The sequence below is a fragment of the Pantherophis guttatus genome, chromosome 5 (assembly GCF_059756535.1).
Source record: "Pantherophis guttatus breed Tessera chromosome 5, ASM5975653v1, whole genome shotgun sequence".
Taxonomy (NCBI): domain Eukaryota; kingdom Metazoa; phylum Chordata; class Lepidosauria; order Squamata; family Colubridae; genus Pantherophis; species Pantherophis guttatus.
This window is the reverse complement of record NC_142067.1, coordinates 112,849,032-112,921,120: the sequence shown is the minus strand read 5'-3', so window position 1 is coordinate 112,921,120 and position 72,089 is coordinate 112,849,032. Positions and strand designations below refer to the sequence as shown.

General features: G+C 38.5%; 1 long non-coding RNA gene across 1 annotated transcript; it reads right to left on the bottom strand.

Moving 5' to 3' along the window:
* Positions 1-22,884: 22,884 nt before the first annotated feature.
* Positions 22,885-34,085, bottom strand: LOC117667081 (uncharacterized). Its single transcript, XR_004591954.3, has 2 exons — positions 33,942-34,085; positions 22,885-23,771 (listed from the first exon to the last, which is right to left on the bottom strand). It is a non-coding gene; the product is annotated as an uncharacterized LOC117667081 (long non-coding RNA).
* Between the last annotated feature and the right edge of the window lie 38,004 nt (positions 34,086-72,089).

The window sequence follows — 72,089 nt, the reverse complement described above, 5'->3', positions numbered from 1 at the left end:
AATTATGTAGCAGTCATAAGAGTCATATACACCGGGGGGGGGGGATTGCCAATGAATATTTCTAATTATCAGGGTTGGATCCAGATATATCTGGTTACAAGAAAGGCTGAGTAGCAGCTTCACTACAGATTCTTACACAGCAGAAAGCAGCACTGACAAGTGGGAAAGAAATTGATCAGTGGACTCTCTAACCTGACCTGCTAGCCATTAAGGGGCAACAGTTCAGCAGTCCTATGGAGGACAGTCATCTTAATCGATGACACCTTGTCACAGAAGCAGCCTGAAACCATGCTTTTATGTTCTACTTCAAAAATGCTATTTCCCATCCAGGCCAGCATGAGTCCCATTGATGTGTTTTTGATTTGCTCAAAGCAAAATCTCTTCTTTAGTTCTGTATGGAACTGCTGGCATCCTTTTGGTCACCCATCCCTCCTTGCCAGGACTATTTTCATAACACCTTTATCTGGAGAGCAGAGCATGCCAACCTCAAATCTAAACCCCACCATGAAGCGTCTTCCAGGCATTGCATTGTCTGTCTCCACAAAGGGTGTGATGAAGGACCAGTTCACCTCTTCATATGGCCAAATGAAATTTAGTGTGCCAATGCTAGGATGAATGAAAGTTGATCAGAGAGGATTGGTGAAATGCTGGCAGGGAAAGGTTAGACTTTTATTTTTAGAGAAGTGTACTGGTAAACATGTAAAAAAAAAATAGACAGTGAAGTTCTGCCAGTTTTTGCTTCTTACCAAAGATTAAAAAACTAAAAAGTAAAACATAGATCGGGGTGTGGAAGGAAGGAAGGAAGGAAGGAAGGAAGGAAGGAAGGAAGGAAGGAAGGAAGGAAGGAAGGAAGGAAGGAAGGAAGGAAAGAGATTATAGTGAGAGTGAGGGAGGGTCTCAGGGAAGTCCTGCCTTAGCATTTGGCCACCACAGGTGCCTCCCAACATGAGTCCTGTGTCATGACCACCATGACCACACCCACCCTCGGCCCTCCAAGGTTAAACAAAACCCTGATGAGTCCCTCAATGAAATCGAGATTGACACCCTTGACATACATGTTTCCCATTCATCATAGATCCTCCAGTAATCCTTCTGGACAAGAAGGTATTAAGTATGAGGAAAAGTCAATGGTAAGGACTCATACAAAAAAAAAAAATATCAACAGAAAACACATGTCCTCAAAGACTAACCAAAGAGCAAAGATTGGCACTTGCTTTTCCGTTTTGGCAGAAGTCAAGAAGCAGGGGAATACACTCCTTGAAAGCATGGTAACCATTATCCAAACCATCCATCCAGAACCATTTCCAAAGCTGAAGAATTAACAAAAATATCTTAATCTGCCTTCATTTCCAGCCAATTTCAGAGTGGTAGAAAAACAACTTGAGGCTGCCATGTGTAAGAGCCATAACTGGCTTTTCATTCATTACTACATAAGTCGCTGCTGGAAACAATGGGAAGTTGAGCACATTGCGAAGGTAGTAGAGTGCAGCAGAAGCTACAAACTTGGAGCCCATCTGTGAGGTTCTCTGCTTATCAAACTTAAAAGCAGGAGCTTTGGGGAAAAAAAATCTGAACAAAGTAAAATAAATAAAAAAGAATGCCCATTTCCCTGCAAAGTAGTGGTTACAACGGAGTACAGTGCTTAACTTCACAAGGAGACTGGCATGCTATAAACCATGAGTCAAAGCAGAGATACCCTTAACTGCATCTAATAGGAAATGGTATCAAGAACCATCTGGAGGTAATTGGGTCTGTTTCTTATGTATTTCAAGCATCTGCAGACTCATACATATACACTATACGTCAGACATGTCAAACTCAAGGCCTGTGAACCGGATTCAGCCTGTGGCATGCTTAGATCTGGACCACAGGCCCCGTAAACAATGAAGGACCAGCCTGTGGTGCCTCTGCCAGCAAAAACAGAGCTTGGGAGGGCTGTGTGTGGCCCTTCTGAGCTCTGGTTTAGCTTGCAGAGGGTTGCAGGAGACTGTTGCAGCCGAAAACGGAACTTGGGAGCTCATTCTTTCTGGCAGAGCACTTGGGCCATGACAGGCACCTCCAAAACGAGTGATGTTGAGCTGGCCATGCCCACTTTGGCCATAAAACCCTTGGCCTCCCCCAGGCCCCAAACACAATTCTGATGCAGCCCTCAATGAAATCGAGTTTGACACCCCTGCTCAACGTAGTGATACTTCTCTTTTCACACCAGAATCATTTCAACTTCAATGTTTTGAAAGAAATAGCTGAAACAAGCAAACAATAAAAGAGATAAAAGAACCTGGGAACAAACCTACCATAACACGGAACTGACATATTCATGTGGGTACATATCTTACCAACCCAGAGTTCAAGGGGGAAAGAAGATGACTCATTTGAAAGATAGCAGAGAGTAGGGCAAAGGTGGCACCTCTTGAGTGCCATCAGATGGTATTGTTGCATGCCAAATTTGCATACCCACTCATGATGCCCATTCCAGTGGTGGCTTGCTCCCAGTTCGCACCAGTTCCCAAGAACCGGTAGTAAAAATTTGTAGCAGTTGGAGAACCAGTAATAACATTGACTGGCCACGCCCCCAAACCGGTCCCCAGCCGGTCGCCGGTCGCTTACCCTGCCCACCTCATCAGAGGCTTTTTTTTTAACTTTTAAAAGCATTTTTTCTACAACCTCTTCAGCAGAAAAAATGCTTTTAAAAGTAAAAAAAAAAGCTTCTGATGATCCCACGGCTCAGCTGAGATAGTCAGAGGCTTTTCAAAGCATTTTTTCTACAACCTCTTCAGCCAAAGAGGTGGTAAAAAAAATGCTTTGAAAAGCCTCTGCTGATCAGGCAACTCAGCTGGGATCGTCAGAAGCTTTTTAAAGCATTTTTAATGCAGCCTCTTCGGCCGAAGAGGTGGTAAAAAAAATGCTTTGGAAAGCCTCTGACGATCTCAGCTGAGTTGCCTGATCAGCAGAGGCTTTTCAAAGCATTTTTTTTTCTGCAACCTCTTAAGATTGTAGAAAAAATGCTTTTAAAAGTAAAAATAAAAAAGTTGGCCACACCCACCCAGTCACATTATCCCCACCAAGCCACGCCCACAAAATAAGCCACTCCCACAGAACTGGTAGTAAAAAAATTTAGAACCCACCCCTGGCCCATTCTCACAGATCTTACAGGGGGCAGAAACAATGGCAGACAGGCATGCAGAAACAGGTAGTCTTCAACTTATAACCATTCATTTAGTGCCTGATCAAAGTTACAACACTGAAAAATAGTTACTTATGACCATTTTTCATACTTACAACAGTTCTAGCACCCCAATGATCATGTGATCAAAATTTGGACACTGAGCAACCGGCATGTATTTATGACGGTTGCAGTATCCCAGGTCATGTGATCATGTTTTGCAACCTTCTGACAAGCAAAGTCAGTGAAATGGGGAAGCCAGACTCGCTTAATGTTGTGGCCCGTCAGCGGCCGGGGCAGCTAGTAGCTGATTCCGACAGCGAGGAGGCTAGTGTGGTGCTGCGCCAGCAACCTGTGCAGCTGGCACTCGAGTCAGACAATGAGGAGGCTGGAGAAGATGTGGTGCCAGAGGTGGGGATTCAGCCAGGGCCTTCAAAACCTCCAGAAGCTTCCATGGGTGAAGAGGGATGGGCACGCAGAGCTGCCAAAAGGTAGGAGTTGCTCCTCAGGAGGAGGTCTCCCCAAAAGTAAGACTTGGGGCTAATTGGCCACTCCCTTAGCCTATTTAAGGAGGAATGCCAACTGAAGCAATTTGCAGGGAACAACTTGGTTCACTCTCCTTCGTGTCTTGATCTTAGTTCTTTTATCAGTTACCTGCAAATTGCTTCTGGGCTTTCTACCAATCCTAGTAAGATTATGATTATTTATTCTTTGGAGTCTTTTAGGCTGTTAAGAAAGTTAATTAACAGTCTTTGTTTGAAAATGACTGATTTAATTTAGTAAACTAAGGTTTGTACAGATTTTGTGTGTGCTGCATTCTTTGGGGTCTGTAGCTGGGGCAGAACACTTAACAATTGTGTTACTAACTTAATAACTGCAGTGATGCACTTTACAACTGTATCATAAAATGTGGCAATATTCACTTAACAACTGGTTTCACTTAGCAACAGATATTTTGGGCTCAACTGTGGTTGTAAGTTGAAGGCTATCTGTATATTAAATACCGAAACAATATTTCCTGCATGTTTAAAAAAGAAGAATTTAATTTTAACTAAGCATAAAGGGTTTATCACCTTGTCTGCTGGTTTTCCACCTGCAGTGAGTACCTGCAATATTTTTTTTTAACTGAAAGGAATAAAGATTGTTATCTTAATTATTCTATTTCTGCAGCATGATGTAGTGCCATTCTCTGTAAAAATTCTTGTTTGTTCTTGTATGTACAATTTCCAATGCTGGTCATACAGAGAGAATGTTATAATAATAATATTAATGATTGTAGTGGAAATTGCAATAAATATAATTATGCAGATCCTCATTTACAGGTATCAAAATAACTAGTGTTACAGATTTTAATGCCAAATTATACTGTTTTCTTTCGATAATTGGTGTGCCCGGTTGGAAAAGAGACCAAAAAAAAAAAAAATGAAATGAAAGACTAGTATAAAATAGAGATTTTGTTACAATAATAGAAGTAATAATTATATGATCATCATTCAAAAAAGGATAGCAGCTATTGGCTAAGTCTATAATGAAGGTTGAAGTTGGAAAGAAAGTGAGACAGGGAAATTAGCTAATAAAGCAGTAGGAAGATAAGACAGGCCAGAGACCAAAATCTAAATAATTTCATCTTCTGAGCTATGTATAATAACTTACATAACAAAAGGAAGAGAAGACACAAGCTGAGACCGAGAGAAATGGACTTCAGGTATTTCCTTTTTCTAAACAAACGGTCAGATTCTGCAACATTTTTTGCTGTAATATAAGAAGGACTTTGCTTTTGTCTCTTTTTTAAAATCACAGAACTCAAATTATATGGATTGTTCCTTCTAGATCATTTAAAAATAAAATCATCCTATATTTTAAAATACTGTGCATTGATTTAAAATACAGGTAGTCCTTGACTTATGATCACAGTTGAGCCCAGAATTTATGTTACTAAGTAAGAAATTTGTCAAGTGAGTCTTGCTCCAATGAACCACTTTTCTTGCCACATTTGATAAGTGAATCACACTGCAAGTTGTTAAGTTAGTAACACAGTTGTTAACTGTGATTTCCCCCCATTGACTTTGCTGGTCAAAAGGTTGAAAAAGGAGATTATGTGACCTTGGGATACTGCAACTGTCATGAATACAAGTCAGTTGCCAAGCGTAGTGACCATGGGGATGCTGCAACAGTCATAAGTGTGAAAAATGGTCATAAATCACTTTTTTTCAGAGCCCTTGTAACTTCGAACAATCACTTAACGAACCATTGTAAGTCGAGGATGACCTGTACAGTGAAGAGTAGAGAATGTAGAATTTCTGAAAAAAATGTATTTCTCCCATTTTGGAATGAACGACAGAAACTTTGGGAGAAATGAAATACATGCATGCAATATCTATACACAGTATTTATATTGCATAAGTTGTGCAATTAAATCAGTGTACTCTCCTGTCAACTCGAAGATGGAAGGAAAGATAATAACGTTGCTAAATTTCCTTTGAGGTTCTGTTGAGATCTTTAATTTTGTCTTAAAACCATTCTCAGAGATAAAAAAAATATAGTTTCTTCCTGAGTTACTAATATACGCTACAGCAGGCAAAAATAGCATCAAAGCTTTACAGCTTAGTTTAACATAGCCTAGGATTCACACAATCAAGCCATTGACACATCTCTTCATTGAGACTTGTAATTGCATGCCAGATCTTTACAAAGGACACAGTGGGGTGGCTAAGAAGGAAACTAAGTCTTCTCCCTCAGAAGAAATAATATCAGCATACTTTCTATATTTATACTGTTCTTAATCTCTTTTCCAATTTATATTTGACAGATATTTATGAATGGATAAATAAATACGATAGCAATATTGAAGACATTTTAGTCAAATATATTTATCAAAGGGTGGACTGCAGAGATAGATTTAACAGAATATTTCCATAGAATAGAACACAGAATTACAGAATTGGAAGGGACTTTAGAGGTCATTCAGTTCAACCCTCTGCTCAAGCAATATCATTTCAGGCTGTCCAGTCTCTTCTTAAAAGTCTCCAGTGATGGAACATCCACAATTCTGAAGGCAAGTCGTTCCACTGGTTAATTGTTCTCATAGGAAATTTATCTGCAGTTTTAGGTTGCTTCTCTCCTTGATTAGTTTCCATCCATTGTTTCTTGTCTTGTTTTCTGGTGCTTTGAAAAATAGGTTGAAACACCCCCACCTTCTTTGTAGCAGCCTCTCAAATATTGAAACATTGCTATCATGTCTCCCCCAGTCCTTCTTTTCAGTAGACTAGACATATCCAATTCCTGTAACCATTCGTCATATGTTCTAGCCAGTAGTGAAATTCATTTTTTTTACTACCAGTTCTGTGGGCGTGGCTTGGTGGTCATGGTATGGATTGGTGGGCGTGGCAGGGGAAGGAATACTGTAAAAACTCCGTTCCCACCCCACTCCAGGGGAAGGAATACTGCAAAATCCCCATTCCCAACCCACTGGGACCAGCCGGAGGTGGTATTTGCCGGTTCTCCGAACTACTCAAAATTTCCGCTACCAGTTCTCCAGAACCTGTCAGAACCTGCTGGATTTCACCCCTGGTTCGAGCCTCCAGCTCCCAATCATCTTTGTCACTCTTCTCTGCACTCTTTCCAAAGTCTCAACATCTTGTTCATACTGTGGTGACCAAAACTGAATGCAGTATTCCAACAATGGTCTTATTAAGGCTTAAAGGAATAATCCTTCCTTTATCTAGAATATCTATACAGTATGTTCTAGTTATAAATTATCATCCTATTTACTATATAAACTTCACCCAAGATATTTCATCCAAGAAATAAGAAACTTCTGACACATTATATTTTATGGTACTTTTTGACTCTGACTTTACTAATACAGTGATGTCATGCATCAAGCAAAGGAATGTTGGTTACTTTTGTCAAGATACTAATTAATTTAACTGCAAACTGTGCATAAAATTATGCCTAAAGATTTTTTATCATGTTTATGATCTGTTATTACATTACAGACTAGAAATATAGCTAATAGTAGGGAGGGAGGGAGGGAGGGAGGGAGGGAGGGAGGGAGGAAGGAAGGAAGGAAGGAAGGAAGGAAGGAAGGAAGGAAGGAAGGAAGGAAGGAAGGAAGGAAGGAAGGAAGGAAGGAAGGAAGGAAGGAAGGAAAGCTATATGTTATAACAATGGACCAATAATCAACTCTGATCAAATCCAGTCCCTGGAACATTTCAATACCTATTTGGACTTCCAACTAATATTTCTTTTCCCAACAGGAGCATGAATAGTTTACGGTGTTGTAGTTTGATTACTTCTTTTGTTAGATCTTGATTTATAATACCAATTGTTCTTTTACCAGATCATCATTATTTCCAGAACAGGAAACAATCTCTAATTGTAATGAACTCAAACTCTCCCTGCCAAGAAACTCTTGGGAATCTTTTGTCCTTCACTGCTCACTAGCAAATTCAAGGAGACTGCAGCTGAGTTCACTTTTGGCTTCTAACCTATTTGTTGACATGATATCATCCTGCTGAAAACTTGCTGGCCAATTAGATATGCTGGCCAGCATCCCACCTATGGGACCTTTCAGGCTTGCATTTGAAAATGGTTCAGTAAATAAACTCAGTATCGGAAAGCAACATGTAGGTGGAATAGTTACTCAAACAAGGCAATACAAAATATTTTTGTATTGGCTGGTTTATCTAAATACAATACACACACACACACACACACACACACACACACACACACACACACACAAACAAAAACACGATGTTGGGACTTTGGAAAAAGTTCAGAGAAGAGCAACAAAAATGATTAGGGACCTAGAAGCTAAAACATACAAAGAACGATTGCAGGAACTACATACATAGTCTAGTAAAAAGAAGGACTAGGAGTGACGTGATAGCAGTCTTCCAATATTTGAAGGGCTGCCACAGGAAGAAGGGGCCAACTCAGTGGTGAAATAGAAATTTTTTTACTACTGGTTCTGTGGGTGTGGCTTCATTTTTTTTTTTACTACCAGTACTTTGGGTGTGGCTTGGTGGGCATGGTATGGATTGGTGGGTGTGGCGTGGTGTGGCTTGGTGGGCGTGGTAAGGGAAGAGACTGCAAAATCCCCATTCCCTCCCAACGCCTGGGGCAAAGATATTGCAAAATCGCCATTCCCATCCCCCTCTGGGGCCAGCCAGAGGTGATATTTGCTGGTTCTCTGAACTGCTCAAAATTTCTGCTACCGGTTCTCCAGAGCCTGTCAGAACCTGCTGGATTTCACCCCTGGGCAGACTTATTTATCAAAGCACCTGTAGGCAGAAGAAAAAACAATGGATGGAAATTAACCAAGGAGGGAAGCAATCTAGAACTAAATAGTGTTTAGTTCCAAACAGTGAGAACAATTAACCAGTGGAACAAATTGCCTTCAGAAATTGTGAGTGCCCCAACACTGGAGGCTTTTAAGAAGAGACCGGACAGCCATTTATCAGAACTAGTATACAATAGGTCTTCTGCAAGAGCAGAGTGCTGTACTAGTTGACCTCCAACTCTGTTACTGTTACAGCCAGATTTTTAACCCAGGTACAGATTATAACTATGTTGTGACCCAAGCCCAAGTAGGTAGTATTAGACGCAAACAGTTCCAAAACGAACAGACTTTATTAGAACAGCTGAGAATTAACTCATTCTCAGCATAGTCCAAACTAAATTAAAACAAATTCTTCATAACACAACTTCTTCAGTCTAATCACCAACCTTGTTATAATTAGGCAAACTGCAAAAGGCTTCTCTTGGCAAAAGTTCAGAAACAGAAGACGCCAACTAGAGATAAGTGCAGCAAGACAAGAAACAAATCTATTAAAGTTGTTTTCCAACAAACAGCCCAAGAGCCGTTGGTGGTCTTTTAAGCCTTATGGGAGGGGCCAATCATCTCTTGGCCCTATTCCCAAGTCGTCCTCTTTGCTTTAGCTGCTCTTGCCTTCTGGCAGCTCTTCTCATATGTGCATTAGGAACAGGCTCCTCCTGTTCCTCTGCCTCTCTATTGTCAGCCTCTGGAGGCTCCGGAGTCTGCACATCACTCCCCGATGGCCCTGGTCCCATCTCTGCCTCTGACGCAGAGCCCTCATCCGGGCCTTCCCCAGCCTACAGGACTGGGCCATGTTCTTCCTCAGCCTCATCGCAGTCTGACTCTGCTGCCAGCTCCACAGGCTTCTGGCGGACCATAACACTCTACATCAAAGAAAGAAACATCAGGAAGGGAAAGCATCTAGAACAGCAGCTCTTTTCAAGGTTGTACACACCAGTGGTGGGTTGCTACTGTTTTTACTACCTGCACACTTTGTGTGCATGCTTTGTGCATTGTGTACACGTGGGCCAAATGTGTGCTGTGTGTGCGTACGCAATTTGCAAAAACTTTCCACTTCCACGTTTCCACTGGGGAGAGCACAGCTGATTCACGCGGCAATCCACTCTGCTGCGCCAATCAGCTGAGAAGATAAGGAGCCCAGGTGGGCCAATCTGAACGTCGGGAGGAACTGATTCTCTACCAGGTGATCATCGGTGCTACCGGTTCTCCCAAACCGCTGCGTACCGGTAGCAACTCACCACTGGTACGTGCCAACAAAGACTAAGAAAGAGTTTAGCAGTTGTTTCAAGTTTTCTGCATGGAGCCATCTTTCTCTCAATGAAGCTGTTTAGGAAGATTTCCTTTTCTGTATTTCACAAAGCGAAGAATTTAAGAAAGTGCTCTAGCTGGCTAAGACGTTGGTTAGTCTTGGTTGGTTGGTTGGTCTATTCCCTCAGGATTGATGGACACACAAGCTGCTTTTTTTCTGGGAATTTTGCCCATTCCTGCTCCTCTTGTCATTGAGAAATCCCCAAGCATTTTCCAAAAATCCCAAATTCCCTGAAAGGCAGTTGAAAACACTGCTTTTTTTAACTGTTCAAGTACATCACATTTCTAATATGTTTTTGTGTCTGGAGGTTTGGAAACCCTTTAAAGGAATAATTAATAAGTGTCTCACTAAGAAACAAGACATTTTTGTTAAGTAGAGAAACTCCTATGATATTAATATTGAGGAAAGTATTGGAGTGATTCATAGTTTAAAAATGATCAGGAAGAAGTGTTTTGGGTATTGCATTAATGCAATATATATTAAAATGTGTTACTTTTATCTTTGTAGACTTTACCTTTAACATCCTAGATAAGTGATGGCGAACCTTTTAGGCACAGAGTGCCCAAACTGAAAGGTGCGTGCGCCAGAACACCAGAAACCTGATGACCAGCTGGCTGGCATGCATGTGCGCATTGGAAGCCTGGCAATCAGCTGGCTGAGCTGAGGTCATGGCGCACATGGCCACAGAGAGGGCTCTGCATGCCACTTCTTCGCCATCATGGTCCTAGATGTATCATGGAACAAGCTTATTGGATTTCATCCCTGTCCCTTTACTTGGTAATTAATAAGGATGAAAATGGGGAGGAAAAAGTAAATAATAGAGGGATAAAATTAATTAATTAATAGAGAGATAAACTCAAGATCATGTGAAGTTCTAGTACTGCTTTACATAACCTTAGAAAGACTACACTTGGAATACTGCATCTAGTTCTGGTCACTACAATAGAAAAAAAGATGTTGAGATTCTGAAAATAGTGTAGAGAAGAGCAACAAGAATGATTAGGGGCTGGAGACTAAAACATATGAAGAATATTTGCAGGAATTGGGTATATCTAGTCTATTGAAAAGGAGGACTAGGAAAGACATGCTAGCAGTGTTCCAATATTTGAGGGGCTCCTACAAAGCTGAGGGGGTCAAACTATTTTCCAAAGCACTAAAAGGCAAGATAAGAAACAATGGATGGAAACCAACCAGGTACAGAAAAAAGCTTGACCTTACAAGAAATTTCCCAACTGTTAGAACAATTAACCAGTGGAATATCTTGCCTTCAGAAATTGTGGGTGCCCCATTGCTGGAGGCTTTCAAGAAGAGACTGGACAGTCCCTTATCTGAAATGGGGCTCCTGCTTGAGCCAGGGTTGGACTTGAAGATCTCCAAAGTACCTTCCAACTCTACTATTCTATGTTCTATATTCTACTATCTATAACGCAGTCATTTTCCCTCCAGGTTTCAATACAAGCAGGAAAAAAAGCCAAGGTTGCCTTAAAAGTAAGTGGTAATTTATTAATATACTGAATATGAATTGTGTAATATGCATTTAGGGGTATAGATATATCAGGGAATAGAAATGAAACAATTTCACAAGAACATATGCAGCTCCAATTTCAAGAAAGATTTTTCAAAACAACACATGGAGAAACTTGGATTTCTTTGTTACTATATCCAACGTTTTGCTCAAAGCAAATCCCAAACATGGAAAATACAGAACATCAGTTTAGACTGCAAATGAATTGTTTTAAGGAAGGAAAAGGATCAAGATTAAATTTGAGATCCATGTGTGATCTGACTTTTATTTCGTCTTAATTAAAATTCACTGCAAGTAATTTTCCCCCTTCTACTGTAAATTCAATGGGAAGCCACATCCACTGGCAAGAACGGTTCAAAGTTTGACTCGCGTGTTAGTTAACTAAGAGTTCTGCTGAGGACAGAATGTGCTAATTGGAACATGCTACACTCAGCCATGTATATAAATTCTGAGTTTTTGACTGAAACTGTCAGTCGATTAGAAATGTCCCAGAAAAATTCATCTGTCACCTGGGCAGTACCCCAGAGGGCTTCACATTCCTGATTTTTGGAATCTCTAAGGTTCACAACCTTCTGTGTAGGCTTTCCCCTTTTGGGGTGGTTTAAGCTGCTTTGAGTATCTTTGTTGTCTTGTGAATATTTTTGACATTTTTGAAAAAGAGAGGTGTCCCCCCCCCAATAGTGGAGAATATCTGTAGCACGGATGTAGGATGAGGATGAAGGTTTGTTCTCTGAGCTTGTGGGTTGATTTCTGAACATTTCATTATGAGGCTAGGTGTCATCTTCAGTGGAGTTTAGGGTACTCTGTTAAAGCATTCCAGATTAAATTATTTAAAATATGCATTAGTGCTACTAGCAATTAAGTGATCATGAACATCTGCCCACAGTTGCATAAGTGCAAATGTGTTTTGTCAGAAGCTTCAGCTAGTACAGACTGCAGCACTGGAGGCAGTTTTTTGGGGGGCAAGAATGGCCCATGTAACTGTAACATCACTGCTCCTCGTGCTGCATTGGTTGCCGATCTTCTTTCAGGGGCAATTCAAGGTGTCAGTGATCATCTTTAAAGCCCTTCATGACATGGATTCAGGTAACATAAGGGACTATCTCACCACACTGGGATTGGCCCCTCCCACTCGTGCCGGCAGAGTAGGCATGCTACAGGTACCGCCAGCCCAATTATTCTGGCTAGTGGGGTCCAGGAGGAGGGCCTTCTCTGATATGGCTCCTGATTCCTGGAATATCTTGTCCCCCAATGTGAAGTTGTCCCCAACCCTCCTATCTTTTCGTAAGGGCCTAAATACCAGGCTCTGCCAATTGGTCTGGGGCTCCAATGAGGGAACAACATACTGAGGAGGGTTGATTGAGTAATAACAGATCCCACCTCCCCTCACTCTGCCCCCAACCCTCCCCATGGGTCCTTGGATTTTAATGTTTGATTTTAATTTATTTATGTTTTAGACATATTTTTTATGACTGTAAGAAGATCAGAGTTTTCCTGTGGTAAAACAGGTAGCAATTAAATTAAATTAAATTAAATTAAATTAAATTAAATTAAATTAAATTAAATTAAATTAAATTAAATTAAATTAAATTAAATTAAATTAAATTAAATTAAATTAAATTAAATTAAATTAAATTAAATTAAATTAAATTAAATTAAATTAAATTAAATTAATTAAATTATTAAATTAAATTAAATTAAATTAAATTTTTCAATTGGATTGGATTGGATTGGATTGGATTGGATTGGATTGGATTAATATGCACTTGGGCCATTTAGCAGGTTCCATGTTGAAAGGCAAGAAAAGTTCTTCTGAAGAAATGCCTACTGCCATCAAGTAATACTTTTTTAAAAAGTAATCTGCTCAGGGATCCTTCAAATGACAAGTATTATCTGGCAGCTCCCTAAAATGCACTCCAGAATAGCTGAGAAACATTTGGAATTTATTAAAGAGAGATCCACTTCTAACTAGGATCCAGTTTGTGGGGGCAATAAGCTGACTTTGTATAAATATACAAAAATATGAAGGCTATTGCTTAACTCATTGTAAGCCGCCCTGAGTCTCCGGAGAAGGGCGGCATATAAATCAAATTAAAAAAAAAAAAAACCTAAGGAGAAATTTCCTAACAGTGAGAACAATTAATGATGGAATGGCTTGCCTCCCAGAATTGTGGGTGCTCCATTGCCGGAGGTTTTCAAGAAAAGATTGGATGACCATTTGTTGGAGATGGTATAAGGTAGGGCCGTCAAACTTGCAGCCCATAGGCCAAATGCGTCATGCGCTGGCCACGCCCACACCCAGTTTAGCGAAGGGGGAAGGAGGAGGAGGAGGAGGAGGAGGGAGAGGGAGAGGAAAAGGAAGAGGAAGAGGAAGAGGAAGAGGAAGAAGAAGATTGACAAATAAATAAATAAAATAAATAAATAAATTTGAAGGAAAAAGCAACACTAATGCAGCCTAAAGGAGAAAAAGATGAAGTAATTGTCTTGATCAGGAAGCCATCAGGAAGCAGTGTGAATCTGGCAACAGTAGCAGTACTGAGTAGCATCCTTTCCCTATCTTTTTTATTATAAAGCTCATTTATATACAGATATGATGATGTCTGCTTCCAGAATTAGAAAAGCAGCATGAAAGAAAATATTCTGGGATGGACTGTTTCTTTTCAAGGCTTTCTCCTGGGGCAAATATAATATTCTTATGGAATTATAGAGCTGTCGTTTGAAAGACATATTTCTAAGAAGTAATTCATTCATTAAAATAAAAGCAAAGGGGAAAAAAAACCACTTAAAAATGAGCTTGATTATGATGAATCAAAAACTTAAAATAAAACCATTGACCAGGTGTTTGGAGGATTATGAAAGAATCCTATGGATTTCAGAAGTGTAGAAAAATGTCATGTCAGAATTAAACTAGAAACTTTATAAAGCAGGCAAGGAGAGAATTTTGAAGGGGATAAAAAAAGCTCCATCAATGAGAAGACAGAACAACTTTGACGAGTAGACAAAAATTATTTGCCTTCTGTAAACATATTTCTATGATTTTATAACTGTCCCAGGATGTTATCTTGTATTATTCCTAGAGAGGACTAAATCCCAATAGCAGAGGTGAGTCAACCATGAAATTGGAAAGCACATCCTAAGGAGGAACAGGCTTAGACTTTATCTAAATAAGACACAGTAGCGATTAGTTGAGAAATTTACTGACCACAGTAAAACCAGTTCAGACACAGTTGCACTCAACATGGTTGCGTTCTTTTGGAGAAGGCAGGCATTCCCAGCTGCTTCTGAAAGATCATTTAGAAGATGAGGCCTGAAGGATTTTTGCTAAGCTTTGGATGGTGTCTCAATTATTTCCTTATTTGCCTCTATTCTCTCCTAACTTGATAAATACAAGTTATTTTGCATGGAGTTGCCATTTAAGACGTGTGTGTGTGTGTAATGTGTGTGTGTGTGTGTGTGTGTGTGTGTGTATGGTAAAGGTTTCCCTTGCACATATGTGCTAGTCATTCCCGACTCTAGGGGACAGTGCTCATCTCCGTTTCAAAGCCGAAGAGCCAGCAGTGTCCGAAGACATCTCCATGGTCATGTGGCTGGCATAACTAAATGCCAAAGGCTCACAGAATGCTGTTACCTTCCCATCAAAGGTGGTCCCTATTTTTCTACTTGCATTTTTTACGTGCTTTCGAACTGCTAGATTGGCAGAAGCTGGGACAAGTAATGGGAGCTCACCCCGTTATGTGGCACTAGGGATTCGAACCGCTGAACTGCTGACCTTTTGATCGACAAGTTCAGCATTTTAGCCACTGAGCCACCACATCATATATATGTTCATACCTGGAACTTGTATTTTTAGAATAGTTTGTAATAGACAGACAGACAGACAGACAGTTTTAGCTTTAGCTTTAGCTTAGTTTTAATAGTAAAAACTAACACAGAGAATGGAAAAAAAGAATAAAAAGTGCTGGAAAAAAAGAAAGAAAAATCAAATTGCAACACATAAGACTGATTGATCAGACCATGAGTTGATTGGGGTGGGGAGGTGAGAGTGAGAAACTGTACTTTTTATGAAGAGCAGGTTTCCCCCCCCCAAGCAACTTAGGAGTGGGGTGATCAAAGATCCCAAATCGTAGGTGACCATTGTCCCATTTCCCTAGTTCCCACAACTAGGAAGTGTAAATCAGCCCTGTAATTAGATTTGGTTTGGAAGTAAGTTAATACTATTAGTCGTTTTCTTTCCTCCCAGTAATGTTTCCTTTGGTTATTGAGTGCAAAGAATCAGGAACATTCATAAGGCTGCAGTGTAGAAGTTTTACTCAAGCCCAGGGGTGAAATGCTACCGGTTTGCTCCGGTTCATGGGGGCACATGGTTTGGCAAACCGGTAGCGGCGGCAGCACGAGGCTCCACCCACGCGCCCGGACATCGTTACTTCCTGGTTTTAATCAGAAATAACCTGTTCTTGACTCTCTGAGCATGCGCAGAAGGTCAAAATTGGACATTAAGATGGCATGTGAGTGGCGCACGCACAGTGTGTGCACTTCCGAACTGGTAGGGAAGGTAAGTAGATTTCACCCCTGCTCAAGCCTATATACAAGAATCTGTCCACTAATGTTCAACACTAAATTGGTATCAGACCCATGGGATTCAAAAGGGTTGAACCCAGTGGTGAAATCTAAAATTTGTTACTACCGGTTCTGTGGGCATGGCTTGTGGGAGGGAAATATGACTGGATGGGTGTGGCTAATTTTTTTTTTTTTTACTTTTAAAACCATTTTTTCTACAACCTCTTTGGCAAAGAGGTTGTAAAAAAATGCTTTCAAAAGGCTCTGATGATCCCAGCTGAGTTGCCTGATCGGCAGAGGCTTTTTTTCTTTTAAATGCCTCTGCTGATCAGGCAACTCAGCTTGGATTGTCAGAGGCTTTTAAAAGAAAAAAAAAGCCTCTGCCGATCAGGCAGCTCAGCTTGGATCATCAGAGGCATTTAAAAGAAAAAAAGGTTTTTTTTTTCTTTTAAATGCCTCTGACGATCCAAACTGAGTTGCCTGATCAGCAGAGGCTTTTTTTTTACTTTTAAAAGCATTTTTTTGGCCGAAGAGGTTGTAGAAAAAAATGCTTTTAAAGGAAAAAAAAGCCTCTGATGATTAGGCGGCTCAGCTGGGCATGGGGCAGAGGGGCAGGGATTTTTGCTACCGGTTCTCCAAACCACCCGCCTCCATCGCTACTGGATTGGGCGATCCGGTCCGAACCGGGAGCATTTCACCCCTGGTTGAACCTAGAGAGTTTGTGGGAACACAAGAACTCTAAGTTGCTGGCACACACACATAACTTGACCCCCCATCCCAGGTCTGCCTGCTCTTCTCCTACCAAGGAGGTTTTAAGGTAAAATTGGAGATGAAGGGTTTGTTTTTTTAAAAAAAAACATCTTCACTTTATAGCATTAGAAAAGGAATGTTATAGACCCCGATAATGCTGTGAGTGGCATCATGTCCTATTACTGACATTCTTCCTGGAAGCTCCTAAGAACCCATAGACAATGAAAGACTTTTATTTAGCTGACAGCACTAGAAATCCTTGCTGTTAAAAAAAATTGTGGAAAACCTCTTTGTAGCAATCTTAAAATAACACAAACCTCTCAAAAATCCAAACCTCCATCTGCTTCAAACAACACTGAATATTTCATTTCCCCTATGAAACTGAAAAGAAAGTAAAAAGGTGGGCAAAGGAAGATTATTAAATTTTAGTTGGGTAATTGGAGAAAATATTGTTGCCAAGTAAATTGTTCCTACTTAAGCGCAGAAGTATCCCCGTTTCTGGTGTTTAGCTATGAATCCAAGTAATTAAGTGGGAAAGTGTTTTTTTTTTTCTTCTCAGGGCTCTAAAGTTTTGCATGGTTATATTAAGACTAAACAATCTCTTTCCAAGTGAACAAAGTATATTGGGAACTTACGAAAGCTAATGGGGAGTTGTTTTGATTTATTTGTAGCAACTCAATTTCGCTTTAAGGTGGTATAGAAATTGGGATGTCATCTGCCCTAGAAAAATTAGTGGGGATGATTTTTCTCATATTCGGTGAGAAAAAAAATCACCGAATTTGCCTTTGGACAGAAAATAACTCAATTTAATGAATACAGAATATTACAGATGTTCTGTCCAACATCTGTAATATACTTGATCATTTAATTCTATGGTTAGTTCAATTCTATGGTTAGGATGACATTGGCACGGGTGACGGCCAAATAAAGCCGTCCAACCCTTTATACATTTTGACCATTTGTAGTTGCTCCTGGCAAATTAGCCATCTCTAAGCGCAAATCACATCTCTTTAAACTTCTTCAGTATGTGATCCAACTTCTGTAGTTATAGTGATATCTTTTTTATAGTGCCAGCACCACTTAATTATTTGATATTCATATAAAGTATCAAAAGATCTACTCAATGCATTTTGCTATTTATAAGCTGGCCAATGGTTGTTGAAGGAAATTAAAAACTTTTCCAAAGGATACACCTTATCTCAACTTCTTTTCTATAATCTTATAAAGTCCAGCAATGAAATATGGAAAAAGGATGGAGAATTCAACTGAATAACTCAACAAAAGCTGACAAATCCATATGAAATGTGTGTGTGTGCATCCCTGAAAATCAAAGATGTTTCTTCCAAAGCAGAAAATTTGAGAAAAATTAAATCAAGTATTATTCAACTTTCTTTCAGAGCAGTGAAGAAATAATCTTAAGAGATAAAATGAGATCTGTGCTCTTAAATCATTAAATACTATTGATATATTCTGTTCAGTTACCAATTACAATTAATTCAGAACTTTAAAGAATCCGCTAAAAGTTATGACCTCAGCATATTCAGGCCTAAAACTGTCAGTAGAACTACTAGCATCTACTCTTAAAATATTAATCTAGTTTACACAATCCTAACCGTAATATGCTCAGTTGGTTCTGATTTATTTTGTTGCATGAATTCAGCTACTGGAGTAGAATTATTTGGCCAAGTACAATGTGTACATTAAACTTGAAGGTGTTCTGCAAGGAGTGACAGAAAGTCCTATTTGAGTTTGATACAACATAAAAATACATCATGGATGTTTTGGGGACAAAATGGGGAAACTGATGCCCTTCAATATAGCTGAAAGAAATCTTAAACCAGCATAGCCCATGTTGTGGTAAGAAGTATGGAACTGGTGGTCCAAAAACATCTGGGGGAACCAAACAGTTTGTTTTAAATATAGATTATGTCAGGGTCTGCAAATAAGAGCTTGGCCAGTGAATCAATAATCATGTTCTCTTAACTCATATTCATGGATCAGAAGATTCAGGAATAGAAAGAGAGAGAGAGGCCTTCATGAAAGCATCACAAATACTGTGAGCTCTCTGCAAATTAAAAATAAAAGTTTCAAATACATTTGGTTAGATTTATCAGGGAGACAAAGACAGTATAAATTGTGGGGAGTGGATTTATAAATTTATAAATACATTATAAAATAAATAAAATAATAGCTATAAAATAGCAATGCTATTTCAAGTAAGGGAGAAGTTATTGATTTCCAAAGTTTTCTTTCTAGCCTGTCATTCTACGATCCTTTTTATGCTAAATAATTTACTCATAAATTCATCAATGATTTATTAATGTAAAATAGCCTGCCTCAGGATCTATATATTTTGGCAGGAAAAATATTTTTAATAACATTGTAAAGCTATCCATTAAATTCATATTTTTAGCCAACGTAGTGAGAAAATATATCTATGTAGATATAAAATCATACCTTTTGCAACTTTTTCCCCTGAGATGTATAGGGTTTTTTGTTTGTTTGTTTGTTTTGATATATACAGAATATCTCCTCAGATTTAAAAGTAAGGGAATTTTGTTTGCTGGGGGAGAAATCTTTTGCTTATTATAGTTTATATATATGTATATATTGTGTAAGTGATAAAGTTTAAGTAAGTTAAACTTAAGTTTTGTAGGGATATCAAATTATGACACATATTCAACAGATCACTGAGATTATGTTTAGAAAAAGAAATCCATTTTTGAAACATAATTATATCACCATGTAACTGTGTACTCAGCCTCATATTATGCTAGCCAACTATTGCAAGGCTAAAATTTTATGTCCCTTATGCCAAAGATCTGGAGACAATCTGTTCTTCTCTTTCTGAATATTATTTGGTGGCAAAATCATTTCCATTCTCTAACAACATGATTGACGAAGTTGTTTAGCTATAGGAGAGTGGAGATGGGGAAGGGATTCTCAACTTAATTGAAACAACTCCAGCAGATTTTAATACTGAAAATAATGTGGAGAAGAAAATACATTGTGTATAATGTATGATTTTTAAGAAAGTTTCAGCCATTTGGGGAAAATATATATTGCAAATTGTACTTGTAAGAGAATGTTCTTAGACAAACCTCTTGGAAACAGAGACTATGCAAAAGAAAAAAAAAACATCTTAAATTTATAATTCCCACAAAAGGAAGTTTACATACTAAAGCCAGACACAAGGTTACCTGTTTCTACAGTTCTATTTCAGAGACTCTAAGACAACCATCTAACTTTGTGGATGCGTTATTTGTGGAAAAAGCAAAACAAACAAATAACAACAAAAAACAAATTAAAAAAAAACTGGATTTCCTTACATGAAAATACAATATTTGAAACCAGTCCACGGTAGTAGTTGATTTTAGTATGGGAACATGTCATAGTGTAAAATATATCTCTCATATCCAACAAGGCCAGGAGTTTTCTGACCAAGATAATCGTCAAAAACAACCATTATCTTCTTCTCTAGATAATGAACTGAAACTTGTTTGAAATGTATTCAGATAATTATTCCCTTTAAGGCAGGAGTGTCAAACTCAATTTTATTGAGGGCCATGTCAGGGTTGTGTTTGACTTTGAGGGCCAGGGTTGGTGTAGCCAGGGAGGGCATGGCCAGCTCGACATCACCTGAGTGCTCTGCCAGGGAAAACGGGCTCCTGAACTCCGTTTTCGGCTGCAACGGCCTCCTGCAACCCTCTGCCAGCAAGGTGGCCCTCCCAGGCTCTGTTTTTGATGGAATAGGCACCACGGGCCGGTCCTTTGCTATTCCTAGGATGGTCCCATGTGCCAGATCTAAGCACTCCGTGGACCAGATCTGGCCCCAGGCCTTGAGTTTGACACCCCTAATATAAGGTGTTCTGTAGTTACAATAGATCATAGTCTCAATAACTATCTTTTTCACTAAAGAGAAAGATTAATGATTGGACATTAATTGTACAAAATTTCATTTATTTCATTCATTTCATTTATTGGACTTGTATACCGCCCTACTCCCGAAGGACTCAGGGCAGTGAACAGCCACAGAATAAAACACATAAATACAAAATTTAAAAACAGAATAAAACCGAATTAAACAATTTGGCCGAGACAAATTAAAAACACCCAATTTAAAAACAAATTAAAATTTACATTTTAAAGGAGAAATATTTAGGCCAGGCCGGCTTGATGGAATAAAAAAGTCTTGAGACGGAAGGTGCGCAGATCCGGGATCCTCCATATCTCCGGGGGGAGCTCATTCCAGATAGTAGGTTGCCCCACAGAGGCGGCTTTCCCCCTGGGGGCCTCCAGTCGACATTGTTTGGCCGACGGCACCCGGAGGAGCCCCTCTCTATGAGAGCGTACCGGCCGGTGGGAGGCTATTGGTGGTAGCAGGCGGTCTCGTAAAATAACTGAATTCAAAGAGGGAAAATCAGAACAAGAACCCCCACCCACCCACCCCCAGTTTAACACCTGCAGCTGGGTTAGATGATACTAGTGGTGAAATCCAAATTTTTTTACTACCGGTTCTGTGGGACTGGCTTGGTGGGCGTGGCAGGGAAAGGATACTGCAAAATTTCCATTCCCACCCCACTCTGGGGCCAGCCAGAGGTGGTATTTGCCAGTTCTCTGAACTACTCAAAATCAGAACCTGCTGGATTTCACCCCTGGATGATACATTAGTTATGAGTGCAGTGTTAACTGATGCTCAGAAGTACATCTCATCTCTGGGTTAATCAATTGATACTATCAAGGTCTTGTCTCACGTCTGGAACATATGTTTGTCTGAAAGGAGTGGAATAATCTCAGGCTGAAACCTGACTAGACAAAACTGGAGGAATTTGAACCACCCAGGTCTGGATATACTCCCTTTCTGTTCCTGAATTGGTTTCTAAGAAGCTATGTATAATTTAGGACCAACTTGGACTCACATAACTGAGAATGTAGCAATATTTTTATCCTTTTTCATCTCATTGCCTTCAACTTTGACATCTCATTACATACAAATTTCATGTTTACCATCAACAGAATGAGGGAGATCATCAGTCATCCAACTGCCAGATGTGGACATTGATCCATTATTATTTGTCCTCATTTCTCTGTAACAGATACCTCTCTGTATTCTTTCATAGGTTCCTCAACCTTTCACATTTGGAGTGTACCTGTCAATCCCCTGCCTGAGTAATTAAAATTCCAAACATGTTTATAGTTATTGAGATAGGCACCAATTACAGTATTTCAGGTATAGAGAGCTGGAATAAGAACTTAGGATAAATCGATTAAGTAATTATACCCTTGCTTATATAAATAATTATATATGCTATGTTTATTTGTATGCATGCATTTCCTTTATTGTTTCTCCTGTGTTCTCCATAAAAAGAGAATTTTATTTCTATGACAGTCTGTGCCTCGTAGTGCTAATCAGTTGTGGTGTTTGTGCCTTGAGTGAACGCACAATTCAAGGATATATGCTGCTAGCTTTTTTCATCTCTTCCCGATAAACACAAGGTCAGCTTGTTAGGATAACAAGCAGAGCCTTGGCTCAATTCACATATCAAAGCTCCCATGTTTCCTCTCTAGGAACATGTCAATTATGATTGCACGCCAGGAAGGATACTCAGGTCTCTTTTCTGATTATTTCTTGTCAGTTATACAACAACTGCTTCTGTATTTGGAATCTTCTGCTGGCATATAACTCACGCTCAAACTGTCTGATCAACATTCGCTATCAGGGCTTAGCAACCTTGTCACTTTTGTTCTTGGCTTGTCTGACTGCAAGAGACCAGTGACTCATTGTATCCTGCTTTGGAAATAATAAAAGATAATTGGATTTTCTCCAGTTGTGAATGCTTTGGGGCTGAAATTGTCATCCCACTGGCTATTATTTTCAGGAAGTAGATAGCTGTAGCTTCAGATACATTAACGCTGCAGTTGCTGTGGACATATCCTGGCTGCACCTAAAATTATTTAAGGCCTTGAAATAGGATGGTAGCTCACACAGATATCCATTCCTAACCAGGGAGATTACCTAAAAGATGATCTGGGAGTTGTGACATCTGCTTTTTTCTCACTTCTTTTCACACCATGATTTTGTATACAACCTTGTAAGAGGTGGAGTTTATTTTGCAACATTGAGATATTCCTATTATCATGTCTCTCCTTCACCCTCATAAGAAGCATCACAGTGTCAGGATTCCAAGTAACATACTGTTCTGACCTAGGCTGCACAAAATCATGAAACAGACTCCTTGTCCCGAAAAAAAACCCTTTTTAATTTGGCTAATGTGAATTCCTAGCATTCACATCCAGAAAAGTTCCATCAATAAGCCTTTCAAGGGTGAATTGCAACAACAGACTTTATCAGTCCTTGGATAATTGCCAGGCCGATAGCTTCCAGGCACAATGCTGTACAACGAAATACTTGGCAAGAAGTCTCTGTGAGGCACGGACTCAGATAAGCAACTCTTCAAAAATAATAAATGAACTAATCATCTCCTGCAAAGAACAACTCCCCTTTAGCTCCTATTTATTCCCTATAGGAGGGGCCATTCAGCGTCCACTTGTGTCTGTACTCCCGAGTCAACCCCTGTTCCTTAATTGTTCCATTCTCCTGACAGCTCTGGGTATGCGCACATCGGGAACAGGCTCCAGCTGTTCTTCTGCCCCACTTATCTCTGACTCCGAAGGTAGCTGATAACTGTCAGACAGTCTTGGCCCGATCTCTGCCTCCAATGCAGAGCACTCATCAGAGCCTTCCCCAGGCTCCAGGACTGGTCCATGGACAAATAGACAGCTTTTATCTGTTTTAAACAGTGTAATAATAAATATTTTGCAACCAACTCTCCCTCCACCCCCAAGAAATCAGGAACAATTTGAGCAAATTCAGATATCTATGTTGTTTATATTGATAGAATCTGGAGTTAAGTTCTACCCAAATGCAATTTACATTTTAGTTATCTCCAGGACAGGCAATCAAGTACCCGTTACAATTAGGCCTTATCCACTTTAAATGGGTTTATGGGAATTGTAGTTCAATCTTCTAGAAAGCAGTAGTTCTCTGACTCCAATGTTTTGAAAGGTGGAAGGAAAGAGAAGAGGATGATGACTAGCAGCAAGATGGATGAACTTGGTTATCCTGGAAGACATAAAAGAAGGTCTTTAAGAACAGATCATTATGGAGGAAAATCTATGTGTTTACTAAGAGGAAATCTGTTGTACAGATGACACTGAATAGAACCCATATACCCTTCCCCCCCAATTTCTCTTTTTTGTGTGGTTTCTAAATGCTTCTTGCCATCTTGGCAGCAAACTGTCCTACAAAGAGAAAAAGTGATCTACTAGGCATTTGATCGGCTTTGAAAGGAAGGAAAGGGAAGTTTGCATGAAGCCTTCTACAATATTGTTGTATGACCTCTTCATATAAAAATGCTGTAAAGAAAGGAGGAAGGAAGGAGAGAGAAGGGCAGTAGGAGGGAGGGAGGAAGGAAGGAAGGAAGGAAAGCTGCTTTACTTCAGTCAATAAGAGGGCCTCTGTGCATGAGCCTAAGCAAAAGTATAATATCTACAAGCAGTTTGTAAAGTGTTTCAAGGAACACTTCATAAAATATGTTGATTAAAGCATACCTGCAATTGTTCAAGCACTGAGATAATTGCATCTTTCCACTGATTTCCTTACTGATCAAGTTTTCTACCAGCTTCCGCCTCATCATTTTCCCTATCTTCCCTAGCTTCTCCAAAGAATCTATTCTACTTCTGACTTGCTTTCTGACTTTTCAGTTACAATTACAGATGTTGGCCACTGGATTTTTCCTCTGGAAATCCATTCCTACTTCCACACCATTCAAAGGGGGAGTAGGAATGGATTAGGAGTAGGAATGTGGAAGTAGGAATAGATTTCCAGAGGAAAAATAGCAGATTACAGGATCCAGGAGCACTACTCAGGTGACCCTGAGGACACAGATAAACCTCCAAGTGCTTCAACAACCTGCTAAAAGGATGCAGATTACCAGCTGTCTGCAAGGAATATAAATCCTTCCTTTCTCCACTATCTGGTCAGAGCTGAAGAAGTTTCTTGGATGAGAAGCAAAACGTCTTCAAAGAAAAAACAAGAAAGTCCAGTTGCCTCCTGAAAAAGCACCTTTGGGACAACCATGACCTGGATGATTGAGAATTTCTACAGACTAGTGGTGGGTTGCCCCTAGTTCGGACTGGTTTGCAAGAACTGGTAGTAAAAGCGGTGGGAGGCTCCGCCCACTGACCCAGATGTCATCAAAGCTGATCTGCGCATGCACAGAAGCTTCTGTGCATGCTCAGAAGAGCACACGCGGGCATGATGTGAACCGGTACTAAAAGTAAGTAGCACCCACCCCTGCTACAGATCTATACCAATTTATGAATTTTTGAAGGAAAATAATCCATTGAGCATTAGTCTAGTAAGATTTTTGTTTGCAGCATTCATGATTTAGTCCTGGTCCTTTCTAAAAGCCAATGTAAAACCACCAATATATATCTTCAGGAAAATGTGTTTCCCATTCAAAGACTGTGATTCAATGAACAAAAGACATAAAGCTTGCATTCTGTGTCTGTAAAAATTTCAATAGGAGAAGCTTGGAGAAAGATATAAGTAATGCTGAGGATTACAGTACCATTGTAATAATTTATTTAAGCAGAAATCATTATGATCTAACTCCCACTTAATGCTCTCCATAGCTCTAATGTAAAACTCTATCGATGGAGAAGATGAACGGGGGAAAAAAAAGACTGGAAGCCATGTCAACATTTTTAAGGAATATATCTGAGTTATTTGTGATTTTCTCTGCCATTCCAAACTCATGCCCTCTTCTTAAAAAGTGAAGTCATTTTATCAAAAATTCTATTAAGGTGCTAAAAATTACAAAATTCTGTAATTAGAAACTTCTGCCATTCTATTGATTGAAACTAGCAATCCTGATCCCTACTCGTCCATGAGCAACTACATTGATTAACTAAAAAACTTGTGTAATCAGTGTCTCTAAAGAAGTAGACTTTGCCAACTTTTCAACAGATGTTTGTATCAATCAAACTATAATTACGGTTGTAGACCAGCGTAAACAGGTTTTTGTAACTTCCAGGTTGTTGTGTTGAAAATTATAGCACAACATTTCTCAGTATAATTAATCCTCAAATTACAACTGTAATTAAGCCCAGAATTATGATTGTAAGTCATGCTGGTCATCAGTGGACATTAAATAAATAACATAGTTGTTAAGCAAACCTATTGTTTTGCTTAACCTATTGTTTTTTGCTGGGAATCAGAAGTAAAAACCAATTTCTGCCAAAAAAAAATGTTGTAGATCAAAGTTATGTGACTGAGGATGTGTTCTGCCCCAGCTACGGACACCAAAGAACGCAGCACACACAAACTCTATACAAAGCTTATTTTACTCAAATAACTCAGTCTTTATCAACCAAAGGCTGTTAATAAACTGTCTTAAAAGCCTATAAGAATTCTAAGATAAGGTAATCACAATCTTACTAGAGTTGGCAGAAAGCTCAGAAGCAATCCAGAGAGTGAACTAAAGTTGTTCCCTACAGCTTGCTGCAAGCGGCATTCCTCCTTAAATAGGCTAAGGGAGTGGCCAATTAGCCCCAAGCCTTACTCTCAAGGAGACCTCCTCCTGAGGAGCCACTCCTGCCTTTTGACAGCTCTGTGTGCCCGTGCATCTAGGAGAGGCTCCTCCTCTTCGTCCTCTTCACTTAAAGGAGCTTCTGGAGGTTCTTAAGGCCCTGGCTGAATCCCTGCCTCTGGCACCACATCTTCTCCAGCCTCCTCACTGTCAGACTCGAGCGCCAGCTGCACAGGCTGCTGGCGCAGCACCACACCAGCCTCCTCATTGTCGGAATCAGTTACAAATTGCACAGGCCTCTGATGGGCCACAACAGGATGCTGCAAATATGATTGTGAGGGGGAAGCCACTGGAATGTTGAATCCAGATTGTTAGTACCTTTGGGTACTTTGCCATAACTTTGAACAGTCATTAAGAAGCTGGTCATTAAGTAAGGGCTAAGCGTAATGCTTAAGATTAATGGAAGTTCAAAGCTGTTTTGAAAGAACACAACAAGAACAAATTTACTCAGAGGCAAGTGAATTGCACAAAAATATGTATATTTTTATAAGGGACTCAGTGGCTCAGTGGTTAAGATGCTGAGCTTGTCGATCGAAAGGTCGGCAGTTCAGCGGTTCGAATCCCTAGTGCTGCATAATGGGGTGAGCTCCCATTACTTGTCCCAGTTTCCACCAATCTAGCAGTTCGAAAGCACATAAAAAATGCAAGTAGAAAAATAGGGACCACCCTTGGTGGGAAGGTAACAGCATCTTTGACAAACACCGTGCTGTTCATTTTCTTTACCTATATTGTAAGATGTCTAAATTCATACAAAATAAATGATTCAGTTCCCGATTTTAACTGTCAGGCTTATTAGATATTAGAAAATGCACCTGTTATTATTTTATAATGACACTTAAAATATGTTGTACAAATGATTTATTCAAAAGAATCAAAATAATTTATTTAAAATTGTGTGAAATAGCTCTGGCCTAATCCTTAATGTAACAAAAGTTAGTTACATCTACAAATGTGTTTTGCTGGTTAGTAAGGTTGAATATGAAAATTTTTTTTCTTCTTCTTTCTTTTTGCTTTTTTTCTCCTGGTAAATGTTCTGTTCTGAATTATATCTCTCTGTAAATTCACTGTATTTCTAGATTTTTATATATATATATATATATATATATATATATATATATATATATGTATGTATGTATGTATGTATGTATGTATGTATGTATGTATGTATGTCTGTCTGTCTGTCTGTCTGTCTGTCTGTCTGTCTGTCTGTCTATCTATCCAGGGGTGAAATGCTCCCAGTTCGGACTGGATCATCCGATCCAGTAGCGACGGCGGTGGATGGTTCGGAGAACCGGTAGCATAAATCCCTGAGCCCCCCCATCCCCAGCTGAGCCGCGTGATCATCAGAGGTTTATATATATATATATATATATATATATATATATATATATATATATATATATATATATATATATATATATATATATATATATATATATATATATATATATATAATTTTTATTTTATATTGGATTTCTATACCGCCCTTCTCCCTGAGGACTCAGGGCGGTGTACAGCCAGATTAAAAAACATGCAGAACAAATATTAAAAACAATTAAAAGATATATAAATTTGGCCCAATTAAAACTCATTTACCAATTAAAAACGTTTAAAACATTTAAAAACAGTTAAAAATTTCATCTTAAGCCAGCCCGGCTTGTTTAAATAAATGGGTTTTAAGGGCGCGACGGAAGGCACTGAGGTCTTGGATTCTCCTTATCTCTGGGGGGAGCTGATTCCAGAGGGTAGGTGCCCCCACAGAGAAGGCTTTCCCCCTGGGGGTCACCAGCCTACATTGTCTGGCTGATGGCACCCCAAGGAGGCCCTCTCTGTGGGAGCGCACGGGTCGATGGGAGGTCGTTGGTAGCAGCAGGCGGTCTCGAAGATAGCTAGGCCCTATGCCATGGAGCGCTTTAAAGGTGATAACCAACACCTTGAAGCGCACCCGGAAGACAACTGGGAGCCAGTGCAGCTCGCGCAGGAGCGGTGTTACATGGGAGCGCCATGCTGCTCCCGTCACTACCCGCGCTGCTGCGTTCTGGACCAGCTGGAGCCTCCGGGTGCTCCTCAAGGGGAGCCCCATGTAGAGAGCGTTGCAATAGTCAAGGCGAGAGGTGACGAGGGCGTGAGTGACTGTGCACAGGGAATCCCGATCAAGAAAGGGCCGCAACTGGCGAATCAGGCGAACCTGACAAAAGGTCCCCCTGGTTACAGCCGTCAGATGTTCCTCCAAGGACAGCTGCATATCCAGAAGGACTCCCAGATTGCGAGCCCTCTCTGTGGGGGCCAATGACTCGCCCCCAATAGTCAGTGATGGAGTCAACTGACTATATCGGGATGCCGGGAGCCACAGCCACTCAGTCTTGGAAGGGTTGAGCTTGAACCTGTTCCTCCCCATCCAGACCCGTATAGCCTCCAGGCACTGGGACATCACTTCAACGGCATCGTTGGGGTGGCCTGGGGTGGAGATGTACAGCTGGGTGTCATCAGCGTACTGGTGGTATCTCACCCCAAAGCCACGGATGATCTCACCCAGCGGCTTCACATAAATGTTGAACAGAAGGGGCGAGAGGACCGATCCCTGCGGCACTCCACAAATGAGAGGCCTCGAGGTCGACCTCTGCCCCCCTGCCAACACAAACTGCGACCAGTCGGAGAGAAAGGAGGAGAACCACCGTAACACGGTGCCTCCCACCCCCAACTCTTCCAGCCGGTGCAGCATGATACCATGATCGATGGTATCAAAAGCCGCTGAGAGGTCTAACAGGACCAGAACAGAGGAACAACCCCTGTCCCGAGCCCTCCAGAGATCATCAACCAACGCGACCAATGCCGTTTCTGTGCTGTGCCCAGACCTGAAACCCGACTGGAACGGATCTAGATATATATACCTGGCTAGAAGAAAAACACACACACACACACACACACACACACACACACACACACACACACACACACACACACACACATATATATATATATATATATATATATATATATATATATATATATATATATATATATATATATATATATATATAAAGCATTTTTTCTACAATCTCTTCGGCTGAAAAAATGCTTTTAAAAGTAAAAAAAAAAGCCTCTGATGATCGTGCAGCTCACCTGGGATTGTCAGAGGCTTTTAAAAGAAAAAAAAGCCCCTGTCGATCAGGCAACTCAACTGGGATCGTCAGGGGCTTTTAAAAGCATTTTTTTTTACAACCTCTTTGGCCGAAGCGGTTGTAGAAAAAATGGCTTTAAAAGTAAAAAAAAAAATAAAGTTGGCCACGCCCACCCAGTCACATTACCCCATCACCACCAAGCCACGCCCACAGAACTGGCAGTAACAAATTTTACATTTTACCACTGTATCTATCTATCTGTCTGTCTGTCTGTCTATCTATCTATCTATCTATCTATCTATCTATCTATCTATCTATCCCTATCTATCTATCTATCTTCATTTGTTGTTCAACAGCAAAAAAAAAGTGAATTCAAGTAATCTAATATCCAACTATTAATTATTATGGCGATTAGTAATAATTAATAGTATTAATTAAAGAATCATATTCTAATAATTTGCTTTGGACATATGGAGGTTCCTGAGTAGTTCAAAGCATTAGGCTTTTCCTTAAAATTGTAATTATCTATTTAAATAGACATTCTTTATCTGGGCAGTACAAATTCAGATCACCAGAAGATGCAGCAAAGAGAGACAGAAAATTAAGGGAATATTGACAGGTTTTGATGCCACAAACATAGCATTCCTAATGTAAAACATCATTGTTTCAGCAGAAAAGACCTTGTAACCCTCTAGATGTTTTCTGATCTATCACTCCCATGGATTCAAAATGATAAAAATAGCTGGGCATTGTATTACAGTAAAAGTTAGAAAGTCACAAAATTCTATTCCTAGCATACATGAGCATTAAATTTTAAGAATACACCACTTGGCTTTAAGCAAATTTGTTATATTATATTATTATTTGGTTTTCTTTCTTTCCGTTTCAGGAAGTTTCCTTATAATCTAATTTTACTATAAGGCAGATACTTGTAAATCACCAAGAAACAATAAAATCTTGTAAATAAGAGAGGGGACCCCACTGCTTTCATTCCTCATCCAGATGATTTACAAATGATTTGAGTACCAAACCATGTTAAAACATACTGGGTCAACTGCACTATATTATTGAAGGCTACAGGCAATGTGAAATAAGTATAAAACATGCCTGGCTTACAGAGTAGGCATTGAAATTTGAAATTAACTCGGAATCAGTTAATAATGTGACAGAAATTCCATCTATTTGTTCTAGAGCAGGGGTGTCAAATTGGTGGCCCACAGGCCAGATGCGTCACATGCAGGCCCCGCCCACCCCAGCTCCGCGGAGGGGAAAAATGTCACGATACGTCAGGTAACCGCAACGTGACGCCGTGAGTTTGACACTCATGTTCTACAGCATTTTCAAAATGTCAAGAAGAGGGAAAGTGATTTAACTATGTAGAGGTGATCAATTTTTATAACAATAAATTGCTGTTATAGAGAGCCAGTTTAGTCTAGTTCTTAAGGCACTGAGTAGAAAGTGGGATGACTGTGAGTTCTAGTCCCCCCTCTTTGCCATGAAAATCACCTGGAGGATTTTGAGCCAGTCACTCTCTCTCTCAGATCAGCTCACCTCATGTGGTTGTGGTGAAAATAGAAAAAAGAACAACTAGACACAAGAACAGTTTTTTCCTGAATGCCATCACTCTGCTAAAGAAATAATTCCCTCAACACTGTCAGATTAGTTATTAAGTCTGCATTACTATTAATCTTCTCATCGTTCCCATCACCCATCTCCTCCCACTTATGACTATATGACTGTAACCTTTTTGCTAGTCCTTAAGATTTATATTGGCTGTTTCCTAATATGATTTGATTGCTTATTTGTTCCCTATGACTATCATTAAGTGTTGTATCTTATGATTCTTGATGAACGTATCTTTTCTTTTATGTACACTGAGAGCATATGCACCAAAGACAAATTCCCTGTGTGTCCAATCACACTTGGCCAATAAAGAATTCTATTCTATTCTATTCTAAAAAAAAAAAAAAAAAAAAGGAGAAGGAAAATGTGCTGGATATGTTCGCCACTTTGAGTTATTTGTAAAAATAATAAAGGCAGAATATAAATAACTAAATAAACATAACAGCTACAATTAAGATTTTGAAATTACTTTCACATTTCTTGATAGGTTTGCCTAAATGAAAAAAAAAATGCAGGATTAAATTGCACATTTAAGGAATATTTACGTGTTTGTTAGGTTTAAACTTCGGTTTAGTGACTCAGTCATCAAAAGCATCATTGCTAAACTATATGCAGCCTTTCCTCATTCATAGATTGTGCTAAGCCAGGGTTTCTCAACCTTGGAAGCTTGAAGATGGGTGGACTTCAACTCCCAGAATCCCCCAGCCAGCAGCGCTGGCATATTTGATCATGATTGGTCAGCTGAACTTTGCAGAGATCACCTCATAAGCTATAAAAGTTGTTGAGACTCTAGAAAGAGTGCAGAGAAGAGCAACAAAGATGATTAGGGGACTGGAGGCTAAAATATATAAAGAAAAGTTACTGGAATTGGGTTTGTCTGCTTATACATATCTTCAAATGATTCAAATGTAGAATGCATACTGCTATTTAAACAATTAGACAGTTTTGTTTAGAAATTGGGATTTTGTCAACTGAGATTTTTCTGGAACTCACCCATTCATCCCATTAGACGAACCTGTCCTAGTTAAGTTTTATTTGCATACAGCATTATAAATACACTTCATTCACTTTTGTTGTGGTTGTTTATAACTTGACATACTTAAAAATCTTTGAAATGTGTCATTGCAAAATACAGTAAAAGGGCAATTGCAAATTAAATTACTAAAAAAATGACAAGGGTTATTGCAAACTTCATTTCTTACCTCTACTTCTTGCTAGGGCTAATAAACGTTCACAAGAACAAGCCTGTTTTTGTCAAAATTAGGAGATTGGTTTGTGACATTTCAGAAAACGAAAAAAGGTCATAGATGTCATAATATGTTTGGGTTTACAGCAAAGTTCAAATTCTACTGGGGGATTCTATGACTGCTGATCACCTCTGTGCTGCCTGTTAGACCTGTCAAACTCTGAATGTTGCTAAACACACACACACACAAAAGACATGAAAGCAAATAGTTATTAGTAGATATGAACACAAATGCACACGTGTGCATACAAAGAGAGAGACATGTGCAAATCTTCTGAGGTTCAGAAGGAATACTATGCTATTTCTATAACTAAGACTATTCAGAATATGGTGATAGATTATGATACTAAATTCTTGGGAAGCTAAAGCAACTAGTAGCTATGATTTCACATTGTTGTGCACATACTAATAGTAAATAGAATAACTATAGCAAAAGGTAAGTACCAACAGTAACCGGTACCTTGGTTGCAATTCTAAAACATTTGGGGTTTGAGCATTTTGAACGCCACCAGTATTGACAAAATGATCCTCAATTGCAAAAGGTAGTGAAAGGATTAGAGCATGTACAGAGTGTCACCTAACTCAGCTTTTGTCATTGCTGCTGAGAGAAGCTTCATTGTGACCTAATGCTCTATCTGCATAGATAAAGCCTCCAGGCTGCCAAGTTAGCCTTGCTTGTAACTTAAAATGGGTATTCTCAGCAACCTAATGTGAGATAACACCCACTAACAAAGCTCTGGACTATATTTATTTTATTTTATTTTATTTTTCAATTTATATACCGCCCTTCTCCCTAAGGACTCAGGGCGGTGCACAGCCAGAATTAAGAACATGAAATACAAATATTAAAAACAATTAATATATATATAAATTTGGCCCAAAAATTTAAAAATCACAAACCAATTAAAACATTTAAAAAATTTAAAAATTTCTTCCTAAGCCAGCGCAGCTTGCTGGAAAAAGTGGGTTTTAAGGGCACGGCGGAAGGCACTGAGGTCTTGGATTCTCCTTATCTCTGGGGCAACTGATTCCAGAGGGTAGTTGCCCCCACAGAGAAGGCTCTCCCCCTGGGGGTCACCAGCCTACATTGTTTGGCTGATGGCACCCTGAGGAGGCCCTCTCTGTGGGAGCGCACAGGTCGATGGGAGGTCGTCGATAGCAGCAGGTGGTCTCGAAGATAGCTAGGCCTTATGCCATGGAGCGCTTTAAAGGTGATAACCAACATATGCCAGAAAATGTATTCTTTTCCCCTTCTGAGGTCCTTTGTTTGCAGAGCGCTGAGAAAATCATGAGGTTTGCATGAACTAATGGATATGAAATTATGTTTCTAACACTATGACGATCTGTGAAAGCTGTGTAAACTATAAGAAGTTTGAGAAAAAGTTTTTGCACGCGGCGGCGGCGGTTTCGGCTTTTGCTTTTTCTCTCTGCCTGCTCTGTTTAAGATGGGAGATAAAAGTCGCCCAGTTTTGCTTCCTGATCAGAAATAAAACTGATTATCAGTTGCCTTGTGTTCAGGGTTTCATTGAATTTATCAGATTCTGAGCTGCACTCGAAAACCTTACAGTAAGCTTTACTTGGGACAGGTTGCATCCTGTGATAATGACTCTTATATTATTAAACAACAACTGTCTTTGGAAAGGACTCACTCCATGTCACATGTAGTCTAAACAACTGGATGATGGGGTGTGATGCTAGTTCGCCTCCTCGTCGTGCACCCTGGATAGCACGGAAGTGTGAACCAAACAACTAGCAACAAGCGGCAGTCAGACCCCATTGGAGAATTGACAGTTAATGGCAGTTGGCAGCCAGACATCTTTGTAGAACTCCTGGCTCTTTATGGATAAACAACTATAAGTCCATGTATTTGCCATACGCTAAATACATAAATAAAATCTGGATGATGGGGTGGCATAATAATGTAACTTACAGAAACCTATAGTGGATTGGTCATTACCTGTGTCAACAAGGACCTTTTTTAGTTTTTAAATGGTTATTAATTGTTTAGTTTTAATTTGTTAATGGGTTTTAATTCGCACTGTTTTAATTCGGGCCAAAGTATATAATTCTTTTAATTAATTTTAAATTTTGTATTGTTATGTATTTTAGTTTTGGCTGTGCACCGCCCTGAGTCCACTAGGAGAAGGGCGGTATATAAATTGAATAAATAATAATAATAACAAGGACTGAGCTAATGGCTGGAGTACCTGGACATCCTGGGACAAGTGGACTATAGGACTCAGGACTGGGGAAATAGGGCCAGCAGCTGCAGGGCTACTGGAAGAATAGTTGCATACCCATTGCAAATGCACCAAGACTGGAAACAAAGAAATAATGACTTGCTACCACAAACTAAGTCCAATGAGAAGAGAATTTGCTACCACAAACTAAGTCCAATGAGAAGAGGAATTCACTTGGTCTGCAGAAGTGGGTTTCACATAATTTTACCACCGGTTCACCGTGCACTGAAAATGTGTGCACGCGCCTTCCGTGCATGTGCAAGGCTTAATAGCTAAATAGGATGGCATAGCGCTGGGGCGGCATTACCGGTTCACTCGAACCGGTCTGAACCAGCTGAATGCCACCTCTGCTGGTCTGGAAAGAGCAACACCTAGGATCAGAAATAACAGAGCAGAGGCTGGCAGATCAACATCAATTTATAAAACAAAATAAGTATTCCCAGAATTAGAACTTGAAGAATTGCAAAGGTCTAGCCAGGGCAAAGAAATCGAAGCCTTGTCAGAAGTAGCTCAAACGTAGAGATAAATCAGGACGAATCAGTACTAGAAGCCAACAAAAGAAAAAGTAAAAAAAAGTAAAATGCAGTTTGTAGTGGTGGTTAAAATGATGGGATTCTTCACAAGGACACTTCACAGTCTGGATGTCATATTTTGGAATGCTAACATAGCAAAGAGCTTATTGCAATCTTCTACACATAACAGGGAAATGCTAATTATGTGCTTATCCTTTTGTCTTTGTGGGCAGCTTTGTATATATGGAGATAATTTCTTTTTTAAAAAAAACAACCATGGCATTCCTGTGGTATTTTTGAATTGGTAAAATCTCAAAAACTGTCCCCTTTCCTTGAATTAAAGGAAGATTTAAATGTGTGTTGTGCATTTATATCTTGGTTTGGTTTTGCAAGTGTCCCTACCAAATTGATGGACTTGCTTTCTCTTCTTTTGCTCCAAAAAAAATTGCAAACCTCAACATGATGAAATGTCAAAGTTTTAAAGCTTTCAAAATAAAATACTCTCTTGAAGTTAGTCTTTTTTTTTTTTTTCATGAGGGCTCAGTACTCTAAAATTGTTCAGCTGTATATGCTATGGATGATGAAATAGTGCTAAACCAGAGTTCAGGTTTAATGATTTGCAGACATGATGCCTAAGGCTAACTCTGTAAGTGGAAGTCTATGGCAGAGTGAAGTCAATTAATTCATTGTGAATGGGTTGTTTAGTGAAGCATGAAGATGGAAGAGCCAAAAAAAAAAAAGTCTTTTTCTTAGTATAAACAATTGTTGAAGAGGTCAAGTGTGTGTGAAAGCTGAATTGTAAGAGACATTTGCAGCAGATCTACGTTTATTCTGGATTGCCCTTAAATTAAAAATACAAAATGGTTATTTTGTATTCTATATATGTTGAAATCTATGATCACGGTCAATTTCTTGTAGGACACTCATCAAATTTAAGAAAAATCTATATATAATTGCACTTGTTGTTACCACATTGTCTCAACAGAGAGGGTTGAAAGCAGATGGGCTCAGCAATCAGAGTGGACATCCAAGAAGTAGTGCATTCAGGACAAAATAGATTTGCAGCTTCAGGCATCAGTATACCTTTTAATTGACCCTATACAATTTGAGACAAATGGCTGTCCAGCTCTTCTTAAAAGCCTCCAGTACTGGAGCACACATAACTTCCAAAAGCAAATCATTCCACTGGTTAATTGTTCTTCCTGTTAGGAAATGTATCCTTAGTTCTAGGTTGCTTCTCTCCTTGATTAGTTTCCATCCATTGTTTCTTATCTTGCCTTCTAGGACTTTGAAAATAGGTTGCCCCCTTTTTCTTTTCAATCTACTGTGATTTTTCTTTTTTATGTGAAACAAATAATAAATGTCTGCATCTTTGTAATAAGATAATGTACTACTCAGCAATATTTCCAAGCAAATAGTGGGGTGGGATGGGGGGGGGTGGAGGGAGTCTTGAGATAATTGTGCAGGATAATCTGTAACTCAGGAAATGAAATAGCATGCCAAAGTTGTTGTCCAGGTACAACTGGAATTATAAATGTGGAAAAAAAAAGGGGGGGGAAGCACATCTCTTTTCTAAATGCATCATAAATTAGAGTCCAGTGACAAATAAGTAATACATTTGCTGAAGCAGAATGTAATCTGAAGGAGACTTTATAGGAATGAAAGAGGAATTATTAACCATTATGGTTGAAGTAATCTATACAATAAGAACCTATTATTGCATTCAGAAATGTGTCAAGAAAACAATGCATGTCTTTAGCTTTAGAAACAGGCAAGAAAAAAAATAAGATATCTATTTGAAGAGGTCAAATAATGAAAAAGCAACATCTCATAGAACAGAGAGATTGCCTAGTTTGACTAGGTGAAAAATAAAATTGTTTTTCTTGATTTATTATGAGTGTCTCCTAGGACAATGCACGTACAGTAGCTCCTAATTGGGGGATCACAGCTACATGATATTAGTGGATCAGAAAAACGCTGTGGACATAGTATACTTGGACTTCAATAAAGCATTTGACAAAATAGACCACAACCTACTTCTTGGTAAGATACAAAAATGTGGGAGAGACAGAATCATTACCAGATGCATTTGTAACTGGCTGACCAACTGCATTCAATGTACTTAATGAGTAATCCTCAATGGGACAATGTCTATGTGGAAGAAAGCATGGAGTGGGGTACCCAAAGTTCTGTCTTAGGCTGAGTACTCTTCAACATCTTCATAAATGATTTGGAGGGGAACTCATTAAATTTGCAGATGAAACTAAGCTGGGGAAAATAGCCAACACTTCAGAAGATCTGGAAAGATCTTGACCGAGTTGGACTGGGCCCTGTCCAACAAAATGCAAATCAGTGGTGAGAAAAGTAAGGTTTTACACTTAGGAAAGAAACCAAATGCACAGATATAGAATAAGTGGTACCTGGCTAAATCATAGCATTTGTGAGACAGATCTAGGAGTCCTAATGAACAACTATTTAAGTATGAGCCAGTAGTCCTAGGCTGGATCAACAGAGGGATAGTATCAAGATCACATGAAGTGTTAATACTACTTTATAATGCCTTGGTGAGACCACACTTGGAATAATGCATCCAGTTTTGATTGCCACAATACAAAAAAGATAATGACACTCTAGAAAGAGTGCAGAGAAAAGCAGCAAAGACAATTAGTGGGCTGAAGGCTAAAGCATACAACGAACGATTGCATGTTAATGTTGTCTATTGTGACAACTGTGACATGTGAAAGATTTCAACTTTGAATTTTGTAAAGCCACAACTCTATATAATACGAAGGCTGCAGAAGGTTACTTTGAACAAACTTTCAGCTCAGCCTTTCTTCATGCATTTCTGACAGATCTTAGCATCAGTTTACAGGGTCACTTAAATATCATACCCATTTTATCCAAGAATGACATGCCTTAAAAATGAACAGTAGTCATGTAGTCTTTTCAAAAATAAAAAGTGACTTAAAATATGAGAATAATGTGTTCATTGTAACAGACACTTGTGACCTTTATTAAAAGACCTGCCAAATAATAATAGCAGAGGAAAAGTTGTATTATAACCCATCTAGTCAAGCTATAGTTATTAGTTATGGTTCAAAAGAGCGTGATAGTAGAATTGTTGGCATTGCACAATAAACATATTTTTCTATGGATGCCGTTTCATTCTATTGAAATTAATTTTCTTTCATTTAATGATTAAAGGGACCTACACCTAACAAGACTAATGTGTTGTTCAAATAATGGCCTAAGTAACACAGTGTTCTTGTTACAATGCAGTTTCTTTGCCTTAGTTTGCTCTTTGAATCCAGCAACAGCGGCTTGTAGATCAAGGTTAATAGTGAGGTAGACAATCTTACCATTCATGTCAGTCAGTCAATCTTTAAAAGGCCACTCATTCATCAACAATTTTTAGTGTGCACATTAACAGTGATTCTTGCTTCAAGGGCACATCGGAGCATCTGCAATGTATATCTAGTGCATGACTCCCTTCCCAACCCTAACCTTCATCAGTTTATGGCTTCGTATATTGGGTGGAGTCAGCCACAGTTAATAAGCTGTTTTTGAATCATGCATAGCCCAAAGTATGAAACGAAGAGTAGAGCATGTTTTCTTTTGGAAATGATTTGAAATAAATGCTCCAGCCTCCCCTCTTTGTATTTTTTAAAGCAGTTGCTGCGGCCCACCAGCAGCCAGCAGAGCTGGCAGCAGATTCAGACAGTGAGGAGGTTGGGGAGGAACATGGGCCAGTCCTGGAGTCTGGGGAAGGCTTGGACAAGGGCTCTGCATCAGAGGTAGAGAAGAGGCCAGGGCCATCTAGTAGTGATGTGCTGCCTCTGGAGCCTCTGGAATCTGACATCAGCAAGGCAGAAGAACAGTGTGAGCATATTCCAAGTGTGCACATATGCAGAACTACCAGAAGGCAAGAACAATTAAGGAAAAAAGGGTGACTCGGGAGTAAAGCTTGGAGATGATTGGCCCCTCCCATAAGACATAAAAAAGGAGTAAATAGACGTGAGCCTTTGCAGGAACCAATTAGTTCATATAATCAATTCAAGCTCTGAGAAGTCCATTTGACTCTGTGCTCTGTTTGGCCTTGCAAAACTAATTGACAATTAGATCTCTGGCAGTGTTTCAAGAGAGATAAAGGTGGGGGTGCTTATCAGCATTACCCTGAAAGACTGTGTCAACTCAAGCAGTCATCTGTCAGAATCTTCACAGACTGTTTGTGAATCATTAGGGGCTGTGAATGACCATAATTCACAGCCATCTCAATAAAAGAGGGTTTTTTGTACTATGATTGTGATTTATGTTTTCTCAGGAAGCCTAGGTCAGAACAGCAGTCCAGTTTATTTGGGATTATGTGGAAACCTAAAAGATGGCTGCTTTAAGGACTTTAAGAACTCCATGCATTAAAAATAATGCCTCTCCTAAATCATCAGCACTTTTTTCCCCCAGGCTTGAGAAAAACTTGAATAATTCAGGTGGCTTGACTGTATAGCAACAGTTGTTATCTTCACATGGTTTGAACTACTTTTCAATCATTTTCAGAATGTGCATTTTATGCTTTAATCCAATCTTCCCAAAACTGTGACCTTTGAATGACTTGGCTCTCATTCTTACCATCCATGTTTATATCACTTTTTCCAACATTCTTCTTCATTATTGCAACAAGGATTTGATGATGGGGAGCTGACTAGTATGAATTGAGGACAAACTTTGGACTCTCCAAAGGTGTTGAGAGAACCTGAAGTTGTTCTGAGATTTAGTAAGATATGTAGGCAAACCTTACTTGAATACTTTCCTTTCTCTTGACATTCTAGCTTGAGGAAATAGCTCTATTCACTGCATAGTGAATAAGTTGATTTAAGACCAGGCTGAATTGAAAAATCGGGGTAGGTTGTTTATATAGACTCTTCTTCAGTCCAACAGTAGTGTTCTCATCGTCAGTTTTTCTGTCTGCTGATTGCTTATATGTGCCCTCATCCTTATTCTCAAATCCTTCCATTTTTTTGTTAAAGTGGCCTTTAAACCCAACAAGCATTAAATCTGCAAATGCTCCTTCTCTGCTGATGCAGCTTATTCACCAGGAGGTTGGGGTTTTCCCTTCACTACATTTGTATTGCTAAGAGAAAAACAATTGCACCATTCTTGTGGGTAATAATTAGGAACCATTCATCTGTATTAGCCGAATTCAGCATATATGCATAATGGGAGAGAACCTTTCTTTTGTATAGTTTCTAGGCAAGGTAGTTACAGCTTTTCAATTGCAGTACAAAAGAATTCATTTTTGGAAGCCATTGGAATTATTCTACAAGTTCCTGATTTTATATAGAAATGCACAGAATTAAATATAAAGACACTCTCTTATTAACCTTCAGACAAGCCTATGGCAAGGGTAAAAGGTAAACAAACAAACAAACAAACAAGTTAAGAAGAAGAGAAATCTATTATTTCTCTCCCTTGTCTATGGAAATTCTCAGTCATCCAGGTCATGGTTGTCCCAAAGATGCTTTTTCAAGAAGCAAGTGGACTTTCTTGTTTTTCTTTGAAGATGTTTCGCTTCTCATCCAGGAAGATTCTTCAGCGCTTCCTGGATGGTGGGGAATGTATATTCCTTGCAAACAGTTGATCATTTGTGTTCTTTTAGAGAGTTGTTGAGGCCACTTGGAGATTTGTCTGTGCCCTCAGGGTCACCTGAATAGTGCAAATGGGTATGGAGCCTTCTTGGAAATACTGAAAGGACTGTGTTGTAGAGCTGTCTCTTGTCCCATTGCTTTACCTTTTCCAGGTGAGATGCCCATGCTAATATTTATTTTCAAGCATTCTGTGCTCCCTATCAGCTCTCTGTGAGCCTCACAAATTTTCTTCTTGATTCTATTTCTTTCTCTCCTTTCAGTTCTTTTGTTCTGGAACCAACAAAATTTGCCCTGTTTGCTGCCTATTCCCATTTAGGTCTCTTCTCTGTTCTGGCTGACAAACTTGGCCATTTTACAGGACTTCCAAAAAATTGATGACTTGGGTTCATGGAAGTTTTGTTTGACCACACCTCAGTGGCCATAGCAAAAAGAAGAGATCTTAGTATCTTGCACTTAGATATCCCATCCCAGAGATCCCATCCCTTTCCTTGAATAGCCCTATTATCTTTTCATTTGAGCAGTAAATTGGATTAGAAGACCTCCAAGGCCCCTTTCAACTCTGTTATTCTGTTATTTCTTATATTAATTTGTGCACAGGAACAAAAATTGTATGTGAAATAATGCATTATTTCACAGTCCCTGTTGCATTTGGAGCAGCACAATGTTCTGTTGCCTAAGCACAATATTGAGTGGGAGTAATAAAACATCAACTTTGTTTAGACTTAAAGTTTAAACCTTCCCCCAAAGCATGGAACATGAGTGTTTTGCTTTTAGAACCTTGAGGCAAGTGCATCATATGTGCCTTTTGTTTAACATGCTTTTGCTGGAAACAGTGACAATGTGGAAAATACCCTAAGAGTTTAGAAGAAATCAATGTTAAGAGTTTTTTCCATTTCTATATTACATTTGCCATTCTTTCTTAAACATCCCAAGTATGGAAAAATCATAGTATCTGTTTTCAAAGAACAAGAATCTCTCCTGAATAAGTAAGCCCTGTGCTGCTATAGAGCCTGCAAATCCCAGCATTGTGTCTGCCTCTTGTGGATTTCTGTTTTTGAAGATATCTGTTTCAATTCCATTTACAGGCCACCTGGACTCTACAGAAATAGCAATCTCAATATTATAAGATGGCAGCATCAAATCACATCTGAAATGTGGAATTTAAATCACTGACTGAGGTCCCTAGTCAAGCATTGCCATACAATATGTTTAGCCAAAAGGATTCCAAATGGATTCAGTGTAATTAATTTTCCACTTTGATTCATTTGCTTAATTTAAATATTTCCATTTACTATGCAAGCATATGCTATAATGTATGATTGTTCACATATACAGTATTTGGATTTTGAATTAATGTAATATAGAATAGAATAGAATAGAATAGAATAGAATAGAATAGAATAGAATAGAATAGAATAGAATAGAATAGAATAGAATAATAGAATAATATAATTCTTTATTAGCCAAGTGTGATTGGACACACAAGGAATTTGTCTTTGGTGCATATGCTCTCTGTCTACATAAAAAGACAAGATACACTTGTCAAGAATCACAAGGCACAACACTCAATTGTATTAATTAAATATTAGTAATTAATTACTAAAGTAATTAATTAATAAAATTGATTTTTCTTAATTTTGAGGGCCAGACAAGGAATAATGGATGGAAGCTGATCAAGGAGAGATTCAGCCTAGAAATAAGGAGAAGTTTTCTGACAGTGAGAACAATCAACCAATGGAACAGCTTTGCCTTCAGTAGTTGTGTGAGCTCCATCACTGGAACCTTTCAAGAAGAAACTGGACATCTGTCAGAAATGGTGTAGGGTCTCCTGATTATTCTTCTATTCTTCTTCTATATTCTGTTCTAAATATATAGGAAACATAGGGAAGAGGCCTTCATCCTGCAGTGGATAGACAATGGCTAAAATGACTGATGATGATCTTAGTGCTGATGATGATGATAACAATAATGACAACAATAATGACAAAAATTATATATACTATATGGAAAATATTTCCACAAACTATGCCAGCAAGGAGGGGAGAGATCCTATTCAGGTTAACAAATCCCTGTGAAATATATTTACAAAACAAGCCTCTTTTCAGAAGAATTGGTTTTCTAATCTTGGATATACAGTAGTTTCATAATGTGAGCTGTCGTTCTACAGGGAATTTTAGAGAGGCAATACCTGTCACAGTAAGTTTTATATGAATAATAAATTCAGCATGGCATCTGGATTGTAAATGATTAATCTGTTCTGTAGTTTGGCCTTAGTTAATGCTTGAGTACCAAGTAGGCAGAGAGGTGGGAAACTGACTCATCAGTAACAGCATCAAAAACTGGACTCCCAAGATGAGGATAACCTAAAGTTGATTTTCCCAGGCCCGTAAGCATTCAGGGTCAGGGGTGGAAAACAAAACAATCTCTTTCGAATATCAGCAGTCCAAGCCAAGAATACAAAAGAAAATGTCAGACATAAAATATCAAACCAAGAGAGAAAATTGGGACGGGCAGCAACAGTTTGAGCCTTGTTATCTTCTTCATACCAGCAGATACATTGACAGCTATCAAGCTTTCAGATAATTTCCTACTACTGAAGACTCTACTTTTTCTTTCATGAGAAGAACCAGCTCTATTTAGCACCTGAGAAATGAGTTAGATCCTAACCTGCCAAAACAGATAGGTAGAAGAATCTATTTATACAGGACCTTGATAAGAAAATGTCCAGTCTTTCCTCTTAGGCTTCTTTGTTATCCTTCTCTGATATCCTCCGTCATCCTCCATCTTCCTCCATCTTCTACTCCAACCACCACACCTGTCCTTTCAGCAGACCAACCTTTAAGTTTAGCCAGTCTTGAGCCTAAAGGCACTTACAATCAGGAACTGTGGCTTACTTATGAGGAAGCTGGTGTTTTTCCCTTCATCTCACTGAACTATCTTACCTCAGGTTTAACTGGTGCATCTGATCATACAATGACTGTTTTATTATGCCATAGTGGTGCAGTGGTTCGAATGCAGTATTGCAGGTTAATTCTGCTGACTGTTGGCTGCCAGAAGTTTGGCAGTTCGAATCTCATTGACTCAAGGTTGACAGAGCCTTCCCGCCTTCTGCGGTCAGTAAAATGAGGACCCGGATTGTTGGGAGCAATATGCTGATTCTGTAAACACTTAGAGGGTGCTGTAAACAGGGGTGGGCTGCTGGGAGTTCACAGGGAGGTTCAAGAGAATCTCTAGCTAAGATTATGTGCAGTTCAGAGAACCTCCAAATTCCACTCCTGGCTGGCCCCGCCCACCCCTCCTCTCCCAGGCGTCCCCACGTGGCCCATTTTGGATGCAGGTAAGTACAGGGCATGCACGGAGGCTCGGGGAGGGAAAAAATGGGCCTACCAGAAGTTCAGGAAGGCCTGTTTCCTGCCTCCAGAGAGCCTCTAGAGCCTGAGGAGGCCATTTTCACCCTCTTGGAGGCTCGAGGAAACCCTCCAGAGCCCAGGGAGGGCAAAAACAGCCCCCATACACACACACTGTGGTGCAGGAGGCTGACTAGGCCATACCCACCATGGCCACACCCACCCAGCAACCAGGCAGAGAACCCGTTGCTAAAATTTTTGAAGCCCACCACTAGCTGTAAAGCATTGTGTATAAGTCTAAGTGCTATTGTTATTATTATTATTCTAAAGAATAAGCAGCCTGCTAGCAATGTTCAATGCTACTGTTCCAAACAACCTTCACATACAGTATAGGTCCACATATAACATATTACAATAATTTAATTTGGCAGTTATTAGGGGACAAATAATAGAAGTCAGACTGTTTAGACATTCAACATATTATGCATTACACATTCTTTTCTACTAAATATGTCAGCTAGATTTTGTTTTCATTTGAGTGGGTTAGGTCAAGAACAATGTGATCTACAGAAGAAAAAAGACATTACATATCTTACCAGAAAGTGTTCCTCCTTCTCTGTTTATTAAGCCCATGATGCTTTATGACAGTGGTTCTCAAACTGTGTTCCACGGACCCCAGGAGGGAGATGAAGTTGTCACGGGGGGTCCATGAAGGCTTAAAGAATTCTTGAGTTATGTCTTGGGAGTCCATGGCCATAGTCTGTAACCACAATAGTTATTTAAATGGAGTCCGTAGTGAAGAAAAGGTTGAGAAACTGCTTTATGAAACAATGCTAAACATCAACTTTGCATGTAATTTAAAAAAAAAAAATGTTATATCTCTGATACTGAATATAGAAATTCCTCAAAGTCCTGACCCTCTTAATTTTTCATGGTAAGGTCATTTTAGCAAGTTAAAAAGGTGTTGGCAGTAGACAAAGGAACATTGTCATTTCAGAATATGAAGTTACAGAAAAGGAAACTTTTTATCATAATGCTATTCACAAATTTTACGTCAATCCTAAATTTTTAATTTCAGTGATAGGCAGAATTTTTCATATTTCACAATGGTTGGTCTACTAATATATTAGTCTAATTAGCCATCTAATTTATTCTTTAAACCAATGGAGGAGGAAGAGGAGGAGGAGGAAAGAAAGAAAAAAGAAGATGATACAATTCATGGAAACTTATATCCTAGAACCATAATAATTTTGCATTTATTCCTGGTGTTTGTTAGTCCATAAATGAAAATCACTCCATTATGTTGAATGCCCTTAATTCAGTATTTTTTATTGGAGGAGGTGGTGGTTCATATTTCGTAAAGGTTTACTAAAAAGATAATGAAGAACAATATGTTAAAATAAACAAATGGGGGGAAAAACCCACAATATTTTAAAAGAAATATATAAAGGAAACAAAAGTGATCTTGTCTCTAATTAATGGTTATACTTGATGCTGGAAGACAATTCACATAGAAGAGTACCTTGAACATATCTTTTTATGGTATGTTACCACTTTTGTATTCCTAGTAATGAAAATATTTTAATATTTAATTAATACTAGTTTCCCCCATCTCATTATTGACTGAAGCATTGCATGCTTCATGGTAAACTCTTAAGGAACAATTTACTGTATTTTAGTTTGATTACATCATTACTCTACAGCCAAATTACTGTTCTTGTTCTTGCTGTTGTTTTACAAATAACATTAGTAGTTATTATTTTAAACTCATAGTTTTCTTTACATAGAATAATTGCTTATGGGGTAATATGTGTAATGAGTAGATTAGGGGAAATATGCAAATACTGGGGGTGGGGAGTACAAAGGAGATGCATTTTCCTGCAGAAAAAAATAGCTTGCAAGAAATAAGATGATTAGGAAACCTGCTGATAATAAATGTACAGTACATTAGGAGAAAGACATATAAACACATTATGGTTAAAAGCACGATAAAACATTCAAGAAAGGCAACATTGTGATAAATTGTTGATCTATAAATGTGTTTGTTGAGATAACAAATAGGTATCCATCTATAGTATGAGGTCAGATGCAATTTATTTGAAAAGCATGATTTTGAAAATTTAAGACAAACTATAAGAAAAATGCACAAAATGACATTTTCCCCCTCTAATATGTATTCATGCCAGTTTATAGATTAGCTGTACAATATATCTTTCTTTCCTACAATCATTTTGATCATCTTAAGAATTCTATATTAAAAAGATTCAATAAGAAACATGGGCATACAATATTACAAAAGAAAAGACAGTATCGTCTTCTTAAATCCAGCTTAAACCACTGAGCATAATCATCATGAGCAGCTCAAATCCCATTGATTTTGATGGGATTCTGTATCAAATCTATGGGACTGTCTATGTTTACCTTGTGTTTACCATAAGGTAAAAGTAAAGGTTCCCCTCGCATATATGTGCTAGTCATTCCCGACTCTAGGGGATGGTGCTCATCTCTGTTTCAAAGCCGAAGAGCCAGTGCTGTCCGAAGACGTCTCCGTGGTCATGTGGCTGGCATGACTAAATGCCAAAGATGCATGGAACGCTGCTATCTTCCCACCAAAAGTGGTCCCTATTTTTCTACTTGCATTTTTTATGTGCTTTTGAACAGCTAGGTTGGCAGAATCTGGGACAAGTAACGGGAGCTAACCCCGTTACGTGGCACTAGGGATTTGAACCGCTGAAATGCCGACCTTTCGATCGACAAGTTCAGTGTCTTAGCCACTGAGCCACCGCGTCCCTATCTATTACCATAGATACCTTTAATTATCTTGAGACTGAAGTGTACAAAGATTTTAAACAGTCTCTTCTCCAAAGCCAAAGCCATTGCAAAATAAAATGTGGCTTTTATAGCCTTTCTACAAGGAGTCTGGTATATTCTCTTGAGGACTTGTTTGATTTATGGAAAGATTTTATAGCTATGAAATTAAAAAATTAAAAATGCTCACCCAAGTGCCACTCTAATCCCTTATTCTCTTTTTCATTTCCACTCCTTGGAATAGCTAGGACCCAGATAGGATATTCGGTAAAATTATGTTCAGCATTCTCCTATTTCTGCCCTCTAAATATAACCATAAGGTTAAACAAGTCTGTATTTTATAAAGTCCCTAGTGCTTTCATCTTGTGCCTCATTTTCAGTTCCATGAAGGTAAAGTTTTCAAATGTGAAAAGATTCCCTGGTCTATTTTAAGGAAAAGAAAACCGGTAAACATTTCTCTTGGGGTTCTTGAGTCAGAAAAAAAGAACTGCTGCCTGTGGCAGTACAGATGCTTGCAAACATTTAATAGCTAGCAAATAGAGTGATATTTGCCAAAGGCCTTAGCAGCCTGAAAGTCATTCAAGCTTCAATCTGTGTTTCTGTTAACTAAGTTTTGCACTCGTGGAAAAGTCAAAAGATGCTTGCTATATTGGTTTATTTTCAACAAGTGATGTGCGTGCAAGTCAAATATTTGCTTTTATCCACAGAACTTTTTAAAATGTTCCTTGGGTATATATACTGAACTAATGAAATATGATACTCAATGAACTTGAAAATGAATGACTGCCAGCCTCTATTTCTTCAGCTATAGTTTTAATAATGCTTTACCTGTGGCTACATCATTTCAATATTACATTTGCTTGTAGCATTGTAGTTAAGATGCCAATGTAAATTACTTGCGGAACAATTTTAGAATTATTTGGAAAGATGCAGGAATTGTTAAGGGAATTGGAGAGTCAGTTTAATTTTTTTAATTAAAGCCAGTGGACTGAAATTTATAGGAGAAAATAATCTGATTTGATATGATTAAATAACTAATTGGAAATGAAAATGGATATTAACCTATAAGGATCAGAAGTTTCTTATTCGATATCAAGTTTGTATGCATTTGTACTTAGTATTTAATGATATCACATGCAACTTTGATTGATGTTTATTATTTATGTTATATATTAGAAGACAATATCTATACTATATCTGTACTATGAAGTGTAGACTATATACTAATATCTATACTATAGCTGTATTATGTTCTGAACACATTGTCACATGCAAGATTCCTTTTTTAATTTGTTTTTATTACAATTTGCAGAATTAAGGATCTTGCTCATGAACCAATAAAATATTTACAGAATGCAATTATTAAATATGGAATTAAAATGTTAAATTATGGATTCTTTGAAGAAAGTCATGTTGGAAGAGGAAGAAGAATGCATTTTTTCCCAATTTACAAGCCAAAGTTTTATCCACTCATTATTTCATTTTTTTTCCTGAAAACTTTGAAAAGTTTATAAAAAATATGTCTTCCTTCCCCCAAGGTTTTTTTCCCCCTCGTCAAAGAATTTTGAAAAACTTACATAGAGCTTTTTTTCCTCCTCAATAAAATATCTGAGGTCAAGATACATTGGCTGACATCCCACGTTCTCAATGATATCCAAGAATAACTAAAATCAAGATTAACAAAGAATCATGAATTCTGGAAGACAAAGGTAGACAAGCCAGATATATTTATGACACAAAATTCCTTTATAAGCCTGTCTTTCAAAGAATAATCCAGTGGCCAATTTGGGAGATGAAATCAGTCTGTGGCTTGAGAATGTCTTTCTGAGGAAGTTGCCATGTCTGTTTCAGTGATTTACTTCCCACAGTAGCTATGCTCAGCTCCAGCCGTTCCTTGCCCATCATTCATCCACTTATGTCTTGTCTTGCACAGAAATGTGTTCTCCATTACTATTGAGTGGAAGACCCCAAAATATCTCAGTGAATGCAAACAGATACTGAGGGTTTGTAATTTAGTGTAGAGCATGTATAATATGTTCAGTCCCAAACATCTGGGATTGAACATACTATACAATTATGTTCAATCCCAAACATCTTAATCTAGGACAAGGCAATTTTAGTTGTAGCAAATACACACGTACAATCCAACAATTGCTCTCTCCCTCTCCCTCCCTCTCTCCCTCCCTCCCTCCCTCTCTCCCTCCCTCCCTCCCTCCACATAGGGGCAGCAGTATTTTTGGTCCAGATAAACATTGCTATGCATACTGTGCCTGGGCTGGAAAAATATAGGTTATTTATTTATTTATTTATTTATTTATTTATTTATTTATTTATTTATTTATTTATTTATTTATTTATTTATTTATTTCTGTCTCTTTGCTGCCATCTAACTGTTATAGCTTTGCATCCCAGGTATAATATGCCTAAATAAACTTAGATAAATCAATCATCTGAATAAATAAAGACATTTTCCTCTGTTTATAAAGGAGTGCTCTTATGAGCTAAAAATTGGATTTCAGATGTTACAGAGCTACCCATCACATTATATTACTGCCCATTCTGGTTGGAAATACTCAGCTTTGTAGTTCAGCAACCTCTTAGAGAATTACCTCTGATCTAAGCCTTCATATCACTGATGGAGTACTTCTATATCACTCCTGAACTTGCAACTATAGCTGGGACTGGAAGTTAAGTGAGTCATCACATGCCTGTGCCTGATCTTGTAACACTTTTGCCACAGTCATTAAGCAAAATCACCAGGTAATTAAATGAATCCAGCTTCCTCCTGTTTCAGGGGTGTCAAACTGGTAGCCCATGAACCGAATGCGTCATGTGCAGGCCACGTCTACCCCAGCTCCTTAAAGGCAAAAAATGTTGCGATACATCACAATATGTCATGTGACGTGATCGAGATTGGCAACCATGTCCTATTTGCTTTGTTTCTCAGAAGATGCCTGGGAAGGTCAGAAATGACCCAGGGACATTGCAATTGTTGGGAATACATGGCGATTGCCAAGGACCTGAATTGTGATCATATGACCATGGGGATGTTTCAATAGTGTGATGACTGGTCATAAGTCATTTTTTCAAGCTGTCATAACTTTGAATTGCTAAATGAATGGTCAAAAACCAAGGACTGCCTTTATGTGCTAATCACTTAGCAGGATAACTAATATATTTGATATGGATTTATCTAATTTCATATCTCAGTTATACTATGTGATTGGAAGATGCTGAAATTCCCCATATGTGCATCCACTAAGGTCCTATCCCTGAAAGAGACCAAGAGGACAAAGAAGCAGTGGTAATAATTCCTTATGAAGTCCTTACTTGGTGGACTATCTCGAGCCATGAGATATGCTTGGATGTCTGCAAACCTCTCAAGATGTCCCTCTCTAAGCAGGACCTTTTGAGGTTATTTGAACTGCATAGCTTGTTTGTTTTAAGATTTAATGACACACATCCTTCCCTTTTAGTTTGATGAAGAAATGAGCTGCATTTTTAAAAGTTTCTATATTCTTGCTTTTAAAAAAAAAATATTTAGGGTTTGTTAAAGCTGTATCACTGAATTGCATTTATAGATGTTGGGATTACATTGGAATTGGTGCAGTGGTTAGAGTGCAGTATTGCAGGCTACTTCTGCTGACTGCCAGCTGACTGCAATTTGGCAGATTGAATCTCACCAGGCTCAAGGTTGACTCAGCCTTCCATCCTTCCAAGGTGGGTAAAATGAGGACCCAGATCATTGGGGGCAATATGCTGATTATGTAAACTACATAGAGAGAGCTGTAAAGTACTATACAGCAATATATAAGTCTAAGTGCTATTGCTATTCTATAGTGATTGTAAACAGTCTTGAGTCTTGGAAGCTGGATGTATAGAAATATATGTGGATATATAAATTATATCCTAAAGCAAAGACAAGAAACACTATCTCAACAGCTCTTTTGTTATGGAAATTCCACCATATTATGGTGATAGAGCAGAGGTGGTATTCAGCCGGTTTGGACCGATTCACCCGAACCAGTAGTGGAAATCACGGGTGGGAATGCCCACCTGCCCTGGCTCTATGTCATCCTATTTAGGCACGTTTTTGAGGCTGGGCACATGCGCAGATGGTGCATACATCAGCAAAGCACATGCACAGAAGACCGGGCACATGCGTGTATGGGGCGCGTGTGAGCGAAGCACTACATTTGCGAACCGGTAGGGAAAGTAAGTGAATACCACCCCTGTGATAGAGCTATAAGGTAACAAATATAAATTATACAGGTACATAAAAATATTTGTTAAATAAAACCTACCAGATGATGTGATTTAAAAACCCCAATATTTTATTTTTTTTAAAAAAAAGTTTTTTATTTTGAAAACATTAAAAACAAGACACAAACACACAACATTTATATACATATCACTTTTCCCTACAACTACTTCGAAGTGATCTTTTCTTACTATTTACATCTATTCACACACATTTTAACTTTATCTTATTCAACAATTTATTCTCCATCATTCTTTCTTTCGTCTAGATTGTACTTTGATCTTCAACATTTTTTCTCCCCTCTCTCCTTTATTCCTCTTATGGTGTAGGTGGTATGAATGGTTGGAGAATAGGAAAAACGAGAAAGAGGAAAAACCCCAATATTTTAAAATATCCCTTTGGATTTTTTTCCTTTTAAAAAAAGCAGTATTTGATCTTTTCTTTTATTTTCTTTTTGTTAAGAATATGCCAACATTGTTCTATAAACTCCTTTTAGACATTTGGTATACTGCCACTTTTAATTATGAGTTGACATACTATACTTCCTTGAACTAATTTTCTTGAGATGTGAAAGAACTTTTATTGGTATTTCAAATAATACATATTTTTCATTTAAATGTTAATTGAATAAATTGCATCTCAACAGGAATTAATATTAAATCAATACAGAACTTTTCTTCCCTTTTAATGATTATTGTGCACTTTTGAAAATGCTTACAAAATGTAATCATGTCTCGTGACTGGGATGGATACACATTTTAGGAAACAAATAATAAAATAAAATGTAAAGGTTGCAGTCCTAAAAAAGTAGAAAGAATAAATATATGAGTGAAAGTAGTGCTAGAAAGCTTATCTGATTAACTCCTAGAAGCAAACTATGTCATGTGTCAACCATGTGGTACGGAGGTGGAATAAAACTAACACAAATACACATTTTAAATGAATATACCAAATATAGTAAGGAAGAAAAAAGGCAAATATGTGAATGCATTTGGGGTACTTGGCAACCTGCTCACATTTATGTCCATTTACAGTGCTCCACAATCACACGACCATATTTTAATTACTTTTTTTTTTTTGCCAGAAAATGGCATTTACTTCCAGTTTCCGGCAAAAAAAAAAAAAAATCCCCATTGTGGGCAATGGATTTGCTTAATGACTGCTGCCAAAAAGGTCACAAAATTGGGTACAGTCTCATTGTGACCTGCTTAATGACCAGCATGATTTATGCCTGTAATTTTGGATTCAAATACAGTCATAGGTTAAGGAATATTTATACCAGTGATAGCTAACTTTTTCCTGGCCGAGTGCCCAAAGTGCAAGCCTGAACTCCCAAAATGCAATGCGCATGCAGCCCCCACGCATGCACCCCCCTATACATGTGCACGTGGATCCCCGTCTGCGCCCTGCCCCCCGCGCATGCACAGCAGAAACCCGAAAACCAGCTGGCTAGTGGGAGGCACGCGCACATGTGCGTTAAAGCTGAGCTGGGGCAATGGCTCATGTGCCCACAGAGAGGGTGGTGCGTGCCACCTCTGGCACATGTGCCATAGACTTGCCATCACTGATCTATACCAATTCTCTAAGTATAATGTTCAAGGTACATTTAATAGTCTTGTGTGCATGTTTGAAGCTTTATTAAATCCTTAATAAAGCAATGAATAAAATTAGATCAGGAGTACTCCTCCTATATGGAAAAGGATTTAACTTCCTCCCTCTCTAAATCTGAGCAAATTATTTTTCTTTTTATTATTTTAATTATTCATATTTCTATGCTGCCCACTCTCCGAGGACTCTGGGTGGCTTACACCAAAGACAGTATACTAAATAGCATATTGCCCCCAACAATCTAGGTCCTCATTTTACCCACCTCGGAAGGATGGAAGGCTGAGTCAACCTTGAGCCGGTGAGATTTGATCCGCTGATCTGCTGAACTAGCAGATTTAAGGTTGTCTTAAATCTTTAGTTCTACAACTAAGATTGTAGCTGACAAGCCCAGCATTTTAACTGCTGAGCCACTGTACCATCCTATTCTAGTCACTCTGAGCTAGGCTAGGGGACTTCTTGATATTTTTTTTCTGTCTTCACTAAGCAGTTAATATACTGATTTTTCTCTTTTCCTTTTCTCCAGGACCTCTTTTGTTCACCTACATCCATTTGGTGTGATTCTTAATTTTCCCAGCCCTGACTTTATAGTGCCAGGATCTCTGTTCATTTCATTTTTCTCCAGTTCAGATGAAATGCCCAGTTCATTTTCTCATTGGAGCTGATTGTTAATGTGCTTTTAATGTTTCCTTTAACAAGGAAAGTACTTTTAGCTCCTTTTCCATTAGCTTCTCCTGCTATGAAATCTTGCTTTCTATTGTTCTCAATGTATTAAAACCTATTAAATAAAGGTCATAGGCATGTTTTCTTACTATACTTAGGTTGCCCTTGAAATTAAGGTAACACTAAAAATTTACATTTGCATAATGTTATTTTTTGAAGGCAAATGAGATCCAGGCAGAAGAAGAACATCATGGCTTCAAAATCTAAGGGACTGGTTTAGACAAAACTCCGCAACACTTTTTCGTGCAGCTGTTGATAAAAATAGGATCACCAACATGATCGCCAACGTCCGATGACAGACATGGCACAAGAAGAAGAACATTATTTCCATTTCTGAATCTTCAACTCGTTCAGGGTTTGTCCAACACTCTCAGCCAAACATAAATGCACACTCCACCTGGGTTCTAGAGCTGATTTTCATTCTAAACCTTCTACAGGTCTTCCAAGTGGATGCTCTACAGTAATACCTTCCAATCTAGGCTAGCTAATGGTCATTGTACTGTCATGTATATATCTGCAGGTCAAGTATGAAAATACTTCTGTTGATTTTAATACACAATTAATCCTTTTTTTTTTTTTTGAAATGCAAATCATTGCAATAAATATGAAGCTTACATTACATTCATTTCCTCAACAATTTGGTAATATCTGCTTATAGAGTCTGTTGAAAGAAATATCCTTCTGGGTTCAGCTCCAAGTGGGGAAAAAGACACTGAAAACATGGAGACTGCTTGGAAAGATGGTTTAATGGTGGACAGGATCACATGGCTTGAGTTCCTGAACAGAGAAAGGGGCAGATACAGCGAGTCCCCGAGTTTTTATGCTCTCCCTGGCTTTGAACTTCCTGGGGCCCCGAAAGAGTATCCTGATTGGTTGTCATACTCCAGGGGGTGGGGATCTTAGCTAGCCCTGCTGGCTGATATAATCTTCCCAGGTGTCATGTGGTGAGTTTCTGTCCTATAGATGGGTCCCATTGTCTTGCGGATGAGGTCCATTGACAAAGATTAAGTTTCTGCCTCTGGCCCATTAACAAAAGGGTGGGGGCAGGAAAGTGGGACCTGCTTTGTCTTTAAAACATGTTTCTCCATTTCTCAACCAGGGAAACATAATATTCTGCCTTTTTAATATTTCCTAAAATATTTCATTCTTCCAGGAAAGGGGTGGGTGCTAACTTCCTACAATTCTGTAGGACTAGCTATTGGATAAGATTGGATTACATCAGAATGCTTTTCAATTTTCTGTTATTACTCCTAGTTAAATACATATCAGGAAGGTGGAAAAATGTAAATGATGCCATTCAATAATAAAAGGACCCTTTACCATGAGGAAAACCATTCAAAGTGAATTTTGCAGGCAAGTTATTAATGTAATTGAAGGGGTGCTTCAACATGTTGAACTTTGACTTGAAGTTCCAGTTTCTTTCCACAATGAATGATTGAGGCAGATCTCTTAAGCCACAGTGCTTTGGAATGGATGTTGGAGTAATATACAGCTAAGAGAACAGTGTTCTTTGGCAGTTCCCTTGACAAAGAACAAAGAAGATAAAAGAATATAGTGGTAATCTATTAGTTCTGAAAGGATATATCACTGAGTATTTGCTTGAAAAGAATACTAGATATAAAGAAACTCCGTGCCAAGATAGTGTTTTCTCCAAATATACACACCACCCCTATTGAAATGTCAATGATTTCAATGTTAATGATAGAAAAAAACATTAAAATATTTTAAATGCATCATACTGTCATAATATGTACATTTATTTATCTGATTGCTTCCCTACTGGCAGGTCTATGATATATAGTATTATTATTTCCATACAAAATATGCTTCCAATCCCAATGCCTTAGGCGGAATGAATTTACTTTTCATTCTGCCTTAAAAAAAAAAAAGATAAAAGATAAAAGTTTCCCCAGTCCAGTCGCATCCAAGTTTAGAGGGCAGTGCTCATCTCCATTTCTTAACTGAGGGAGCAAGCTTTGTCTGAAGACACTTCCATGGTCATGTGGCTGGGATGGCTATACACCAAAGGTACACAGAACACTGCTTTCTTCTCACCAAAGTGGTACCTATTTATCTACTTGCAGTTGAATGTTTTTGAACTGCTAGGTTAGCAGCAGCTGGGGCAAGAATGGGAGCTCACCCCTCGCAGTTCAAGATCCAGAATCCTCTACCCTTTTCTAATGACACCACATCTACCAAACCCACAACACCCTCTCTTTTCAATTCTTGCTAATTTCTTAGAGTTCTTCTGAATGAAATCTTGGCCCAATGGATTATGGGAAAGGGAGTGGCTTAACAGCTCCCAAAGGAAAAGCTACAAAAACCATGTTTCCTTTGAAAGCATGGGGTAGGAAGTTTCCTATTGGTGTAGATTCCCCCTTTGTGCTGGATGTTATGATTTAGCTCCCTTTTATAGTGAAGGTACCATCACGGCCATCACTCCCACCACCTCTCTTATCACTTAAAGGAACAACTTTTGCCCTCATCCTGCACAGTTTTTAAAAACATAACAATTTTATTTTCAGCCCCATCTCTCTCTTTTTTTTTTAATGTTTAAAATGGAAAAGGAAAAATGGGAGAATAAGATGCCAATTGGATGCCATTTTTAATATCATCCCATTAGCCAGCTGGAGGGAATAATGTCCAGCTTCTTGGGAATGAAAACACAGCAATGGGAGCATTCACAAGATAGCTAGAAAAAATTTATGACTGCTGTGAAATTGTCCTTACTAAAACCCATTCTCAATATAGTCATTTTGTCATAATTGACACTAAAACAGAGATGCACATACACTAACTCTGCATTTCATAAAATGTAAATGGCATTCTTGCTGAAGGAAAAACCAACCAACCAAAAAAACAAAAAAAAAAAACAAAAAAAAAAAAAACAAAACCCTGAATGGATTTGGCCAATTTCATTACTTTTATCCTAAAGGACCTCCAAATTTCATCCAATTCTATCAAGATTTTTTTTTAAAGTTCCTGGCGTTGCCTCCAAAACAGTAGCAACAACAGTATCATTTAAAGATGTTTAAAATAAAATGCCTTGCACTTAGTTGTTTAATACGGGATTGGTTTATTCACTTAAAATATTGTCAATGGGCATATAGATTATTTTCTTTGATGTAAAATTATATATATATATATATATTATATTATATTATATTAGTGAGAATCATCATCTATAAAAGTTACCTTAGGCACTAATTTGAAAATTCAGAAAAAAGATATTTCAGATTGATTTGGAACACACAAGTTTCTGGGCTTTTTGTTTCTTGCTGACAAACAGCAACTCTGTGCTGCTATGTTTGTCAGCAAGAAACTTGTGAATGAGATTTCACAGAACCAGGGGTTTTCGCGGGTGTTTGTATGTAGGTCTTTGGTTATTCGGGTCTTCTCCCACGTAAAATTGGAAGTGTCTTGGCGACGTTTCGACGAAGTCTCATTCGTCATCTTCAGGCTGGTGTTCTCGGCTTCGTGCTTCCAGGAGCAATCATATATATATGATTGATGTCGGACCTCATTTAGCTTAGAAGAGTGTGTGTTCCAAATCAATCTGAAATCTCTTTTTTCTGAATTTTCAAATTAGTGCCTAAGGTAACTTTTATAGCTGATGATTCTCACTATTATAATTGAACATCCACTTCATTACCAAAAGCTATAAGAGAAAGAGAAAGAGAAAGGAAGGCACGTATAGTGAATTAAAAGAGGACATGGCTTCCAGTGGACAGCTAGATGTTCTCCTAATCGGTTTACTGTTTACTAATAGAAATTGGAAAACAGCATCATAGTAAGAAAGGTTGGAATTGTGTCCTTGAAACATAAAGGTGAGAGGGCACCACATTAGGGGAATTGTCTAATGCAGTATTGGTGAACCTTTTCAGCACCGAGTGCCAAAATGGGAGCACACATGTGTGGAGGAGTGCCGGAAACTGGAAGAGCAGTTCTCTGGTGAAACTGAGGTTCCTGTTTCCAGCATGTGCATGCATGCTGGTCACCTGGTCTTCCTGTTTCTGGCACTCCCACATGAGCGAAGACCAGCTGGCCGGCGTGCACATGTGCACCAAAACACAGAAGAGCAACAGGCTACAGCTGGCCTGCCCGGAGAGATGGCTCTGTGTGCCACTTCTGGCATGCGTGCTATAGTTTCACCATCACTGGTCTAACGGAACATGTGGGACACACCAGTCAAGCCAGTGTAGGATAAGACAGGAGAATTTAAACATTAAGTGCAAATAATGCTTTTTGGATTGAATACTAATGAAGACAAAGGACATGTATCAGATTATACTAAAACCAGTTTTCATACCAACTGTAACACAGTGCGAGCAGTTTCTCACATTAAAGTGTTCCCCAGGGAAAATGTTTTAAGTTGTTCACAAAGTATCAAGTTCCCAGATAATGTTAGCACTTTCTTCTCTTCTTCTACAGTATAAACACAGAAGTCTCTGTGTGTAAATGCTAAAAAAAAAAAAAAAAAACAGAACCTGCAACAAATGGTAAAAGATTTGCATGTTGCTGCTTGTGGTGGCACTCCAGAAGTTGCATGGCATTCCATTCTGGAGCTCCATATTCATCCTTCTCTACCTATCCTCTAATTCAGGAGTGAAATCTACTTACCTTCCTTACCAGTTCAGAAGCGCACTCGGTGTGTGCACGCCCGCTTTGCTTGGAAGTAATGTGTAAAAAACACATTACTTCCTGGTTAAAACCAGGAAGTAATGACACCTGGGCGGGTGGGCGGAGCTTTGCTCCGCCATTGCTACTGGATCGCTTAACCACCAGCCAAGATCACTACCGGACCGGGTGATCCAGCCTGATCCGGGAGCATTTCACCCCTGCTCTAATCAATACTGGACATGTATCAGGCATGTCCCATCCTTCTTTGAAGCTTTCCTTTCTCCATCATTTGCTTTCAGATATATATTTTTTTTCTGTCCCATTCCCTGATTACAGGCTTTTCAGCAGCATAGAGCCATGCAATATTAAAAGACCAATTCTGAACTTGATGGAGCCTTGGGATATTCACAGTCTTGTGAAGATTTTACTTTTGAAAAGCTGGCCCTCCCCAAATTGTAGTCTAAATGCAGCACGTTATCTTCTCCTGCCTTTGTACCGCATAGAAAAGAATGTACATGAACTTAATTAGGAATGAGTTCCCAGCTTTGATCGTGGCATTCACATTGTTTGGCAAAAAAAAAAAAAAATGGTCCCAAAGCAAAAACTCTGTATAGTATAGTAAGATGAGCTTTACAATCTTCTGACTGCTAATAAATAGAAGGGGCTTTGTGTGAAGCCCGATATCTACAAAATAGCAGTTTTGAAGTCAGCGCTCTCAGATATACAGCACGGACTTCTAGATGTCAAAAGAAAAGATAGTTTGCATGATTTGACTTCCCTATGTTTTATCAAACAATTGGGCTGTCTCCTTCTTTTATTGTGTAATTGGGTCTCTGCTTTTATTCTTCTGTAGGGTAGTCAAACAGATCTCATTGCTTTCATTGGCTGGAAGAATAAGGCTTTTGATTATAGCTGGTATTTTACAGCTATTGATCTGTGCAAACAGAAACCTTTAAATCAGTGGGTAAAATGATAACAAGTGAAGTAAAATCACTAAACAGGAAATCTCTTGTTGCTAGTTCCCATTCGATATGTTTAAATATAATGTCTGTAGATTAACTCTGCTGTGCAGCTAAGGAAACTGGGTGAATGAAAAAAAAAGACAAAGAGACCAGAAGAAAGGGAAGAATATACATTTCACTTCATAGGTATATATACCCAATGAAATTTATGTTTTGCTTAGTTAGTTATACTTTATGGTAAGTTCAATAATATTTTACAGCGCTACTTTTTCTAGCTTTCTACTCGCATATACCGGTAGTAAGTTATGCACTGCTGCAGACCTAAGGAAAAATATTAGGGGAAGTATAATATCTAAAAATGTCTTCATTGTCCTTTTCAAACTGAGAAGATATTTTAAAACATTCTCAAAACACCAGGGCAGGTACAATTGCATTCCTGCATTTAGTTTAATGGAATAAAGCTCTTTTTTTTTAAATAAAAGCTTTACATGTTTATTTCTTTATTTAATATTCAGCCTCTCTAACAATATGTGGACCTTGAGGTAATGAACAATAATAAAATATCATGTTTTCCCAAAAATTAGACCGGGTCTTATATTAATTTTTGCTCCAAAAGACACATTAGGGCTTATTTTCTGGTTAGGTCTTATTTTGGGGAAAATATGGTACTCAAATGTACCCATCTGGCTGACAATCTTAACTGGGATTTATTTTGGGGGTAGGGCTTATATTATGACCAACCTGAAAAATCATGCTAGGATTTATTTTCCAGTTGGGTCTTATTTTCGTGGAAACAGGGTATTATAATATTAAAATATTCAATATTATTTTAACATCAATATTTTTCCTTATCTAAATATTGCTAAAACTATATTAACCCTAATAAAATATAGGAAGATTGGAAAGAAAGAAAGAAAAATTGAGCCACCTGGGCAGATTCAAAACCTAGGAGTAACCATTAAGAAAGCCCTGTGTTATATCTCTACCCAAATTGCCTTTTACATAGCTGGGTTACAAATACTTCCTGTACAAATCTGAATTTTGAGATGGTTTGTTAAGGAGAAGTCATTAACAGCATTCAGTACTCTGCTGAAAATTAAATAATTCTCTTTTTCAGCTTCCAGAAAACCCCAATATTCTCAAAGCTTTGCCTTTTTGTGGAATAAGAAAGATTTTTTTTGCTGAAGATGCAAGTACATATCCATTTGATTGTGGAATGCAAACAGAATTTCCATGACTGAAACTCTCTCTTCTAGGCAGTTGGTCTAAGTTCTGAACTTGGCAATTTGGTTCCAAACATTTTTTCACCATACGAGGAGACATTGTTGGTGCACTTTGAATTGTGCTCGTCTGTCAGAGCACTGCCCTTTAAATACCTTTTTATGTGATGCAAATTGGTGTAGATGTATCACATAAAAAGCAGGGGTGCTATTCAGCAGGTTCTGACAGGTTCTGGAGAACCAGTAGCGGAAATTTTGAGTAGTTCGGAGAACCGGCAAATACCACTCCTGGCTGGCCCCAGAGTAGGGTGGGAATGGAGATTTTGCAATATCCTTCCCCCAGGAGTTGGGAGAGAATGGGGATTTTGTAGTATCCTTCCCCTGGAGTCGGGTAGGAATGGAGATTTTGCAGAGAGCCTTCTCTGTGGGGGCATGTACTATCTGGAACGAACTCCCCCCGGAGATACGGAGGATCCCAGATCTGTGCACCTTCCGCCGCGCTCTAAAGACCTTTTTATTTCACCAGGCGGGCCTGGCCTAATTTTCTCCCTCTTTTATAAAAGATTTTTAATTTTTAATATTTTTTAATATTTTTTAAAATTATTCAAATTTTAAAATTGGTTTTAAATCGATTGGGGTTTTAATTTGTCTGGGCCAAAACTATTTAATTTGATTTTAATTCCACTTTTTAAATTTTGTATGTATGTATTTTATTGTTTGGCTGTGCATCGCCCTGAGTCCTTCGGGAGTAGGGCGGTATAGAAATCAAATAAAAAATAAAAAATAAAAATAAAAGTATCCTTTCCCTGCCACGCCCACCAAGCTACACCCACCAAGCCACACCATGCCTACCAAGCCACACCCACAGAATGGTAGTAAAAAAAATTGAATTCCACACTGATAAAAAGGTATTGCATCACATAAAAAGGTATTTAAAGGCCAGTGCTCTGACAGACGAGCACAATTCAAAGCGCACTGACGATGTCTCCTCGAATGTTGACAAAACATTTGCAACCAAATTGCCAAGCTCGGAACTCAGACCAACAATCCAACTATCAACCTGAACTACTTATATTCAAGTACATTTCCACTCTCTCTTCTTCCTAAACCAGTGCCCGGTGCTTGGTCATGTCAAATAGGAAAAAAAAATCAGTATAGAAATCCGTCCAATCTGGCCAATACAACTGTGTTCTTCTTGGAATAATAACGGCAGTAGCAACAATGGGTATATTTCAGCGGATCTGCAGTTAATTTATCTCTGATGTAGAGGAAAAGAATTATTGGCAAACAGGCTAGGATTGAAGTTACATTAGGGAAGTCGGCATTAGAGCTGCTGCTTGGAACAAATTCATATTTTAAAACAGAAAAATATCCGGTTATTATACTTCTTTATGGCTATTCATATGAAAATGATTCAGAAGAAGTACCGTATTTTTCAGAGTATATAAGACACACTTTTTTCTCCCCTAAAAGAGGCTGAAAATTTGGGTGCGTGTTATACTCCGAATGTAGTTTTTTCGAAGCTTTTTTGCAGCCCCAATGAGGTGCTAGCGAGTGAAGCGATCTTCACGCTTGCTTTTCTCATTGCTTCTCTCTCAAAAGATCAGCTTTTGAAGCTATTTTTTTATCCCCAAGCAGGGGATAAAAAACCAGCAAACTAATGTGCTGAAGCTGACCAGACTTAGGATGCTAACCAGATGAATACCTGGTAGGCAGATTTTTGTTTTCCTATTTTCCTCCCCAACAACTAAGCTGCATCTTATACTCTGGTGCGTCTTATACTCCGAAAAATACAGTATTTTGGAACATACAGGAATAGAAGCACAATATCTCTTAAAGGCATCTTTTTTTTTTCTTTCTCCACTAGCAGGTTTTCTTGCAAATTGGAACCAAAAAACATTTAAAAAAAAAAAAAGAATCATATCAAAGGCATCGCTGTTTCATGTAGTCTGTTCCTTTTTCAGACTGCTTTAAGGAGCTGAGACTTTTTCAGGCTTATAAATACTGTATAAACACATCTAGGAGGCCTCCACACCAGGGGTGAAATGCTCCCGGTTCGGACCGGATCGCCCGATCCGGTAGCGATGGAGGCGAGTGGTTTGGAGAACCAGTAGCAAAAATCCCTGCACCCCCCCATGCCCAGCTGAGCTACAAAATCACCAGAGGCTTTTTTTTTACTTTTAAAAGCATTTTTTCTACAACCTCTTCTGCCAAAAAAAATGCTTTTAAAAGTAAAAAAAAAAAAAAGCTTCTGATGATTGCGCGGCTCAGCTTGGATTGTCAGAGGCATTTAAAAGGAAAAAAGCCTCTGCTGATCAGGCAATTCAGCTGGGATCATCAGAGCCTTTTGAAAGCATTTTTTTACAACCTCTTCGCCGAAGAGATTGTAGAAAAAATGGTTTTAAAAGTTAAAAAAAATTGGCCACACCCACTGTCACATTACCCCCACCACCACCAAGCCACGCCCACAGAACCGGTAGTAACACATTTTAGATTTCACCACTGCTCCAAACCTATATATCTTCTTCTTCTTCTTCTTCTTCTTCTTCTTCTTCTTCTTCTTCTTCTTCTTCTTCTTCTTCTTCTTCTTCTTCTTCTTCTTCTTCTTCTTCTTCTTCTTCTTCTTCTTCTTCTTCTTCTTCTTCTTCTTCTTCTTCTTCTTCTTCTTCTTCTTCTTCTTCTTCTTCTTCTTCTTCTTCCTGGCTAACCAAAAGATAAGATTAAAGCATACAGAAATTAAATGAGCTTTGAGACCACAGATATCTTTAAAGACCCAGGCCTTAAATTTAAATTATGTGTAAATTATGATGAAAGAGGAGGAGGAAAGAAGTATATAAGGAACCAGTGTCAGCCACGAGACAAGTCACAATATTTCAGGTTATGCTTTATTAGTTTCTAAAGTAATGCAAATTTAAGATGTGAGGTATAAAGAAGTAACTAATAAATCTGTTCTTTTTGTCCTTTATTGGAACTCAACATTTACCTAGCTCAAGAAAATATGTGATGTTGAAAATGTACTAGCGCTATATTTAGAATACATTTTTAAATTCACTTTAGAAATAATGTTCCTAGCCTTTAAAAAGTAAATTTTGTTTATTTCAAATGGAAGTGTCTGAAACAATTTATAATTTCCCAAAAGGAAACTAATAAAAAAAGAGTAAAGTAGCTTAGTTTCCTTTTCTGATCATGTTTTTAGCCATAAGAGATCAAGATAGTTAACTGAGCTTCACATTTTATTTTGATTTTAAATAGAGCAAACCTCTCAGTAGACTGAACATTCTTTGCTTGAATATGGATAGCAGGAGGTTGTAAAAGATCAGGTGACATGTAAAAGTTCTCTAGTAATTAGAGACTAGTCTCTCATATTGCAATGTTGAATTTTTTGCTTGTTCTTCCATGATAAACTATTTCAGCTGAGAAACTTTGATGGCTTTCTAGCATGAACTGCTCATCTCAGCTATTTCCATAACATTTCTAGGGGGTAAAGCTTGAATTTGACTTGGCTGTTCAGAAAAAGAAGAGAAAAAGTTCCACATTCTTTGGTAGAACTTTATTGTTGGTAGCACCACTTGCCCTTCAACTGATTAAAAAAAAAAAAAAACATTGATAACACCTAGAAAGGATTTTGTGTCTTCAGGATTTACTGATAAATTAAGACAAATGGGTTATGTTTCCTTCTCTCTCTCTCTCTCTCTCTCTCTCTCCCTCCCTCCCTCTCTCCCTCCCTCTCTCTCTTATATTAGACCAATGAGGAGAGGTTAACAGTTTTTCCCCCTACAAAATTGTATCTTAAATTGGTATACATAAATTTCAAGTAACATCATGTTTGCATGAATCCTAAGTCAAAATATACTGAGATAAAGTCCATATCAACCTAATGTGGTATGATACTTTTTAAGAGACTCATTAAAATATTGAAAAATCAGGAAAAAACACAGCTTTTGTAACCGTCTACTCAGCCACACCTTCCCTCCCTCCCTCCCTCCCTCCCTCCCTCCTTCCTTTCTTCCTTCCTCCCTTCCTTCCTCCCTCTCTCCCATCCATCCATCCATCCGTCCTCTAATATAGCTAACGTTAAAGCCAGAAATTGTAAAACAAAACAAAACAAGAACTTCTGGAAATGTGGTGATAACAACGGAAGTAGCTATACAGAGGGATTACTCTGTATTTTTCAAATTATTTTTCCAAACACTATTTACATTCTTAAACTGTCCGCATGTATATCATTCTATACATTCATGTCAGAAGCTAGGAAACAGTTGAGATAAATTGATGCTAAACTTACATCCCAGACGGAGAAAATGAGAACTTGCAATAGACAACATGGTAAAAGATGCTATAAATGTTTTTGTAACTGTCATGTAATTGCAGACTTTGAAAGGAAAACACGGGGGAGAAGGAGCGGGGTGGATGTTGTGCCAGGAAATTATTTCTGATCTTTCTTGTCATAACACTAGATATGTGCCAAAGTTAAGTAGTATAGGACTTGCAGACAAATATATGTTAAATCGTTATTATTATTTACATAGGGGAAAAAAGGGAAAATGCTATTTATTACATGTCAGTTATCTTATTCTATGTCCATCAAAAATGGCACGTAGCTAAATTCTTTTGGGAATTTAGGGTAGACAACTCAGAGCTCTGTAGCTATCAGTTTGTGAAAGTCCTTCTTTTCCCTCCATTTTCCATCTAACATGAATATTTTCTTTTCTTGTGAAAAGAGTGTTAAAAGGTTAAGGTAGAAAAGGAAGCACGTATTCTGACGAGGCCATCACATACACTAAACATTCATCTTTTTTGAATATTCAATTCATTAGTCCTGGATGAGTTTGCCAACTAATAGATTAACAGAATGATAAAATTAGAAAGGACCTTGGAGGACTTCTACTCCAACCCCCTGCTCAGGCAGGAAACCCTATACCATTTCAGACAAATAGTTGTCCAATGTCATCTTAAAGACCTCCAGTGTTGGAGCACCCACAACTTCTGGAGGCAAATTGTTCTTCTGATTAATTGTTCTAACTGTCAGGAAATTTACAAAAAATTTACTAAATTTACTAAAAAAATATCTGCAGACTATATCACATCAAGAGAGATTTATTATGTTTAAAAGTGCTATTTTAGGATCATGGTTATATTGTTTCACAGAAGTGAACTTTTAACAATTGTAGGCAGAGCAGTTCATTTCTTAAGTTGCTGTAATTCTGCCCTGCAAAATGTAGAAATCTGGAGCTTTCAGAGTGGCTATTGATATAATTAAAGCAAGTAGAACAGTTCCAACATCAATTCTAATACATCATTCTGTAGGACTGTAAGAATGACCTTGAGATACAGAAGGAAAGATCACAGACTGGGCAATGTTCAGACAAGTGGCAGCTTAGTCCATAGAAGGAACGGGTCATTGTAAATGTCTTATAAAGGACCCTACCTAGTTTCTTAGACTATACTTCCAAAGAGGGGAAATATTTTTCTAGATTTTCAAGATTCTCTTACTGTAGCCTCACAATAAAACTGTCAGGATTCCAAGTAACACCCCCAACTAAATCAAACTCAGAGGCTTGAAGTTCCTCAAAGCTAACTTTTCTTTTTTTGAAATAATTTTTATTACAATTTTCCTTTACACAACTCTAATACATAATCAACAGACTGTGTCATTTTTGTATACTTCAGGTCAACATTCCATATAATATATACATTATATACATTCAATATCTAATCCTCAATAGCCTTATGTATATTTCTAATTTTTATTTCTAAGCTAACTTTTATTAGAGATGTCATATTGGCACATCTGGGGAAAACCTGAATCTGAAAGCTTTCCTGGATTTCCTCACCCACAAGAAAGTTCAAGACCTTGCCCACATCTCCCACATGTCCACCACAGCTCCAATCAGTTCTTTCCCGAACAGAAGACTTCCTCCAATTTCTTCTTTGCACAGCTGCCTGACACCATGGCCTTGAACTTCTCTTAGAGAAGTTTGTTATGGCTATCTCTACTTCACTCATGCAATCCCCCCTCCCAACTTCCCACAGTTTGATTGTGGCAGGCCTGGATCCTCAAGGCACACAGGTAATATGGCTTCCAGGCGTGACAAAAACTAGATCTAGAATTTATGGGTATGCTTCTTGTCTGGACTAGATCACAAGGCACACGCACACACACACACACATATATTCACATTATAATGTATCAGAAAATTTTGAGACACTTAATCAAAGTATATGAATATGTCATATAACTGCTTTATTAACTTCATGGTTATGATCAGCGCGATTGTGTTCTATTTAGACAGATAATTTTAATTATTATATATATTCTTTCTTTCTTTTTTTCCCTTTTACAGCTGTAAACACTTTGAAGGAGCCTGCCAGTCTTTTGAACCAGTTCTACACACTCAGTATCATTTTTGCTGTCTTTTGGATTGCAGAACTCATACACAACCTCCAGTGTTGAAAGTTCAGTTTTATGTACAAAAACGTTAGGCCTGACTCATATAATAAGCTTCATCAGATTTTTCAAACATTACATTCCCTGACAAGTAAAGCTGCCATGTGCTTTTGGCTTTATTCGCTTTCTCAATTTTCAACTGCTTTCATATTACCAGCTATAACTTTCAAGCTTTTTCCCTCCCCTCTTTGGTGCTAATGACATGTTAAACTTCTGTGTTGGTCATGTCAACACAATTGGGAGCACAGTGGATTGTCTTTGCATTAAATATGGGCTCAATATGTGACCACACTCTTGGGTCAAATGCATTTTCAAACTTACTAAAGTAAGTTTAAGTATTTGACAATATTTGATTAGATGCCATGCTACAACATACAAGTGCTATCCAAAATGTTTTATTTTTTTTTAAGAATACAAGATGCCAGGATTACAAATTTCACTTATTCTGTTTTTCTTTTTCTCTGTGCCATTGTATCTCATTGTGCCATCAGCTGTTCCTTCCTCTACTAATTAATTAGCTAGTTTTGAGTATGACCAGCCAGAAACCTGACATAATGCCACTGATGAAGGGTCCTTTTATCCCTAACTAGCAAAGCCAATATTCTGTCAAGCCCTCAGAGTCTGAAATGCAAGCTGTTCCGGGCATTCAGCCCTCCCCTCCCTCCCGCAATCCCTCCTGGGATCTCTGCACCTTGTTGAAGTGTGTGACTCATAAGCAGGCAGCAAGATGCTGAATTCACAAGAAAGGGTTGACTACTGCTATGCTATGCTATGCTACGCAGTGGCTTGGTGGCTAAGATGCTGAGCTTCTCAATTGAAAGGTCGGCAGTTCAGCAGTTCGAATCCCCAGTGCCACGTAACAGGGTGAGCTCCCGTTACTTGTCCCAGCTTCTGCCAACCTAGCGGTTTGAAAGCATGTAAATAATGCAAGTAGAAAAATAGGGACCACCTTTGGTGGGAAAGTAACAGTGTTCCGTGCACCTTTGGCATTTAGTCATGCCGGTCACATGACCACGGAGACAGCTTCGGACAGTGCTGGCTCTTTGGCTTTGAAATGAGGGGAACCTTTACCTTTACCTATGCATATTCAGCTGAGAGAGGATTTAAGTTACACAACAACACTGTTCTCTTGTGGAAGCAACTCCAGTATCTGGCTTGTGTGCCATGACTCTGACTTGTTGACTAACGGTAACCTTATCTCTTCCTTGATTTGGCAGTGTAAATTTTCAGCTCACTTTGGAAATTTGCCTTGCCTACTTAAGTCTTACCACAATTAATTCTGTTTCCTGTTGTCTTGTTGTCAGGTCCACCATCTCTTGTGTCTTGCCTTTGTGCTAAGGGAAGAGGAGGATGGCATGCTTGAGATTTTTTTGCTTCTGCTGTTCACTTGGAAATTAAGGAGGGGGACTGTCTTTGGAGATTGGACGAACTTCTTCCCAGCTGGTTTTCATCAGGTTTCAAGGCCGTCATGCCATGAGTGTGAACTGTTATCTGCCTAGCACCTCACCTTTCTCAAAACCCTGCTAGTGGACTAGTCCAGGAAATTAGGATTGGAAAACTTAGAAAATTGCTTTGTGCTTTGCATGGGAACTTCAGATTCCGCCTGACTTTACTGCATCCATTTTCTCTCAGTAAAATTCTTCTGATTCAGCTCAATAGATTCAAGTGTCTTGCTTTCCTATGGGGCCAACTGGGACAAGTCTGACATTTGCTGTTAGAATTTGCAAAAGAAAGTCTTCCCCTTAACACTCCCTGTATCTAGAAGCTTGTGTCTGGCTTCTGATGGGGTGCTAAAAAACAGGATGCAAAACCTTGCTAGCATTCAAGAAAACCCAACATCATTCTATACGAACACAACTCATTGAACATGCTTGAACTCATTGATCTCAGCATCCGAGAAAATCAAATTAAAATGTAAAAAATATTTTGATTTTTAGACTGGGAATGGATACCTCCTGTATTGGCTCACCATAATTTCTTTCGTTCTTGACATTTGAGAGGCTGCTGTGTTGTGTTTTCCTCATATCAGCACTCCTTCCTTAAAGGTGTCCAGCTGAAACTGGCAGGATTAATGTTTTCTAAAGAAAATGCCATCCCTCATATTTTCAGTCTTTTGAAAACCGGAGCAGGTGTTTTATTATTTCCTCAGATAACGATTTCAAAATGAATCTTGAAACCCCCTAAATTGCATAGGTTTGCCTTCTGATTTAAACATGCTTTCTTTGAATCCCTTCAGATTTTGAGTTCAAATAAAATCAAAGTTGACTTGTTTAGGCTAACTCTATTTTTACTTTTGTATGGGTGATTTTCAGGGTGTTCAATATCCACTGAGCCATTGCCTCTTCTTCTTATCAGTAGAGAAGAAGCAGTTTAATAAATGTTCATCTCCTATTCATGCAAGGCAAAGGAAATAACTAATTTGAAGGAATGGATTTGAATGATATTCTCTAGTGTCATTCTATCTGGTATAGAAGGCAAACATAATGAGGTGAGAAGTAAAAGCAATAGAACTTTGACCTACTATTTTGCCTGTTAAAAGCAGCACATGTGTTGCTAGTATGATTTTGTATTTATGTCAGTGTATTCATGACTGGCAGAGACATGGTAACAAGGTCAGCCAATGGGAGCTGAGACAGCCAGGAGCCTGGGCGTGGCTTAGCTGTGCGTTGCTCTGAGTCTGCTGAATGTTCTGACCTAGGCTTCGTTAAAAAGCAGGAATTGGTCCCAGAAAAACCTCTTTTATTTACACGACTGTGAATTACTTTCATTCACAGTCAGCAAGGTTTGTCCAAACACTTTTTCAAAGGAATATTTATCACACCCCTTATCTCGTTTGGCAAGCTGCCATGTAACTTGTTTCCAAATGCAGAGTAATGCAAAACTTGGCACAGAGTCTCTTAGAGTCACAAACAGAACTTTCCACTCTTGCAATTAGCAAACAAACAAATTGTTTCCTGCAAAAGCCCCCTTTCCGTTGTTTCCTATAGGAGAGGCCAATCATCTCCAAGGAGTGGCTTTACACCCAAGTCGACCCCGCTTTCTGAGTTGTTCTTGTCTTCTGGCAGCTCTACGCATGCACACACTGGGAATGGTCTCCAGCTATTCCTCTGCCTCGCTGCTGTCTATCTCCCTCTCTGCCTCTGACGCAGAGCCCTCGTCCAAGCTTTCCCCAACCCTCAGGACTGGTTCCTTCCCAACCTCCTCACTGTCTGACTCTGCTGCCAGCTCCGCTGGCTGCCACCGGGCCACAACACTGAATTGAAACTGAAACTAGTCTCTCCTCTGTCTGTGTTTGCTTGTACTTGGTACCATGTTGGAAAACCTGTTTTGGTATTGTAGATTTACTTTATGTGTTATATTATATATAAAGAGACGTTCATGAATCCTGCTGAATCAGTTACCTAAGTGTGCTTTCTGGATTGTGATTGCTGCAACAAACAATTTACACATTCCAAAATTAAACTATTCCTTCCTTCCTCACACATAGCCTCCAATATTCCTCTTCACATGGAAAACATTCTATGCATCATGCTGTTGATAACCATCTAATTTGTAAACTAACCCCATTAAGCAAGTCTATTAAACAATAATTCTTTGTACTGTTTAATACTAATGTACAGTTTGTAGAGATGTGAAAAATATTAGCGCTATAAGTAAGTCACTCACTGTATAGTCAACTATGCAGCAAAAAAGTGATAGGAATGTATGATCTGTTGGCAGCTATTGATTGTTGTATTCCTGTATTGTCTTGTCTTGTATTCCTGTATTGTCTTACATAGAAATCTAATCTCATATTAATAATGTTCTTTTCTCTTCGGGTTTTTTTTCCAGGCAAAAAGAATCCAGATATTCTCTTTGAAATCAGCAATATAAGCAGCATTATTATTGCACAGGAAACTTTAACTTCTACAGATCATCAAAGAGATCAAGGATAGTTGCTTTTCAAGAGAGATTGGTAACCATTCTGTCTTCTCCTAGCAGTGTTATTTACCATCATCATTTCATGTTTGTGTAACACTGTGGCATTTCAGTTATCTGCCATCACTGTTCTTTCACCTTCTTCCTTCTGATAGAGGTTTAGGCACTGTTAATAACATTTTCAATATGTTCCTATTTGTGTATGTATTATTTGCTCTTGAACAAGCTTCTCCCTTCCCCAACTGTTTGAAAGACTTTTTACAATGTGGGTTTAGTGTAAAAAAATGATTGAAGTCATTTGGGAGAGCTTCTACTACATGTGGCCCACCATTGTGCTGTTAGTATTATAACCACTTCAAAGTATGATTTACCATTCTATCATCATGACCAATCAAAGGGTATTTGATTCCGGTTTAGACAATTGACTAAAATTAAATTGCTCCACTCAGGGTTTGGCACGCATCATTTTTTGAAGGTAAATTCTCTCACTCTGGAAATGTACTTTGAAAAACAAAAACACACAAAAAAAATCATTCTTTGCTTTTCTTTTGATGTTAAGACTGGGAAATTGGAGATTAGCAGTTGATTCTTGATTGAGATAATCTGACTGATCCACAAATGCTAACAAGACCTGTCTGTTTAGATTTACACCAATAGTCCATCTGCATATTTTAATCAACTTGCTGTTCTGAAATATTACACCCTTAGTGTACTCCATTTAATAGTTTCCTAAGGAAGATATATGAAGTTATCATATTTAGAGAAACTGTAGCAGAAAGCTCAGGGCAACCAAAACAATCAACCATATTTTACTCCATTATAATTATTACAAGCATATACATTGAGAGAATGAAAATATGCATGTTACCTTCCCGCACAATAAAACTATCAATATATTTTTATTTTCTATATTTGTTGCTGTTAGTTGCGAAGTCGTGTCCGACTCATTGCGACTCCATGGACAATGTTCCTCCAGGCCTTCCTGTCCTCTACCATCCTCTGGAGTCCATTTAAGCTCACGCCTACTGATTCAGTGACTCCATCCAGCCACCTTGTTCTCTGCCGTCCCCTTCTTCTTTTGCCCTCAATCATTCCCAGCATTAAGCTCTTCTCCAGTGAGTCCTTCCTGTGAGTCCTTCCTTCTCATTTACACACACACACACACACACACACACACACACACACACACACACACAAAATGTTATGTGAAGTTTGCTTACAAGATTTATTGATATTTTTAATCCACTTGGGATATATCTGCATGCATAGGCATGCATTGTTTGCTTTTGTAAATAACCCAGAATAGAGGGGTTTTTTTTTTCAACAACATAGCCCATTTATAAATAAATAAATAAAATTTTGTAGTCTTTTATATAAGATTAGTCACCAAAATAAAGATGGGATTGGATTTGAACTGACATTAGAGGCATTTAATTACAAAGTAGTAAAGAAGTTCTATAAATGTATGCAAGAAGGAATTGCTGTATTAATAAG